The sequence below is a fragment of the Callithrix jacchus genome, chromosome 17 (genome assembly GCF_049354715.1).
Source record: "Callithrix jacchus isolate 240 chromosome 17, calJac240_pri, whole genome shotgun sequence".
Taxonomy (NCBI): Eukaryota; Metazoa; Chordata; class Mammalia; order Primates; family Cebidae; genus Callithrix; species Callithrix jacchus.
The window spans coordinates 34,352,613-34,424,701 of NC_133518.1; the positions used below are offsets into that span (position 1 = coordinate 34,352,613).

Sequence of the window (72,089 nt, forward strand, 5' to 3'; positions counted from 1 at the left end):
CACTCCAAGAAGGCATCACAGCATAAAAAACTACCAAATTTCACCACCAGCATCGTATCTCTCACAAATTAAATTATCTCAATTGCTTTGATACAAATAATTGCAATTCCTTTGTCTATGAATCTGTCAGATTAAACATTCATGGCCCCTATATAGTAAAAAAAAAAAATACACCAAGTATTCCACCTCTAATGAAAGTTTAATCACTATCTGATAGCAGAGGCTTTCAGTGAGCTCAGAGCAGCAATTTTGTGGAGTGATCTCTTTGCTGGTCAATAGCAGGGGTAGCACATTTCATCTAGCCGTCTGTGCCAGCCATCTTGCTTGCTTCTCCACAGCCAGACCTCTCTCTCCCATCGTAAGAACTTCCTCTTTCCAGTTCCTTGCATTATCCAAATGAATATGGAGGTCTCGGGCCAGGAACAACGCTCCGAACAGCTGGATTTAGAGGAGATCTCAAGGAAAATTTCATTCCTTGACAAATGGAGGCAAATCTTTAGTTACCACAGGTAAGATGTTCTCATTTTCTCATTTCTTCAGAAACAAAAGGATTTTCGGTGTTTAAGTAATCAACTTATAGGCTTGCAACGTGAGAAATTCCCATTATACATTTACCTTTAAAATGCTTCAGGCATAACTATTTGTGGACAGAGACTTTCCTAGCAAGGCTGGGGTTTGGGAGGTTTGTGGATGTGAGGTGTGAAGAGAGTGAGTAACTTACTTGATGTTTTCTCTTTCATTTAAAGGTTGGGAGCCAATAATACAACCCCTCAGGTAATTACTTTTCTCAAAGCCAATGTGTTCTCCTTTAGCTGCTTCTTCAAACAATCACATTAACAGCATAATCTGCATTTATTCTTTGCACAGAATGTCATTCAGGCACTGGCGTTTAATGCATGAAAACCTAAAACTAGAAAGCCTGTCGATTTTTTTTCTTGTGCTTTTTTATAGATGTATCTACTTCTAAGAGCTATGTTTTTATCATTAAGAGCATCATAAGGTTATTATTTTAGAAAAAAAGTTAACATTAAAATCTAAAGTTCCTATATTTTTGAAATAACAGTGGATTCTGACAACCAAGTGCTTCCGTGTCCCTGAAGAAAAGCAGTTTTGAAAATAGCTATTTTTATTCAGCTTGTAAAAAATTGTTTTCCTTTACCATTTTCAAGTAAGAGAAAGATGACTGAATTCTGGTGCTAAAAAGGTGTTTTAAAATCTGATATACAATAAAAGATGAAAGATGTTTATGCCTCATGTAAATTGAAAAGGTTAGAAGGTAATGGACTTTGTATTTCAAGTATTACTTCAATCACTGAGCAAACAGCACAAAATATTGCGATGGTTTTCCTGGCATTAGTCTATATGATCAAACAATTGAATCATTAATATTTTAACTATAATGCTAAAGCATCCTGCTCCAGATAGCCTATGATCAAAAGTCTTATTTACACTAAAATGCTCTTAACCATAGTCTAAATTAGAATCAGAGCAATAATGCTTCTATCTTACTCTTAGAAGTATTAAATGGAGATATCTATCATTTGGGGAGATAGAACATTCAAAAGATAAAACAACCTTTAAAAGAAAAAAAAGTCAAATTATGCCCTACCCAAGGTGAGGAAAACCCATTGGCACAAATGTAAAGATTTTCCATTTGATTTACAAAATGCATCTTAGCCGATCAGTAGTTTGTGACTTGTATGCTGTGCTTCTGAGATAAGAGTCTTTGCCTCTAGGAATACAGAAAAATTAAGAAGGCAGTTTCCCCCATGTTTCAGCCACCAATAGGACAGATTTGTTTCATGACATTAGTATATAAACTAAGTAGATTTGAAGAAGAGTTGATGTTAACTTACAGTAACACGTCATGAGAATCAGTCAAGAAAAGTGAAAATAATTTTTTAAAGGTAGAGGGTAGATTTTTTTTTAAGGAAAAAGAACTATTATACTCACTTGTTGGTGAGCAGGAATCAGAAAGAATTAAAAAGAGATAACCTGACTTCATTTATTGGCCGGTTAATGATGTAATAAGAAAAACTTTGTGTAGACTGGAAAGATTCGTTCTAAGTTTGTAAAATGTTGTTTTCTCAAAACAAGAGACAGTGACATTTACATTCTTCTCTAAACATAATTTCAACTCAAGGTCCTGATGGCATTAATTATGTTTCCATAGTTACATTTAACCTCTCCGAGTCACACAGACCTTAGGAGAAACCCCTTTGACACAGACACTGGGATTTTTCTGTCTCTTTTGTTGCTATTTATCACAATTTTTAGACATCTTTCAAAGTGAGACAACATTTTCTGAACACTGGTATTTCAGAGAGAGAGAAAGAGAAAATTTAAAACAAGGTCATCACCAGCTCTGTTTCCTTTGTCTTTTGGGTGGTGGGATTTGTACAGAATCATGAATGTAAGCATACATCTGCTGATGAGAATGAAGATACAACAGGAATACCTCAGCCCAAAGGACAAGGACATTTTCCATCAAGTGACCTTTGTTCTATTCCCAACCCCTCTATCATCTCTTCAAAACTGGGCGGCTTTCCTATCTCGCTAGCAATGACCACGGTAAGTATAGCTTGTCAATTAAACATGAAATGAAACATAATCTTCCCAAAACAACAAGGCTGGGGAATCTTATCTGCTGTCATGTGAGAGTATTATTGAAGATAAGACTACACAGACTGTGGTTGTTGGGAAAAGGAGAATATCATTAAAATGACTTATTTATGGTATTCTTCAAGGACATTGGTGGTGGTATAGCCCTTTCCTCCCAAACTCTGAGGCTCTATTTATTCACTTCCTCAATTTGACAGTAAAATTTGAGAGAGTGGGTTACATTAAAATAACTCTCTATAGAAGGTAGGATAGGACAGACCGTCTGAGACAATGTAGATGTGTAAGAGAGTACCCAGCCTGGACGTGTGCAGGAGGGAGAGGGCTGGGGGAACCTACCAGGCCCTGTCCTGGGCAAGAAGCTAATCGCATGAAATAAACAGTTTTCTGGGTCTGCCAATGAGTACGCAGATTTAAAAGAACATGACATTGCAGAATCCAAATGAACAGGATCTGTAAGCTACTGGTCCTAGGGACCATTTGCTCAATTTAAGATTTCCCCAGATTAGGGGCAAGGGGCTGAGGCAGAGATCCAGCCGGGAGGCAAAACTAGAGGCATCACATTGGGTCAAATAGGCCATAACTAGAGGCAATGCCTTGGCAAATGTCCAAAAGGACCAGCTATCATGGTTTAAAAGATGCCATTGGAAACGGAAGCAGAGGCCAGGGTCAAGCCAAGGTAAAAGTACCAGAGAGGCTAAGAGGTCCCTCCAATTGGATTGTCCTCCAATGTAGCCCTTTTAACCAGAAACAAAACTCAGGGCTTTGCAAGACAATTTCCCCATCATTGCCCTATCTTCTATACCTCCACATTACATTCTAGAAGCTCAGGCAGAGAGCTCTACCCTGGGACTTAAGAATGAAAGTTGGAAGAGGCACTTCCTTCCTGAGGACGTGCTGCCACACGTGCGTGTTTGCAGAAACAACCCAGGACCAGCCTAGGCATCTGGGCAAAGGCCAGCAACACTGGCCCTGCAGTCAGGTCTGCCATGTACATCAAGTTGCACAGTTTGTGCACTTCACACAGGATACCAGCTGAGAGGATGAGTGGGGACTAAAACCCCTTTGGGGGAAACCACATGAAGCCTAACACAGAGTCTCCATCAATTTTTTGAGCATGAAGGCTGGTGGCCTTGACTGCAGTATTTCCAGCTCTCGATTTAACCTTTCCTTAAGCTCCCTGAGACAGGACAAAATCAGATGCAGAGACCACAGCCCCTGGATTTTTTTTTTTCTCATACAAATCCTCCCAGGCTTCATTGAACAGCTTTCTCCACTGTCGCACTTGCAGTACAGATGCACGGGGAGGCCTCACTTGCTCTTTCTTCTTGTCGAAAATCTGTCAGCCTCGGCTGAGCACGGTGGCTCACACCACCTGGAATCCCAGCACTTTGGGAGGCCGAGGCAGGTGGATCACTTGAGGCCAGGAGTTCGAGACCAGACTGGCCAACATGACGAAACCCCACCTCTACTAAAAATACAAAAATTAGCCAGGCATGGTGGCACATGCCTGTAGTCCCAGCTACTCAGGAAGCTGAGGCAGGAGAATTGCTTGAACCCAGAGGGAGGAAGTTGCAGTGAGCCGAGATCCCGCAAGTACACTCTAGCCTGGGACACACAGCAAGACTCTGCCTCAAAAACAGAAAGTACAAAAGGAAGAAGGAAAGAGAAGAACAGAAAAACGGAAAAGAAAGGAAAGGAAGAAAAGAAAGAGAATAAAGAGAAAGAAGAAAAAGAAAGAAGAGAAAAAAAGAAAATAAATCTATCTGCCTCAATCCACCTTGCTTCCCTGTTTGCTCAAATGCCTGAAGTCACAGGAATATGGGCAGGTCCACAGAGCTCCAGGGACACCGCACTTGGCTCAGTGGCCTCGAAGCCTCACGGTGGAACCTTAAGTTGTGGCTTATACAGACAGTTCATTGCTGTCTTTTCAAGCAATGAAGACAGATAATATGTAATCCTGCCAGGGCCCCCAGGCCTCAGTGATTCTGCTGCCTACACTGTGAAATAGACCAGAATTTAGAACAACTATCTGCATTTTACTTGACAAGGAAATGTTTTTAATGAAAAAGTTTAATAAAAATATATTTTTGGCCTCTGCAATGAATTTCTTTGGAGAATGATATTTTAAAATTTACACATATCTGAAAAATAGGCTACCCTTTATGTGAAAATGAGAGAATTATGATTCTATATTGATACTTGCCTGTAAAAGAAGTTAATTCCAGAAGGTTCCTAAAACACAACAGTGGGTACAAGGGAGACGTGGATGGGAGAGCGTCTTCGCCACATACCTTTTTGTTTCTCTGGATTTCAAACCACGTGAATATACTATTTTTTAAACACAAACACAAATTTTAAAAATAGAAAAAGCATCCAGAGATGTTTGCTGAATCTCCTAGCCTTCCTCTGTATTAGGGAGGTTAAAAACTCTGAGTCTGAATATTCCCAGTTATCCACTATCACAAACAGGATGCAACCGGGGGCTGCCCGTGACTACGCCAAGGGCAGTGTTCTCCTTTGGAAAAGGCTGGAAGACAAAAGGTTGGAAACGAAGTCGATGGAGTGTTAAGAAAGTCCCAGAAATAGAGATAATTGATTTTTCTTAAAAAAAAAAAAAAAAAAAGAATTTGGATTTATTCCCATTATATGGGCCAGATGATTTTGTGTCCTTTAAATAGCAGTAGCATTAATTAAACACATCCTGGGAATTCAGGATGATGAGCTCGGGATTCTAAATATGCTTGTTCTAAGGAAGCAGTTTGGAAGTTTGACCAATTCTAATGGATGTTTCAGCAGTGCAGCCAGCCACCTGGCAAATTGTCAGAGCTATTGAATCCTAATGCTCACTCCAGAAGGCCTTTTGTTGTCATTCTGCTGTTCTTTTCTCTGTTTGGATTGGGAATGCATGGCATTTCCTGACACTGGCACACACCATCTCTTTGCTGGGAATCTTCTCTGAAAGTGGGAGTTGGGTAAAGCACCCTGTGCACCTTCGCCTTCCTTAGCTCTCCTGTTTCTTACCTTTTGCTGCCCTCTTTCCAATACTACAGCCTTCTTCCTTCACCCAACCTGACATCTTTGAATGTGTGTGGAGAAGCAAACTCTGGCCAAGATGAGATCATGGGAAAGGTGAGCATCACCTCTGGGCTCTTCCACCAGCCTCACCTAATGGTCTTCCTTTTCTCCAGTGGCAGTTTCTCCCTGTCTCCCACTCCCAAGCCCTTTTCTGGACTCAGCCTTGAACACATTTCTGTAGCTGCAGTATCATCCAGAAGTATCACAGCAAAAATGTAATACCAAGAGACCAAAATATTCTGGAGAGACTCAAATGAATGAATCTCTAAAAGGGGACAATAGGCAGGGTGTGCTTTTCGGGAGAAGGAAGAACAGCCTGGCATCCCCCCATAAGGTCTAGCTCATAGATGGGCCTTGATAGGTACAAATTAATTCAGTGCCTCTGGATAATCTACTAGTGCCCCTCAGGCTAGAGTAGGGGTGTCCTTCGTGTACCCCTCCAGACGCACGGTCCATGCTTTTCAGCCTACTCTCTGCCCAGCAGCGAGGCGGACCTGTAGAGAGACTGACCTCCATCAACAGGGCACCCTCCTCCTCTGGCTTCCTGTTGAATTTGAGTAATGGGGAGCCTGAAAGGAAACTAAAGGGAGGGAAGGGAAGTGAAGGATGTCAGGTTGCTCGTGGCTAGATGAGTCCCTCCTCTCACAGCAGTCCTTTTCCCAGCTGTCTCTTCTTTCTGGTTCAAGTTACCATTCCTTTGTGTGCTCCTTCAGGGCTAGGGGTCATAATGACTTCCCACTGTTGCTGGGACACTACATTACCCATAGTGGTGTCCCCACACCCAGCCCACATCTTTATAAATAGTCTCTGTCTTAAATGTTCCTCTAATTAATTATCTGACTTGAGAATGCCATCTGTTTCCTGCTGGGACACTGGCTGGTACAAGTTGAAAGGCTTGCATTTGAGTCTGGGCACTGCCATTAACTATATATGCGACCTTGCATGTGCCACTTAGCTGTTCTTGGCCTCTAGTCCTTTCACTGTAAAATGAAAGAGTCAAATTAGAATTTTAAAAATTCAACAAATACTTATTTTGAGCCTACTACATACCAGGCACTACACCAGATGCTAAGAAATTGATTACAAACATGATAGAACCAAGAGTTTCCTACTCTATTCGTCAGTCTAGGATAGAAATGTCTCCTTAGAACTCACTAATTCTAAAAGCTCTGATTCCATGATGGTCTAGTAATTCATAAGGCAAGAAGAGATTTAGGGAAGGAGCTTCAAAGAGGATTGGTCTACCTCAAATTAGGGGTGGGCAGGTGGTCACAGGAAAGCTCTAAACCCAGGGACAAAGTACAAGGCAGACAGGGTAAAAAGATGAAACCTGTTGGAAAGAATGAATCAGGGCCTCTATCTTTGAATGTGTGTGTGTAAATGATGACCATCATCACTGTCATCATCGCAATCAGATGGAACGAAGTGCCAGGAAAGAAAGGAATTCTTCACAAATATAGAATACTAGCAAAGCACAAAGAGAAAACTATAAACCATGCTTGATTGTATTAATAATCATGGCAGCCACTTATTAGGACCATTTTCCATCTGTTTCTAGTTACTAGACAGCACAACAGCACATGTAGTTATGTGTCAGGTTAATCTCAGTGTAAATAGTATTCGATATTTGAAAGTAAATGTTACACAGGTAAGCTGGGTCATGTTTGTCATACTGGCCAATGGGGCCTGGCCAGAGAGACCCGCAGCCCCTCTGTTCTCCAGCCTCCTCAGCGGGACAGCTGGAGAGAGAAGCTTTCTAGTTGGAGGTGGGAACTGGCAACAGAAACAAGAGCGTGGTTTGGCTTGCAGAACTTTTTAAATTGAAGTTAAATTCTAAGCCTTCTTAGTCTCAACGGTCTTAATCTTCCACATTTCTACACGGCTTTTCCTCTCTTACTGATGCCAGTCTCTGGGCTTATTCCATCTGTGTTAGGACTTTCTTCCATACAGCACAAGATGTTCCTGGGTAGACAGGCTGTGTTTTCACAAAGGTACTAACACCCTACATTCACTTAGAACTTAGGTTCCCAAAGTTCTTTTCCACACTTCCCTTTCAGTTAGAGCCAGGATGTGGACCAAGCAAGGGTCACCCTATTTCTGGTTAAGTAAATGAAGTCTTAGAGAGTTTCAGCAATTTGTCCAAGTTCACATGGTCAGTAAGGAGCAGAACTGGGGCTTCTCTGCCCTTGAGTTGGGAGCAGTCTTTCTGTATTGTGCAATCTTCAATGTCAGGAAGACATTTTCCATTAGTTTTCAATGCCTGTCCTGGGGATGTTCTGGGTTGAGGGCCCTCTTTGGCCAGCACATAGCAAGTCTGTGTCTTCCAGAGCAGGTTCTGTGCCTCTTCGCTGCCTCTCCTTGATGTGCTGTTGCTTGGAGACAGAGAACACATAGTTTTTCTTCAAGTGGGTCCTTGCTCACACTGAAATGCATCTGCACCTTTTCTTGGTAGAGACCATCTTTTCTTTTGAGGGTGGAAGTAGAGATGGCCAGGAAATTAATTTTAACCTTAAACCAGCCCCTGGGCCAATCATAGGAAGAATGTGACAGATGCATGCTTCTCCTACATCTTTCCTTTTATGAAACCAGTAGGGCCTGCTCTGGGGCCTGCTCCATGCACAGCTGGGAAGAGGCACGTTGGCTCTGGGCCCACTGAGCTCCATGCTCCATTTGTCCACACTCCGAATGGCTGCAAGTGCCTGAATATGATATTCAAAGTCATCCAGGATCAGGGCCGGGGTACTTTCCAATCTGAGCTTCTAGTCATCTTCCCACCCCTTGGTCTACACACACACACACACACACACACACACACACACACACACAGAGTTCCAGTCACATTGAACTCTTACTCCTCATCCCAGGACACCCCAGGCACTGATGTGTGCATGTTTGCAGATCTCTTTCCAGCCTCCCCACTGTTACAGGTAATAGGCTGGTGTGTGGCGTGTTCCAGAGTGCGGATGTGTCTCTGTGCTGGAACCAGGGATGCTTCTAGGGATACAGCATTAAGTAACATATTATGTATCAGTGAGTTACCTAGTGAGAAAGGGATCCCCTTCTCTACTCTGACAGATCAGAGAGACGGACAGTACAGTAAAGGGCAGTACACATTCACACCTCTTTAATACTTCTTACCTTCCTTTTAAATTATTGAGTAAAAGGCCCAATCAGAGATTTCACAGGCAGCAGTTTCTAGCTGTAATTTATAACATTGTTTTATTTTCATATTTTTATTATGTGTGGCAAATGATTTTGCTTCCTATTTAAGGAAGTTTATATAAAGTGTCTTTCTTAGATATTTTCTAAGTTACAATATGCATCCCAAGCTAGTGAAGAGTATTAACTAGATAGATTTCACCTCTCTGCCACCTCCACCAGAACAGGTGCTGGTATCCATGGCGGAGACACCCATAGATGTTTCACATCATAGGAACTTTGTGCAGGCAACCCCCAATACCAGCCAGGAGCCTGGTAGACTTGCTGGTGCTTAGATCCAGAAGAGAGACAACAATCACTACAGCTCAGCTTTCAGGAAGCCACATCCATAGAGAAAGGGAGAGAGTACTACATCAAGGGAACACCCCGTGGGACAAAAGAATCTAAATAACAGTCTTCACTCCTAGATCTTCCTTCTGACAGAGTCTACCCAAAGAAGAAGAAACCAGAAAACCAACTATGGTAATAAGACAAACAAGGTTTTTTGACACACACCCCCCCACCCCCGCAAAAAAAATCACACTAGCTCACCAGCAAGGAACCCAAACAGAATAAATCCCTGATTTACCTGAAAAATGATTCAGGAGGTTAGTTATTAAGCTAATCAGGGAGACACCAGAGAAGGGTGAAGCCCAATGTAGGAAATCCAAAAAAAATTATACAAGAAGTGAAGGGAGAAATATTCAAGGAATAGATAACATATATAAAAAACAATCCAAACTTCAGGAAACAATGGATCCACTTATAGAAATGCAAAATGCTCTGAAAAATCTCAGCAATAGAATTGAATAAGTAGAAGAAAGAAATTCAGAGCTCGAAGACAAGGTCTTCAAATTTACCCAATCCAACAAAGGCAAAGAAAAAATAATCCAAAAATATGAAGAAAGCCTCCAAGAAGTCAGGGATTATGTTAAACGACCAAACCTAAGAATAATCGGCATCTCTGAGGAAGAAGAGAAATCTAAAAGTTTGGAAAACGTACTCGGGGGAATAACTGAGGATAACATCCCCAGCCTTACTAGAGGGGAAGGCTCTCATTTCTTTCCCCTCTTTTCAAACATAGACATCCAAATAAATGTAAGAACCACAAAGAACAACTGGTAAATTCATTGTAAAATGATCATCACCCAGGCACATTGTCATCAGGTTGTCTCAAGTTAAGATGAAGGAAAGAATCTTAAGAGCTGTGAGACAAGGCCAGGTCGTTTCACACCTATAATCCCAGCACTTCAGGGTCAGCAGATCACCTGAGGCCAGGAGTTCAAAAGCAGTCTGGCCAATATGGCAAAACCTCATCTCTACTAAACACAAAAATGAGCTGGGTGTGGTGGCACATGCCTGTAATCCCAGCTACTCAACGAGGCTGAGGCAGGAGAATCACTTGAACCCAGAGGCAGAGGTTGCAGTGAGTCAAGATCATGCCACTGTCCTCCGGCCTAGGAGACTCCACCTCAAAACAAAAAGAGCTTTGAGATCAAAACATACCAGGTAACCTATAAAGGAAAACCTATCAGATTAGCAGCAGATTTCTTAGCAGAAATCTTAAAGCTAGAAGAGATTGGGGCCCTATCTTCAGCCTCTTCAAGTATTCATAGGATAATAATTGGTACACAAATGATAGAAAACAAAGATGGCACACACATGATTAAAGTAAGGCAGGTGTTAAGAGAACTGTAACCCAGCTATGTCTACTGGCCGGGTGAACAAAGGCAAATACTCTCACCTCTTTGTGCTTCAGTTCCCTCATCTGGACAAAAGCTGGATAAAAGCACCTACTTCATAAAATGAAATGAAGGGAATAGGAAGCATTTATCCCAGTGCCTGGTACATAGAAAATGCTCAGTAAATACTAGACGCCATTGACCAGCCTCTTTCAAATGCTAGTTCTTCCAGGAAGCCTTCCTGAGTACTTCAGTCAGAAGTTCTCTCTCCCCGGCCCCCCCGTTTTCTCATAGTACTTTTTACTTGAGAGTCACATGTTCTATCTTGTACATGGCTGTGGGGTATTAGACTTTTTACATAACCGTATCCCACACAGGACCTAGTACATGCTAAATGATCAGTCTTTGATTATGAATAGATTCCCTCTTTTTCCATACATTTGATTTATAAAAAATCTTATTCCCGCGGCCGGGCGCGGTGGCTCACGCCTGTAATCCCAGCACTTTGGGAGGCCGAGGCAGGTGGATCACGAGGTAAAGAGATCGAGACCATCCTGGTCAACACGGTGAAACCCTGTCTCTACTAAAAATACAAAAAATTAGCTGGGCACGGTGGCGCGTGCCTGTAATCCCAGCTACTCAGGAGGCCGAGGCGGGAGAATTGCCTGAACCCAGGAGGCGGAGGATGCGGTGAGCCAAGATCGCGCCATTGCACTCCAGCCTGGGTAACAAGAGCGAAACTCCATCTCAAAAAAAAAAAAAAAAAAAAATCTTGTTCCCATTTTTCTGGGAAGCTCTAAAAGATCCTCCTGAATCTCAGTGTGCTGCAGAGTATTTAGGAAAACCTCAAAGACCCTGAGACAGAGAGAATGCTTGTTTTATATCATTAAAATTGCGACTGTACTAGGCTAGATACATGAGGTCCTACCTGTTCCTTTTTTTGTGGAGTGAGAGACAAATACCCAAAGATAGGAGAGTCAGGAATGACAGTCACGGTTATGGGGCAGGAGCCCTAGACACAGAGCAACCGCAGTGAACTACAGGGTAGATGGCTGGCAAAGGAAGTTGAGACGTGAGGGGCAAACGTTGTCTAGGCATCTTCTGCCCAGGACTTCACACAATTAAAATTGGGACTAGAGTAATATGTAAGCCTGAATGCAGAAGGGAACGAAGCCCACCTCCTTGGTTTCACCATGAGGAATATGACTAGGAAGAATTATCTTTGGTTGAATCAATTCTATCCTCTTTTCAGAAGCTGCGGCAGATTCTGTTTGGAAACACAGTTCGTGTCTTCAGCTACAACTGGAAAAAGGCCTATTTCAGATTCCACGATCCTTTTTCTGAACTAGCTTTCACTCTGGAAGTGGGAAAGGTAATAGCCAGTTTATAATTAAAAAAAAATCTCAATCCCATGTTACTTATCCATGTACCCTTTCTGTCCACATCCATGTCAATTCATGTTATTACAATCATATGTAGAAATATATTTATATTATAAAGTTCAACCTTAAATCATAACAGACTATTTAAAATTACTTTGTAACAAATCTAAAAATCTGATATGGGCTGAGCATGGTGGCTCATGCCTGTAATCTCAGCACTTCGGGATGCTGAGGTGGGTAGATCATCTGAAGTCAGGAATTCAAGACCAGCCTGGCCAACATGGTAAAACCCCATCTCTACTGAAAATACAAAAATTAGCTGGGTATGGTGGCACACACCTATAATCCCAAGTATTCGGGAGGTTGAGGTAGGAGAATCGCTTGAACTTGGAAGGCAGAGGTTGCAGCGAGACAAGGTCAGGCCACTGCACTCCAACCTGGAAGACAGAGTGAGACTCCATCTCAAAAAAAAAAAAAAAAAAAACTCATATGAAGCAGGGACATGGTGAAGGCAGGATGGAGGACATACATCTCCAGTCACCAGCCCACAGGTCTCCACAAAGATGCCAGACATTGCAGAACCCAGCCCAGCCATAGCACCAGCCATGGCTGCAGAAAGGAGTGCAACAAATATAGCATGGTGTCCCTTTGCAAAGCTCCAGGGAATACCAGAAGGGAAAAGCCTGCAGAGAAGAATCGATAATGTTAATTTCCAAGAGTTCTCTTTTGTAATGTTGGTCCATGTGGTTCCCCTACACTTGTAAAGTCACTCCGGCTCACATCTCATCATTCATCCTCATTTCAGGGAGGGGCCCGAAGCATTCAGATGGCTGTGCAAGGATCCATCATCAAATACTTGTTGTTTACCAGGAAAGGAACAGCCTGTAACCTGGTCAGGTAAGAGGACTGTGAAAAGTACTTGAATTACCCATTTCACTAGAATCTTTATATGCTAAATAATCATAACTGAAAAATTCAGGTTGTCTCAGGAAGGAAATCTGCCTCCTAAGACAGAAATGGCCCTGTCTGTCCCAGAGAGGCTGGGTTTCGCCACTGGGAAGGGCTTTGCTGGAGTAATTCTGAATGTTCAGTGGCAGGGATCGTGTTGACAGGTTTTATGGTCTACTGCAGACCACCCTGTCAGGTAGAATTAGGCACCAGGTCTCAGGTGGGCCCACTTGTTCATATTTGATGAGAAGCACTAACCTAACAATTAGGGGGGAACAAAGGGGTGATACAAAAAACCTGATAAATGATCAAACCTCCTATTTAACCAGGCTGATAAGGTATGATGTTCGGTTTTTGCCTATTTTTAAAGATCAGCTCAAGTTTATTCAAATTACTTTATTCTTAGAAGCTAAGAAACCCCTATCATGTGCAAAGCCCTATGCTAGATATTAGAGGAAATATAAATACTCTAACCTCAGGCAGGTGAAGTTATTACCCCCAAAGAGGCACTAAATGTATAATATATTCTCAGATTGTGAACTGCCAGTTTCCCTAGAAGCAGAGCCCATGATGGGTATTTTTGACACAAATGATTTATTAAGGGAATGCCCTCAGGAGAACACTGTAAGGGAGTGAGGGAACCAGGACAGGGAAGGAGAAGCTGAGGAAGACTGTGGTTTCCAGCAACATCAGTCTGATGTCACTGGGAGCTTGGCACATGGATTGCACTGCAGAGCCTGCCCCGTCTTCAGATAAGGGAGCAGGCCTTCTGTATCTCTTGCTCCAATCAGGCACTGGCTGTGGGCCATCCTTAGGGAGGAGGCATAACTCCTGGTCACTTCTGAGCAAGGTGGCTTCAATCCTTCAGAGAAAGTAGAAAAGTGGGAGCCACTGGCCACTGTACCCAAAGCAGCTGGGGATGGGTCCATCTCCCGAGTAAAATGGATTACAGGGAATTCCAATGGAACACACACATTTGTCACATAAATGTAAGGCATGTAGCACAGCACTGTACCTGGCCTACGGCAAATATTAAATAAATGTGAATAAGCATATCTGCAGGCACACTGCATGAAGCCTTCCTGAGCCCCCAGTCACAAGGTCTCTACTTCCTTTTTCTCATAGACTCTATTATTCTCATTCTATCTTGCAATAGGGTTTTGGAGTATTAGGCTCCCTGTCACTTTTTTTTTTTTTTTTTTTTCTGAGACGGAGTCTTGTTCTATTGTCCAGGCTGGAGTGCAATGGTGCAGTGTCAGCTCACTGCAACTTCTGTCTCCCGGGTTCAAACCATTTTCCTGCCTCAGCCTCCTGAGTAGCTGGGACTACAAGTGTTCACCACCATGCCCTGCTAATTTTTGTATTTTCAGGAGAGATACAGTTTTTCCATGTTGGCCAGGCTGGTCTTGAACTCCTGACTTCAAGTTATCCACCTGCCTCAGCCTCCCAAAGTACTGAGATTACTGGCATGAGCCACCATGGCTCTTTTGTTATTTCTATATCACCACAGAGCCAGATAGATGGTATACATCATTGCTGAATTAATTAATTAATTCTTATCCATGTTTCTTTAGAGGGACTACAGTTCTTAATGTTAAATATTTAGGAAATAAACAGAGTAAAGGTCTCCCACTGTGTAAAGACTGGCTCCTACTTCTTGGGAAGACTGGATAGATCCTGAGTGTGTTCAGTACAGAATAAAATTCGAGGGCAGCAACTCGGGAGCCAGGTGAGCTGGGTGTAAATCACTGCTCTCTGACTTTGAAGATGAATGACCAGGAACAAATTACTTCACATATCTGTGTCTCACTTTCCTGACCTCCAAAATGGGAGTAATACTAGTGTCTACATTACAGAGCTGTTGTGGGATAGGTGTGAAGTACATACACAGCGCTGAGGCGCAGTGAGTGCCGGGTCAGTGTAACCTACAGACCAACAGGGGAGATCCAAGGTGGCCATCAGATGATGCATAGGATGTGAGTAGGCAGAAAGGACAGATGTGGACCCTAAAAGCAGAAGGGCATGAGAAAAGACATGGAGGTGTAGTGCCTGTTCAGAGGACTGGTCCATCTGGGGAAGAGGGTTTGCAAAATGGAAACCTGCAGATAACACCACGAGCATTGTTGTGACTGAGCTTGAAACAGGCCTTTTTTATCAGCTGAGGAGTCTGAATTGATTCCTGCTTGAGTTCAGGAGAAAAGATAGTGTTGGGATTCCTGGGGGTCATCCCAGGAGTGAGACTGGCTGAGGTCACAGCAGAAAGGAAAAGGCCCTCAGTGACATTCTCACATTGTAGGCCAACACCTTCTGCTACCCATATGCGGAAGAGAACCTAAAATTGAAGGCCTTGGCACATGGCTAGGTGATGTTCTTTACAATGGTTTCCTACCCCTGCTTCTGCATTGTAGCTTACGTGAAATAAGCAAGAAAGAACAGGACCAAGCCCTGGCTGCGGCACTTGCTGGCATCCTGTGGGCTGCAGGAGCAGCTCAGAAGGCCACCATCTGTCTTGTTTCTGAGGAGACTTATGTTGCCTCGACTCCAGACTACTCCGTGGACAATTTCACTGAGCGAGTAAGTGAAATATGGTAATAACACTCCTCCCTGTCTTGCCAGATGAAAGGCCAACAAAGCCTGAGCATGTAATAGATTTACCATGGATATGCAGGTGGGGCCCATCCATGCTCCTGATGTGAGTGGAGGAAAATACCAAGGGCTATAAGCGATCCAAGCAGACAAAGCAGGGAGGCCGGCTGTAAATTCCTCCTTCCGGAATTCACCATGAACGACAATATCTCCCATCAGAAATCATCACAAACTATATTTCCATATCCAGTCTGAAAGACAGCTAAATTCCACCTATTAGACAAAAATCTCTTTCTAGTTTCACTGCTCAAAATATTACATGATTTCAACCTGAGGAATGCTGGTGATGCCGGCAGCTACCGAGTCTCACCATATATGTTTCGCATGGCCCTGTGTAAGATAATATGTCAGTTTTTGTAATGTGATTATGCAATGAAACAAAAATCCCACTTGTGGCAAAACAGTGAGTTGACATCTCTTAGATGTAACTTTCATCTTCCTTTTCATTTTTATCTTCTGTTCCTGATTTATAGCTCCAGCTGTTTGAATTTTTAGAGAAAGAAGCCGCTGAGAAATTCATCTATGATCACCTACAATGTGTAAGTGTTTAAGTGTTAATTCTTTATGTTGCCTGATCTTACAGGAATCTTCTTCCTTTGATAAAGTCTATTTCTAATGATGCCTGTTAAGAAAACCAGGTCATTTTGAGGGCTAAAAAGGGCAGAATGAAAGAACAAAAAAGATCTGCTTCTTCTTCCTCACAACCTAGAAAGAGGCCAGATCACACACAGACCCACCCACAAATGCCTCTTGTTCTTTGGTTAATCAAGACCAGAGAATAATACATTAGAGAGTATGTAACCAGTATTTCTTTTGCAGCAAGAGAGAATGTTAAAGCAGTCCTGTGTCATCTAATGAATGAAAAATAAAAACAGTGAAAAAATAAACTAAGGTTCTTATCTAAGCTGTCAAAGTGACCATTCACATTGACTCCACGTAATTGGCTTCTGGCCTTGAAAAGGTGGTCCTGTTTCACCTCGTCTATCAGCACCTTCTGTACAATGTCCTCCACTGCAACAATTCTTCCTCACCCCCAGAGTGGACAGGGGACAAAGAAGGGTGTAATGATGGTAGAAAACGAAAGGTACATTTTTAAGAATCCTCTATGGAGAAAGGAATAAAAAGCTGATTTTCTGAAAAATCAGAAATATACAATGTGAAAGCAGAGGGCAATTAGCAAGATAACCATGAAGTGATACAACCGTTCATTGTATGGAGCAGGGAAAGGTGATCTCACAGGTCTGTTATTAACTTGTGTGGTAGGCAGAGGACTAGTCCCCCTAAAGAGGTCCAAACTCTATACCCGGGACTTGTGAATACATTACATTACATGGTAAAGCGGAATTAAGATTGCTACTCAGCTGACTTTAAAATAGGGGGAAAGTCCTGGATGACCCAGGTGGGCCAGGTGGAATCACAAGGGTCACTAATACGGAAGAGAAAGCAAAAGAGGAAGTTGGAGAGAAGCGATAGGAGAAGAGCGCCCCCTGTTGTTGCTGGTTTGGATCCACTTCGGTGACGGAAGAGCGGAGCCATGAACTAAGGAATATGGGGCAGGGCGTTTAGAAACTGATGAGAACTAGGAAACAGATTTTTCTCTAGCACTGCTAGAAGAAAAGCTGTCCTGCTGACATCTTGATTTTAGCTCATTAAGACCCATTTCAGAATTCTGACTTCTTGAACTATAAGATCATAAATCTGTATTGTTTAAGCAATTACATTTACGGTAATTTGTTACAGCAGGAATATGAAGCTAGTAAAGCCAGTATGATAGATGTTAAGTACCTGACCCGAAATGTTGAGCTAGAAGCCTGCCTAGGGATTCTTTGTTGTGGGCAGGAGACATTGAATGGGGTTACACAGATACAGAGTATCCATTTAAGAAATGACCCTTTTAGCAAAAAGAGGCAAAACGCTTCCTCCCTGTCTTCCATCTTCTCACCTCAAATCTGGGTGAATCTGATTCGATAAATAGGAGGAACCCCCCCCCTCAGGCCCCACCCATATCTGCAAGAAATTCTTAAATTTAGCCATGGTTGAGATCAGAGGATCAGAGCTGAAGCTATATACAAGATTCCCCAGTCAAGACTAAGGGTTGAGCTGGAATAATGAAGGCCTGTACAGAAGTGGGCTCTGAAACACAAGTGGGCTTGACACGAGAGCTAAACATTACCTTAGCCACACTGGGGAAGTGCAGTGCCACTCCCTGAGTGAGGGGGACTTGATGGTATATATATTCCTTTCAAGGACCTCCCTGAGACGGGGTTGCATGTTGTGATTAGCACCCCATCAAGGACTTTATCAAACCCCCCTCACTATCAAAATGCATCAATCCTGTGTCTCATTCCATTTGGCAGAGATCTCAAGCTGGAAGTCTGAGGGCTACGTGTGAGCTGCAGATCTTTTGTTATGGGTTGAACTGTGTCCCCCAAAAATGATATGTTGAAGTTCTAACCCCCTTTCCCAGTACCTGTGAATATGGACCTTATTGAAAATAAGGTCTTTTAGATGTAATCAAATTAAGATGAGGTCATACTCAATTCTGTTGGGCCCTAATCCAGTGGCTGGTATCTTTATAAGAAAAGGAAAAATTTGAACACAGACACACAGGAAGAACACCATGTGATAATGGAAGCAGAGACCAGAGCGATGCTTCTGCAAGCTAAGGAAGGCCAGCAACCACCAGAAACCAGGAAGATACAAGGAAAGGTCCTCCCTGAGGGCCTTCAGAGAGAGCATGGCCCTACCTTGATTTCAGACTTCTAGCTTCCCAAACTATGAGAGAATACATTCCTGTTGTTTTAAACCATTTGGTTTTCTGTAGTCTTTCGTGGCAGCCCCAGGAAACAAACACACCTGTCATATAGGATCTGCACATTAGCCTACAGTGTTGCTTTTTACAAACTGAATCAGTGAATGTCAGAAGCAATCAGGAAATTCCATATAAAAACCTACATTTTTGGTTTTTATCAAGAAATCAGAAAATCTGGCCACACAGGACCTATATTCTTGCATGTCCTCAATTAGCGGACATGAGGCAGCTACCCTCATCACACAAGTTTTCATAGACTGAATGATGTCCACATCCTAATCCCAGAAGCATATTAATACAGTAGTCCCTCTTTTTTCTTGGTTTTGCTTTTGGCTGGTTCCATTACCCTGGTCAACCAGGGTCCAAAAATATTAAATAGAAAATTCCAGAAATAAGCAATTCATAAGTTTTAAATTGCATGCTATTCTGAGCACTATGATGAAATATCTTGCCATCTCAATCCATCCCACCCAGGATGTGAATAATTCCTTTGTCCAGTGGATCCACACTGTAGCGGCTCCACACCCGTTAGTCACACAGTGACAGTCATGTCGTGGTATTACAATGCCTATGTTCAAGTAACCCTTATTTTACTTAATAATGGCACCCAAACACAAGAATAATGCTGCCGGTATATTGCTATAAATGTTCTACGCTATTACTGTTGTTAATTACTGTGCCTAATGTAAAACTTTTTCAAAAGTATGTATATATAGGAAAAAACATCGTATATACAGGATTTGGTACTATCCATGGTTTCAGGCATCCACTGGATAATGGAACGTATCCCTCATGGATAAGGGAGACTACTAGATGTCACCTAACTGATTGAAAGGATTTGCAGATGATCAAGTTAAAGATCTTGAGAGGGGGTAGGGGACATTATCCTGGATTATCCAGATGGGCCCAATTAATCTAAAGGGTCTTTATAAGGGAAAGGGGGAGGCAAGAGAGTCAGAGAGATGTGACCAGGGAAGCAGATGGAGAAAGTTATGTGATGTGGGGCCACTAGCCAAGGAATGAGGAGGGCCTCTAGAAGCTGGAAAAAGAAAATAAACAGAATCACCCCAAAAGCTTCCAGAAGGAATACAGGTTTGTGAGCACTTTGATTTTAGCACAGCGAGACCCATGTTGGACTTTTAACCTTCAGAAGTGTGAGAGAATAAATTTGTGTTGTTTTAAGTCACCAAAGCTGTGGCACTTTGTTACAGCTGCAATAAGGAATCTATATATAAAAGAATCCCTGTCTGCATTAGGCCCCACCCCTTCCCATTTCTCCTACTCATTTCAGTTCCTGTCTGGTTCCTATGGCACTAGAATTTATTCTCCTACCTGAGGGCCCTGCCTGCTATCAGGTCACCTACAGCAAAAGGGATAAATTAATCCACACAGGGAAAAGCATATGCCTTTTAGCAAAAGTCTTCCTAAAGAAGACTTTAAAGATGTTTTAACTCTGCACCTAGAAAGCCAGCCAGAGAAGCTACTCTACTTGTCAGCAAGTAGAGTGTTGACATCAAGCTAAAATAAAGCCAACTAATGAGAGGCTCTGAATGTTTTTTAAGTAGTTCAGATTTGATCCTAGAGATTGCAAGGCACCTTAAAATTCTAAGCAGAAAAGAAACCTGTCCAAGAAAAGAGACAGGGGAGAAGTGCATTCGAGAGGGCCACATGCTAACTTTGCTGTGGATCTAGCATGTTCCAAGAACCAAGGAAGGTTCGAAGAATTAATTACTTCATTTAACTTTTGCAATGAACCTGGAGAAAAGGTTCTCTTTATCTATGATTGTGGATTAGATTGAAACTCAAAGAAGTTAGTAAGTAGGAGTTAGAAAGCAGTAGAACCAAGGTGTATAACTCCAAAGTGGTTTCTACAAAGCCTCTCTGCTCCCCCTCAGTTTAATGGGGCAATGAGGAAGGACATGAGGAGAGAAGAGGCTGGATAAGGAGAGGGCAGGGAAGGGCAACCAAGAGCGGCAGTGAGGTAGGCTGGAAAGGATACACTACACCTTGGCCAAGGTTTGAGGAGAATCACATGCTAGAAGTGCAGGACAGAAAGATAAGGTGAAGGCCAAGAGAATGATAGCACCACTGACAAACAGGAAGCAGGGAAACAATAAATTTGAGAGTAGGAAGCTCAATCCTTTCAGCAGCCAAGGGAAAGAAATTCTCCCAGCCGCTGGATGCAGTGGCTCATGCCTGTAATCCCAGCACTTTGGGAGGCCTACATGGGTAGATCATGAGGTCAAGAAATCAAGACCATCCTGGCCAACATGGTGAAACCCCGTCTCTACTAGAAATACAAAAATTAGCTGGGTATGGTAGCACGCACCTGTAGTCCCAGGTACGCAGGAGGCTGAGGCAGGAGAATCACTTGAACCCAGGAGGCAGAGGTTGCAGTGAGCCGAAATCGTGCAACTCACTGCACTCCAGCCTGGCGACAGAGCAAGATTCCATCTCAAAAAAAAAAATCTCAGCCTGTAAATCCTTAAATTCATACCCACAGATATAAGTGACTGTATTGCTTTTAGACAAACATGCTTTTGTTTTCCAAACAGTTCAGAGGGGAAGGAAGCCATGGTGTCATCCTGTTTCTGTATAGCCTGATCTTTTCCAGAACATTTGAAAGGTAAATTCTACAACAGGTATTTTCTGTATATAGAAAATATATAGGATTGGGATCACATAAACAACGTACTCCTGTATTGAAAATCTCCATACTGGAAACATGAATGCAATGCTTTTTTTTTTCTAGTGGATTCTCTTTTGTTGACACGTCCTTTCCTATAGTTGGCTTGACCATCTAAATGGGCAAGTGGATGTCATCAGTCAGGTTTGAATCTGTTCTTATAGTACCCTAGTAGTTTCCTCCTCCTTGTGGCTGTAAATACTGGCACATAACACCAAAGCTTGTTTGTACAAGTTTCATAAATATTTTTAGATCCACAATAAGGTATATCCTCAAATACGTATTTTGTTTCTATGATGTGCAAAGCTCCGTTCTTGGCACTATGGGAGGTACAAAGAAGAGAAGTACATACCTGTCCTCCTGCAGAGTCCAGGCTGGGAAAGACAAAGCATGTACACAGAAATGCTGGGCAAATCCCAGGAGGTACCTGATTTGCCAAGTGAGATGTACAGAGAATGAATCTCAGTGGGCTCCAGAGGAGGAAGAGGCCTCTGCAGACAGGGTGGGCAGGGAAGGCTTCAGGAAAGAAATGGACTTTCTTCTGAACCTTGAAAGAAAGGTAACCTTTGGAGAGCCAGAAATAGACAGAGGGCTCTCAGGAGGTAAGAATGACAAGCCCTGCAGCAGTGGGCCTGAAACTTGTTCTCTATGTGCCACCACCACATCTTTACGGTGTGTGGTATTATTCACTTAACTTAAAAAAAATAAATGCACATTTAAATATCAACCTTTTCCTAAACATTAATATTCTTTAAATCATGTACCATGCTAAAGATAAAATATATTGAGATAAATACATCATTATTAAAATTCTAAAATGCTCATGTCTATACCACCTAAAATCATACCACCATTTGAGAAGCATTATCTAAGTTGTCTCTGATGCCAGCATGGTACTCACCACGCTCGACTCAGTCTTTAAGTCTCATTCACAGAAAGACAGAAGCTCTAGTCCCATGAATAGATTTGCTCAAGAACACATACAGTTCACCTACTAGAACATGGCACTTCTCCCTGAGTGACAGCAGAAGCCACATTACCCTGACTTTATATTGTCAAGGGTGAGACCATGGCCCCTGACAACCACGGAAGCTGCCTTTCTGCAGCCAAGAAATGGGCTCAGCCAAGAAATGGCCACATTTTTGTGGCCAGTTTTCCATCTGGACAATCTATTGAGCTCTGCCTTCAACCAGCACTCCCTGGTGTGGTCATGTGTCACCACCCTGAGCCAAGTGCATTCCTTGTCACATAGAACAAAGAACTTTTTCACTGAACCCAGCATCCACCCAGAGCACACACACACAGAGATTCTAGCATTTGAGACATCTGCACCTTCTTCATTACCACTGATGACTCACTTCCCCCAGCTGCATCTACCTCTGCAACCCCAGTCCTAGAGGCTTTCCCTGTGAGAGATAGAAAAGTTCAAGTGAGCAACAGTGACTAGGAGAGCCCGTGTTACTGCTGCTTGGTGTTTTAGGGGAAAAGCAGCTACAGGCTCCTGGTGCAATCACTGTCTCTGACTGGATACCGATGGCTTCTCCCATTCTGCAGACTTCAAATGGACCTAGATGTCACCACCACTCAGCTGCTACAACCAAATGCTGGAGGCTTCCTGTGCAGGCAGGTGAGCTGGAAGACTGCTTTCTATTGTACAGTCTGAATTAGTCAAACGCCACATGCAGAGTTTGAAAAAGGTAAAAAGAAAATCAATCTAAATTAGGCTTGTTTTCTAACTAAATATATTCTCTTCTTAAGTAAAGAGCAATCCAGTTATCTTTGAAAGTGTATGAAGACACTACCCTGGGTTGCATCAAAATCTACCATCCAATTTTCTTAACAGTCCTCCCTAGTTTACCTCCGAGAGCCCTGCATCCCTGAGATCCTAGCAACAGCAGAAAATATCTTGACAAGACCCACCAGGAATCCCTAATCATGGAAAGAAAAGTGCTATAAAAAAATCTTAGCTTCATGCTTCTTAAATCACAACCATGGAAATCAACATTTACAAGTACTATAAAGGGAGGAAGGGCAGGAAGATCAGAGTCGGGTACAGAGGGAGTTTTAAGTTTTAAGAAAAAAGCTCATAAACAATTGTTTTAACTCTACCAAATATTTAGAACATATTTTTCCTGAATTATGTATCCTGTGATTTAATTCTTTTCAGTAAAAATGATTTTAAATAGAAAAAATTAAGCTATTATTTCATTGCTACGTAAAATGTAACTATCTGTAAAATATGCTATGTAGGCAGTTCTGAACATGATTTTAACAGGAAGAGCAAGTCCCCATGTCTTCAATGGCTGTGAGAAAGGAAAGTCTCAGGAAACATTACACGGAGTCCTGACCCGCAGTGACATTGGCTATTTGCAGTGGGGTAAGGACGCCTCGGAAGATGACAGACTCTCACAGGTGAGTATGTTCTAGTCCTCAGCCACTCAAACACAATGCCAATATTTTCACAGTTTCAAAGTCTGTCTATCAAGGCAAGTCAAACCTGAGCCTACTTTCTCCCTCACTGTCTGCCCGCGTACCTTCCTCCCACCACACACAGGCATTCAGGGAAACTGCTACAGATGGAAATATCCCAGGCCACTTGCTTCATGTTGTATTTTACATATTTTTATGTACATATAATATAGGTCATAAAAGCAATAAATTTTAAAGCAATATTTGAAATATACAGACATCCCTGTTTAACAAGGTTGACAAACATATTTATACAGACACAGGTAAAGGGAAAGTCCCCTGTCATCCTCATGCAGCTACACACCCCCTTTGCAGAAATACTGTTACCAGTTGATGGGTGTCCTACCAATCCTTCATTTATGCAAATGAATGCACACAGCCTACATATTGCTCAAAGCTTAAAAAAAAACCCCATTGGAAAACCAGGGGTGGCCCTACTTTTGAAACTCCTGTCAAAAAGCTTTCCAGCTCAGGGGATTTATAACCTCTGACGACCAGAAAGTAAAATGTCCTGCTGAAAAGCACAACCAGGGAATTAAGATGTGATACTGCAAAAACAAACAGAAGAGGAGTAAGAAAGCAAACATACCTACCCCAAACCACAAACTGAAGCTGCTTCTGTGGAATTTCACAAAAATTTCACCCTGAAACCCAGGGAAGATGAGGCAGATTCTATAACAAGTAACACTTCTCTGGAATGGCCTTGGAACCAGTTCAGATGTCATTCAACTTGATGGAGGATGTAAACCCCCACAAGCCTCCCAACCACCTCCCAAACACCAGCAGCAAACAAAGCTTCACTGCTCAGAAACTGTCCTGTCCTCCAGCTCTCCCGGTTCCCGCTCAAAATGCCTTTCATGTATACAGGGCTTCATCTGTCCCCCTTTCTGCTATTGTCTCCAGCTACTATGTTATTCATGAAATCAGCATCTTACAACACATACATATGTCTGATGCCATCAAAAAATGGTGTCTGACTATAACAGAATTGATGTATTTTGTATACAAGCGTGCTTAAAAGTTTGCTTATTATTCCTTGAGTGTGTGTGTTTTAATAGAAACAGGGGTCTCACTGTGTTGTCCAGGCTGGCCTCAAACTTCTGGTTCAAGCAATTCTCCTACCTCAGCCTCTGAAAGTGCTAAGATTGCAGGTGGAAGGCACTGTGCCCAGCTGTATCAATGTCTTATTCTACTCTTCTGAAACCTGCTTTTCTCACTCAACACAAGTATCTCATTTAATATCAAATATGAGGATATGACCCTCCACTTATTTATTTTTGAGACAGAATTCACTCTTGTCCAGGCTGGAGTGCAGTGGCACCATCTCAGCTCACTGCAACCTCAGCCTCCCAGGTTAAAGTGATTCTCCTGCCTCAGCCTCATGAGTAGCTGGCATTACAGGTGCATAGCACCATGTCCAACTAATTTTTGCATTTTCAGTACAGACAGGATTTTCGCCATTTTGGCCAGGCTGGTTTCAAACTCCTGACCTCAAGTGATCCATCCACCTCGGCCTCGCAAAGTGCTGGGATTACAGGCGTGAGCCACTGCCTGGACTCACATTATATTTAGAGGATGCAGAGTTCTGTTGTGTGGATGTGGAAGACTGCACTTTGAATATACCCTGGACAGGAACTGATTATTATTATGAAGTTCCTAATCACCTTTTCCAGATAATTTGGGAATTCATCTTAAAATCTGACTCATATAAGAGTAAAACTAAACCAGAAATAGAGCATTTATAGATTTCATTTTACATATTTTTCTTTTCTTTCTATCATGTGTGGTCACTTGCTGTCCATGATCCAACATTTTATAGCATAAGAACCCAGTAATACACCAAGGCTTGGTTTGAAAACAGAGTGATATACTGGAAGCAAGTTTCAAATGGTGGCAACACAGAAATACAATAATTATTTTAGTATTTTGTCTATTATTACAAAAGCTCTTTTATAAATTATTTCACTAGATCCTCACTATAAACTAAAAAAATTTAAAACAACATTTCTCCTATTTCAGTCACTTGAGTAGGTAATTCAAAAGCGTTTTCATGCCCTTCTGCTACCCCTGCTATTATTTGCTTAATGTTTTTCTTTCAATCAACTCACCTAAAATGTGGTTCTAACCTTTTCTGCAGCAGTAATAGAAGCCACAGGCTTGATGTGCTAACTGCTTTTTTTCCCTAATATATATTTCATTAAACATTTGTTTTTTAAAATTCACTCCTTGTGCCATCCACTTTCATGTCACATGCTGCCAATGGACACACACACACAGACACGAAAACCTGGCATAAAGGTGAGGAAATTCCATGCCATTCACAGGGATGTAACCTGTACCAGTTTTACCCTCTGCTCCTGTCCTCGCTGACAACACAGGTGCATTCATTCCACACGTGCCTGCCCTGCAACCTGATCAGAGTAAGGATTGATGTGAAGATCAGAGGACATCATGGATGCTGAAGCTCATCGCAAGGCCAGAATGTTCTACAGACATATAAGACCCTATAATGGACGATAACGAGGCATAATGTTGTGGCACTTTCTTCAGCTATGTTTGCTCAGCACAGTTAAATGCTAACTGAATACTAATTGTAAGGCTCTTTGTCCAGATACAAAGATGAGCCATACTTGACCATACATACGCTGATGGCTATAGGAAGGATACACGCAATAAAAGCTAGATAGCAGGGATGTCAACCCTGGCTGCAAATTGAAGTCACCTGGAAATCTTTTACAACTCTCAATGCCCAGAACAGTGTTAGGTTTATAAGCATGGGACCTGTGTAGTCTAACGAGGCCCTGTACTTGGAAGACCCCACACTTGGGTTAGTGCTCTAGTGTCTGGTGTCACTGTCCTGAAATTGTTAATTTTTGAAGGAGGGCTCCCACTTTTTCTTTTGCACTGGGCCTCAAATTACATGGACAACACTGCCCAAAGACTCTGCTTCATTTGGTCTGGGAAGCAGCTGGGCAACTGAAAGTGGGTTTTTGTTTTTTTTTTTTCCTTTGAGATGGAGTCTCGCACTGTCACCCGGGCTGGAGTGCAATGGCACAATCTTGACTCACTGCAACCTCCGCCTCCCAGGTTCAAGCGATTCTCCTGCCTCAGACTCCCAGGTAGCTGGGATTACAGGTGCCTACCACCATGCCCAGCTAATTTTTTTTGTATTTTTAGTAGAGATGGGGTTTCACTATGTCAGCCAGGCTGGTCTCGAATGTCTGACCTCATGATCCACCCACCTCGGCCTCCCAAAGTGTTGGGATTACACGCGTGAGCCACCATGCCCAGCCTGCAACTGAAGTTTTTAAAGCCATAGGTGATTCTAAAGTGCAACCAGGATTAGAAACCTCTGTTCCAAAGCAGGGCTTCTCAGCCTCTGCACTACTGAAATTGTGAACTGGTTAGTTCTTTGTCGTAAGGAGCTGTCCTGTCCACTGTAGGCTACTGAGCAGGATTCCTGGCCTCTTCTCACTGGATACCAGCAGCACTGGCTCAGTGTGACAATAAAAGTGTCTCCAGATATTTCAAAATGCCCCCCTGAGGAGCAGAAGTGACCATAGTTGAGAACCACCCCTTTAGAGGAAGGAGGAAAAAATCTCTCCAGGCTTAGCTGATTAAATCCATGGTGTGCAGGATTGGGCAAGCAGCTATTTCAACTGAACTTACAAGAAAGAGTATATCTTCTTTCAATCAGTATTAGAAAGGTCAACCGCTTTCGGTTCCTTTTGAACATTTGCAAGGCTTTGGAAACAAGTTGCAGGCTTGATCTTAAATCAAAATTAAACAGGTGTTTGTGAAATAGCTACCAAGTTCTTGTGAGAAAAGGGACTATATGAGAGAATATGCCATCGCAGAGAGAGTCAAGAATTCACGGGGATCCAGCACTGCTGTTTTTTCTGGATCACATTTATTTCTACACAAGTCTGCTCAGACCAACAGAACTGCTAAATCATGCTCTGAAGAAAATTACCTGCAAAGCCTAAAATATCTACCAATTATAAAGTGGATGTTTGCTGGGACCTTAAAAGTCAGTCAAGAGGCCACAGCACAAGGTAAAAAAAATAAGAGCCTTCCTGCTGGGAAGAGGATAAAACATACCAGACGACAGGACCACCGTCCAATGCCTGCTCACAGACTGGAAGGAGGGCAAAGGATGGAAACTGCCCAGGCTAGCTTTAAAATCTGCATAGACATTAGACTGTAATGCTTCCATCTTTTTGAAAGTGACTAATGTGGCTTTTCATCCTACTTTCTTGGACTGTGTTCTCTCCCCAGAGAGACGCCTATGAATCCTGCCCTCAGTGAAAATTGCCTGAAATTGTGCACTAATGGCTTGAAACCCTGAGGATGTTTATTATGTTGTCTCTGTCATGCACTTGAAGTTTTTTTATTTTATTTTATTTTATTTTCAAAAAAAGAACAAATACAGACTGGCAGTTTTCTGACTTGAACTCCTGGCATGTATGAATAGGTTAGACATATGCATTTCAAGTTGATTTTATCTGAAGGTGCTTTTTTATATCAGCTTATTATATAGGAAACATATATGAAGTCTACTTATAGTCAAGTTTATTTATTCTTATATACTTAGGTATATTTATATTCAAGTATATAGTAAGCTTATTTATTCATTGTGCTAATAATCTTGTGCATGTAGCACCTATCATGTGCCTGGCCCTTTATGGGTCATTTATTTATTTAATCCCCACTTCCACTCCAAGTTGTAATCACTATTACTTTAAGTCCAAGGTCTATTGCTTGGTCATTCATTTTAGAGATGAGAAAGGCCAGGTTGAGGTATGGGGACTTGCCCAAAGCTAGCAGCCAGGCAAGTGTCAGAGCCAGAGATATGAACTGAGTTCTATCTACATTCAGTGATCACATTCTGTCCACTGGGGCATGCTGCCTGCCACTATCATCATCGCTTATTTTCTGATAAAGTGCTAACTATATAAATGCCAGTTCTTGGAATTATACTCTAGCATCAGTACTTTTATCATCTATTATATCTATTTATAGATACGGTCTATAATATCTATTATAGGTACATGTTGGTAACATTTAAATGGTAGCAATCACAGCATGACAGTTTCATTCAACAAGCTGGAACTTTATCCACTGACTTCTAGGATAGAGTGGTTGTGGGTTTGTGTTGATGGTAAACTGCCCCCACTTTACCTCCTGGTTTGGGGGATCACATTTGTCAGGTGTATGGAAATTCTTAACCCTAGGAGACCAAGCTCAATGGTGCTCAGAGACATGCTAACCAGAAGACCATTTGACTGCATTATCCCCAGAAGTCTAATATTTCACAATATCCTAGTGTAGAACTGAAATACTGCGCAGAACAGAAGTTTGCTCAAAAAAGAACATGATGCACTCCTGGGACAGTGCTCTAAGTATCACTGGATTGAAGACTGCTGCAGCCAATACCTTTCTTTTCTGCTCCAAACCATGGTGATTCTGTTTGAGACTTGTGAAAATGACAACTAGATATATAAATGCTTTGTGGATGTTTAGTAGCTCCTGCCTGTGTTAGGTGCAACAAATCTGAAAATTATTTTTATGTTCTGATAATAAAAACCTAATATAAGAAAGAGTTCTTAGTTCAGAAGAAAACCAACGTGCATCCTGACAGCTAGATTCTGCTGTCAAGGTGAAACGCATTCTGCAATGCTCCGTCTTCCCTAAGTAAATCTCTTATTACTCTGTGATAAAATTGCAGAGATTGCAAAAACATGTGTCTTTCAGTCCCAATGTCAGAGCCCAGTGGGTGAGACTTAAAAAAAAAAGGCGGTGTTCTCATTAGATGACATGACAAGCCCCCCAGAGCCCACCAGATTGATGGTTCCTGCAGAACGCAGCCAGCTACCCACAAGAGGAGGCACTATTTTGAAACCTCCCTGTCACTTTTCTATTTGAAGGTACAGATTTGAATGTGAGGTTCCAATACCTAAGTGAGAACATAAAGCAGTTTGAGTCTAACACCATCTGGAAAGCCTTGGGAGGTTCACATTATCTTCACACCTGCCACTGAGAAGAAAAATCCACTGATTTTTCAGGGACTGAAGCCATTTAGGTCTTGCCAGAATTACTCCTACGGCAGCCCTGGCAGCACACACCACTATCTCAGTCATACCTTCTCCCCAATTTATGTTTTCCCTTTAGAGAGTCTGACAGGAAGAAATCCAACCAGAGAAGTACCCGATGAAGCTATACCCACTGCACTCTGCCACTAAGTCACTGGGGTAGCACCCTGCAAACATGAACTAATTTGTCTTTACAACGTACCTGCAAACTCAGTGAGAAAAGTTACATCAAGTCTGTATTCCAGGTGGCAGAGATGAGAGCCAGACCATTAACAGTTATGCACAGGAATTGTCACCAGGAATCAGCGAAGAAAGCATAACGTTTGGAACACCTTTCTCCTGTTCAGATTACCAGCCTGGGGCCTTGGGACTTGCAATATCAAGCTCATTATGCAAAGGCATGTTCTAAGCGTCATTGTTCTAGACAGCATAAAAAAAGAATTACATGGTCTCAATTCTTACACTCTGATGTGTAGAATTTGTCCAGCCTCCTTGCTGTCCTTATAATTTTACATTGGCTTAAATGATATATGTTATGAAAAGCTTGATTGCTGCATGTAATGCTGAAAATACTGGGCTTATTACACAATGAGTGAACTTAAGGAGAAAGGTATTTTATTTATAGCTTCACTGTATCACAATTTAATTTCCTTTTTACCATGGCAACATGAAGCAACATGCACAAATTCAGCATTGATGGAATCTTACCAATAAAACATATTTAGAATCCTGCTTTTGGGGAGTAGCTGGTAAACTGTTTCTACCCAAAAGCAATACAAATGCTTAAAACAAAAAATGCCAGTCAAACTGCTTATACGGTGTGCCAAGAAGAAAGGGGGATGTAATCTCTGGCGGGATTCGGTTGGAAGGTGCTTTGTTTTGTTTTTGCAGGACTCGCTTTAAACCAGATGTGTTCTCAACTCTAATCTTAAGGCTCGCCTCTTAAAGTTAATACTCCAAGTGCAGCGACAGTCATGCATGACATTTCCTGTTTCATCAGAATCCGTCAGGGCAAGCGCGGTTCTGCCTGCTCAGTGGGAGAGCTCTGTCTGGTCACTTTGTGGGGTTGAAGGTGGTTGTATTTTGACTACTTCATTTTCTTCCTACTAGAACAAAATCTTGAGTAGCTTTGAGCTCAGGAAAAAAAACTATTGTATTGTTGCATAAAGTAACAATAGTGTGTCAGTCAGTACTATTGGCAGAGTGTGCTTATCTGTGAATAAACACAGGTGAATTTCACCTACACTGCAGATATTCTGTGAAACAATGTCATATATGTATATATTCTATCACACCTACCCAAGCTAATTTACAGGGAATTTCATTAGATTAAAACGGACCAGAATGTCCACTTGAAGTTCCAATGGAATTACATTTTATGACAAACAGCTCTCAATCTCCTAGTTTATTCAAGATTTTCAACCTCGATAATTCCATGACTTCCTGCCTAACATATTTTGATTACATATAATCTTAATACAGAAGGGTGCCATAGGAAGAAGGCCTTAGAAAGTGCTTATTTTATAACTAATGAAAAGTCACCAAGTTATTTGGAAATTGGTGGCGGATATCTGGAACCAAACATATGCCACTGCTTCCATGGCACGTCTTCACTGTTTTATTTCTGATGTAGCCAGTGGGCAGACTTACCCCATGTTTGATATGTGAAACGCTCACATTATACTCAGCCCGGAGGCGCTAACTCCAATAAATCCTGTGCTCACTGTGCGCATGAGTAAATCCTGCATCTGTTATGAACATGTCCTGATTGGGGTGCTAGGTTTCCACCCTTTGTTGAACTACCAGATGAGGTCATTTCTTTTCAGAATAGCAGTAGAACTTTTCTGTGGTAGCTAAAAGTGAAACATTTAAACACAAAATCATCTCTGATTTCACCCACTCACCCACAGCTGAAGAATTTAAACTAAAGAAAACAAAGAGATTTGAATAGAATTATTGAGAAATCAAAATGTCAAGTTATTAGCCTTTACTGCTTGGGTTGATAAAGCACGTGATAATTTTTCAAAGCTGGATTTCCACAAAACAGAATTTGTTCCTGAACTAACAGTCCAACTCTGAGAACTGAGAAGAAAAGAAACATTGGCTGCTTCAGTTATGGGAAAAAAGGCGAAGCTAAGGGGCCCAGGAATTCTCTTTGGGGTCACATGGAAATTACGGGTTTGTCCATGTCATTCTCTTTAAGTTGAAATAATTTTTAACAGATTTTAAAAACGGTTCCAATAACTTTTTTTTTTTTTTTTGTGACGAAGTTTCGCTCTTGTTACCCAGGCTGGAGTGCAATGGCACAATCTCGGCTCACCACAACCTCCGCCTCCTGGGCTCAGGCAATTCTCCTGCCTCAGCCTCCTGAGTAGCTGGGATTACAGGCATGCGCCACCATGCCCAGCTAATTTTTTGTATTTTTAGTAGAGACGGGGTTTCACCATTTTGACCTGGATGGTCTCAATCTCTTGACCTTGTGATCCACTCTCCTCGGCCTCCCAAAGTGCTGGGATTACAGGTGTGAGCCACCGCGCCCGGCCCTCCAATAACTTTTGATGAAAATCTTTTAAAAATATGTGCTTCCCTGCCTGTGTAGACAAACTGAGGCTATCACCAATAGAAATGCACTGAAGTGTGCAGGACTGCGGTCCTTTCACCACGTCCCCTTCCCTGCTCCTACTCTCCAAGTGCTGGTTTTGCAAATTCAATTCACTAGCTGTAAGAATTAAAGGCCAGGACAGGTACAATAATTATAATATTTTGGAGGCCAAGGCAGGCAGATTGCTTGTGTCCAGGAGTTTGAGACCAGCCTGGGCAACATGGCAAGATACTGTCTCTACAAAAAATACAAAAATTAGTTGGGCATGATGGTGTACTCCTGGAGTCCCAGCTAATCCAGAGGCTAAGGTGAGAGGATCACTTGAGCCTAGGAGGTCAAGACTGCAGTGAGCTGAGGTCACACCACTGCATTGTAGCCTGGGTGACAGAGCAAGATTCTGTCTCAAAAAAAAAAAAAAAAAAAGGCTAAATTGATTGACAGGTACTTAGAAAAAACAGATAACAAGCTGCTGTCTAGGAACATCTTCACAATTGATCTGCATGGTAACATGTAGATATATGTGTACATATGTGATGTGTGCATGTGTTTTGCTCATTTTCCACAAGCTACATTATATATCCTAAATATCCTTTTTTCTATATTATACATAGTTGATGTTGCCACAAGTCTTTCCACCACCTGCTGAATGAATTATTGCCCTATCTTGGGAATGGGAGAAGATATGCTAGTCAATGACAAAGACAGAATTAGAGTTCTCTTATTCCACCACTACATTCCACTACATTCCTGTTTTAGTTTATCTATGTATTCTCTTTTTTTCCTTTTTCCTGAAATGGAGTCTCACTCCATAGCCTAAGCTGGAGTACAGTGGCACAATCTCAGCTCACTGCAACCTCCACCTCCTGGGTCCTGGTTCAAGCAATTCTCCTGCCTCAGTCTCCCGAGTAGCTGGGATTACAGGAACGCGACATCATACCCAGCTAATTTTTGCAATTTTAGTAGAGACTGGGTTTCACCATGTTAGCCAGGTTTGTCTTAAACTCCTGACCTCATGATCCACCCACCTCGGTCTCCCAAAGTGCTGGGATTACAGACATGAGCCGCTGCGCCCAGCCTATCTATTTATTCTTTACCTCACCTCAAAACCAAACTAAAGTTGTTTCACCTCCTCTATGAGGCCACCAAAAAAATTTTAATCCATTAAGATAAAAATGGCAGCATCACTATACCAGATCATTCATAAACACAAATTCATTCATAAGGAAGCCTTCATTTCAAATCTTACTCATGTACACTGCCCTGCACAGCCACAGTGCAACAAGAAACCTCAGAGCTGCTGTTTGATCACAATCATGTATTGGCATGTGTGACAATGTGACAAAAATATCCGTATTTCTCTGCATTTCCCTTCCCCCTTCCAGGTGGGCAGCATGCTGAAGACTCCCAAATTACCTATTTGGCTGTGCAACATCAATGGAAATTACAGCATCCTTTTCTGCACAAACAGGCAGCTCTTATCAGACTGGAAAATGGAACGTCGCTTTGATCTGTACTTTTACAGTGGCCAGCCCTCACAAAAAAAGCCTGTGCATCTTACAATAGGTGAGCATTTCAGACTCCAAGCGTTATGGACTTTAATGTGCTCAAAGAGATGTGGCTGCCAATGTGGAACAAGTGTGTGGATATCCATGCTAGCTCTGCAGGAAAATGCTTAGGCTCCATTTCTAAAATGAAGCCCACGCATCAATCTCATGGACCTAAACCCCAGGCATTGCAACGTGGGAGTTCTAAACCTGCTTTATTTAGGTGCAGGGGTGGCGGGGGAGGGAGGGCACAGTTAGAAATAGCACAGAGGAACCAACAACTTTTAGGTAAGAGAAAAAACAAAAGGTGTGGAGCCAAATTTCCAAAAAGCATTCTCCAGGGCCTTTTATCTTTGAGCATGAGGTACATAATACCTGAGGACATAACTGGGAAAACCCATGGGAGCACTGGCTGATGCTATCTCACAACCAGACATCAGATGATCATCCAATGACATAAGTAACCAAACTGATAGTACATTTCTGTTCAAATGAATGCAAAACACATTTTTGAGGACCTACTGGGTGCCGGGCATAGGGCTAGACACTGGGAAAGCAATAATGAATATGGCATGCGTCTGCGTGGTGGCTCCTCCGTAGTCACCTAGACTGGTTTCTTTTATTCAAAATAAGTTCCATAAACCTTTAGGGAGGTTCCAGTCCAACAAAGCAGATAACTACACAGATCATTTCATTTATGACTGAAAGGACTTTTTTTAAACTCCTGATGGAAAAAGACTAACCTTAAAATGTCTTTAAACACTGACCCCCTGGGCAAGGTATTAACATTGGACAGACTGGGAGTTTGTATCTGTAGCCTTAGCAGCATTTATGGAGCATTGCTATGTCTGGCTTTGCACCACAAGCCCAGCGCTAAGTAATCTTCTATTATTATCATTCTATGTGGAAAAGCAGTTAGTGACTATTTTATCTGTGCAGCTTCTAATTATTTCTCTTTAATTATGAGAAATACATATTAGCCTGTTTAACTTAGTATAACATTGACAGTATGTTCCTTACAATATATTGTTTCCAGTTCAACTTTCTTCTTTCAGTAAAGCAACATTTTTCATTCACTCACAAGAATCATCCACGTTCTGTTCTGGGTATTGTGTTGAAAGTCTCTGAGACAGGAATTCTCAAAAAAAGAAAAGAAAAAAAAGCCTCACAGACCTGTAACATTCCCAGTCATCACAAAAAATAAGTACTAGGTTTCTGTTTTTACGAAGTGGAAACTCTGGTGCCCAGTAAGTAGTTACTAATTGAATAAATGAAGTTTACCAATAGATGCTAAGTACCTTTTTTTTTTTTTGAGACAGAGTCTTGCTCTGTTGCCCAGGCTGGAGGGCAACGGGGTGATCTTAGCTCAATGCAATCTCCACCTCCTGGGTTCAAGCAATTCTCCTGCCTCAACCTCCCAAAGTGCTGGGATTACAGGCATAAGCCACCATGCCCAGCTGCTAAGTACCTTCTTAAGTGTCACCTGGCTAATACGAGATAAACTCAAGCCCTGAACCCAGTTCTTGCCTTTTATCTTAGATAAAATGCCTTGCCCTCCATCCAAAAATGCAAATGTATTCCAAGAAGCATTGAGAAATGGTTTTTTTTTTTTTTTGGAGGCAGTTTCTCACTCTGCTCACTCTGTCACGTAGGCTAGAGTCTTCATTGCAACTTCCACCCCCCAAGTTCAAGTACTTCTCATGCCTCAGCCTCCCGCATATCTGGGATTACACGCGCCTGCCACTATATCCAGCTAATTTTTTTTGTATTTTTAGTAGAGACAGGGTTTCACCATGCTGGCCACGCTGGTCTGGATCTCCTGACCTCAGCTGATCCACCCACCTTGGCCTCCCAAAGTGCTGGGATCACGGGCATGAGCCAACACGCCTGGCCTCTTTTTCCATTTTTTTTTTTTTTTTCTGATAATACCTATACCTGGTTCTAGGTGTCACGTCATGGTATCGGAAGGTATGTTACACGGCGTATCAACAGTTTCATCCCAATGTGCACAACAACCCAGGTTACCACTGACTCATTCTGTATGGGGCATTCCAGCACACCACCTGCTTGAATCTCCCTCTGCTTAACCAGTTGTAGGAGCACAGCCTGCGGAGCCTGACTCCTGCCCACTCACCCTTCAGTCCTTCCTTAGTGGTTTCCTCTAGAATGGTGCTCATAGGCTTGGGTCTAAATGCTGGCTGTTCCTTCTTCAGATACTCATTCCCATCACTGGGAAAGAGACCAACAGGAGGATAAACACAGACCAAGACAACGGTTTTCTCCAGTGGAAATGGCAATCAGAACCAAGTGGAGCGAGGCCACCATCAGCTGGAATGGGACCGTTCCTTTTTTCTAAAGGGAAAACTAGGCCATGTAATGAAGTCTGAAGTGTCAGAACTGCTGGGATGCAAAAGCCTACTGTGGGGGAGACCATTTGTTTGTGTATTTCTCATTCATGAGCCCCACCAAAAAAATATCATTAGCAGTTTTTTCACTTTTTAAGTCTCTGGCAAATCCCTTGCTGTCACTGTTGTAGGAGAAACGCTGGCCCTACACTAGGGTCGGAACGGTGGCTCCGCCATAGTCACATAGACTGTTTTTCTTTTATTCAAAAGAGAAAATGTCGCCTCTTGTATGTTTTTCCAAAGTTGTCTTTGATGTAACTCTCCACACAGATCATGGAAGCAGGCTGCTAGCTTTCATTTGGGGATGAAGTCATTGGTAATACATCGTTGGATTTTAGTTATGGCAAGAACTCAAGCCTTCTCAAAGACTTCCTGGTATGCACAGCATTCCTTTCCAAGGACACAGTTCATATGCCCACATTAGCAAGTTCTTGTCATTAAAATAGTAAATGGGCTTCTATGGGCTTGAGCAGGGTCTATTCCTGGTGAGCTGGAAGCTATAGCATTTGACATGTGGGTTCCAGTAGGCCCAAGGAGACATTCTTTTTATTAGTGCTATATTTGTTTCTTTTCTTCAACACTGGATATAAATACACAAACAGATACACTGAGAAAAATTCTGATTTCTACATAAAATTATATATAAAAATAAAATCTCTTATCTCATTATCCAAAAGGGAAAACAATTCTTTTTAGAATATAATCTTTCCCTGCCCTCTTAAATTCCTATGGTCTTTCTGAAGAGATACTGAGTAGACATATATTTCTTCTTTTTTTTTTCTTTTTTTTTGAGACGGAGTTTCGCTCTTGTTACCCCGGCTGGAGTGCAATGGCACGATCTCGGCTCACCACAACCTCCGCCTCCTGGGTTCAGGCAATTCTCCTGCCTCAACCTCCTGAGTAGCTGGGATTACAGGCACGAACCACCATGCCCAGCTAATTTTTTGTATTTTGAGTAGAGACGGGGTTTCACCATGTTGACCAGGATGGTCTCAATCTCTTGACCTCGTGATCCACCCACCTCGGCCTCCCAAAGTGCTGGGATTACAGGCGTGAGCCACCGTGCCCAGCCCATATATTTCTTCTAAAAGAAGTACATGAGAGGCCAGGCACGGTGGCTCACGCCTGTAATCCCAGCACTTTGGGAGGCTGAGGTGGGTGGATCACGAGGCCAAAAGTTCAGGACAAGCCTGACCAACATGGTGAAACCCCGTCTCTACTGAAAAGAAAAAAAAAATGCAAAAATTAGCCAGGCAGTATGCGCCTGTAATCTCAGCTACTCAGGAGGCTGAGGCAGGAGACCACTTGAACCCAGAAGGTAGAGGTTGCAGTGAGCTGAGATCACACCATTGAGCTCCAGCCTGGGTGACAGAGCAAGACTTTGTCTCAAAAAAAAAAAAAAAAAAAAAATGGTACATGAGAATAATGTAGATACTCCCACCCATCCCACTAAACTGCCACCTCACAGACTTAAGGCTCTGTATTCACAATCCAAATGTTAATTTCCAAAGAACAATCTTTCTGCACACATTCAAATTAATTTATTAAATGCATTTGCATCTGGCTCAAAGAATAATGCTTTAACTTAAGGACCATGCAGAAAATGAAACTCCAAGGTGAATAATAAATTAAGTCAGAAGAGAAAGGCAATTTAGCTTGGACCGTGGAGTATAATATCTTTATCACTGGTGTTTTCATTTGGGGATTTTAAACACACTGGACAAATGAGTGTATCCATCCAGACTCTGGTCTTATGTAGTCTTAAACTTACTTATATTGTGCTTTTGCTGAGGTCCAGGCCTGTTTTTTGTTTTATGGTTACTGCATTGTTTCTTACTAAATGTTTCTTTTGGAGTTGAATGCTAGAGCATTAAAAACCACACCAAGTGCATTAGTAAGGAACTGCTCAGCTGCAAATAAGAGATCTCACTAAAAGTCTCAAACAATAAAGATATCTGTTTAACAAGAACTGTCTACCTAGGGGATGCCACTCAGATCAATCGTGATTCATCCTCCGAGACCGAGCACAGGGCACCTGATATTAGAACAAAACCAGGGTTCTTTAGAAGGGAGCAAAGCAGGATGACTGTCAGGTAGTATATTGGTCCTTACAAAAGCCACTTTTTCAACGGACCTCATTCTGTGTCCATTGTATGTTCCTTCCCTTATTCCTCCTTTGAATGTTTAATTTGTTTATAATTCTGTTGGCATTTGGGTTAAGTTATTCCTGGAACAAGTTTATAAGTAACCAGAATTATGGAGGAAAGCTTAAGGACCTATGTTTCAGACGTAAAAGTTTAATTATTTTAATACAGATACTACTTTATATGTCAATGTTCAGTGAAAGTAAGTTCTTATCTTATAAACAGGGTACCCAGTAATATTTTATGTCTTTCTTTAGAATGGGGACATGTTATTTAAAAGTAACTAGAAATTTCTCAGAGCCATTAGTTCACTCTTAAACTTTCTGTCTTGAGAAAAATGACTGCTTTTTTCAGCTTCTTAAATATAAAGCAGGAGAAAGCTGTTTGCTTGAAGATGGAGATATTAATTTTTCTGAATAGTCATCTAAACTGACCATATCTTTAATGGGAAAGAACCCTTGAGGAGATGGCAACTATTTTCCTCTTTCAAATATCAACTTAGACTGGAACATTCCCCCAAATCATTGTTTGCTTTTAGAGAAGATGTGTGAATCATTTTTCCAAGAACATTCTCACCAATGTCACAAGACCAGGTAGGAGCAGGCCAGGGTCGGGGAGGCCTGAGATTCCCTTCATTTCACGGTACGAAAATAACCATGATGTACAGTGGTTACAATTTTGACTCACTGCAACCTCCACCTCCCGGGTTCTAGCAATTCCTGTGCCACAGCCTCCTGAGTAGCTGGACTACAGGTGCGTGCCACCACATCTGCTAATTTTTTTGTAGTTTTTGGTAGAAATTGGGTTTCACCATGTTGGCCAGGCTGGTCTTGAACTCATGAGCCCAAGTGATCCACCTGCTCGGCCTCCCAAAGTGCTGGGATTACAGGCGTGACCCACCATGCTCAGCCATTCGATGTTTTTTTAACATGCCCTATGGGTCAGGCACTATGCTGAGTGCTGGGGAAAATCAGCACAGTGAGCAAAATCAGATGTGGCACCCGCCTCTTTCCTTATGAAACTTACTCTGAGATGATGGCAATTAACCAAAAAAACACTTTAAAAAAGATAAACTTGAGAACTGAGGGAAGAGATTTGGGGTGTGTCAATCTTATAATAAAGAAGTGAAAGAAGAGGAAAGAGCATCTCTGAGGAAGAGATGGTTAGCTGACGTAAGAAGGCTGCGTAGAGATCATGGGGTGAGGGGAAGAGGGGCAAGCAGATGTGAAGCCCTGTGGTGAATGCGCCTGAGGAACAGAAAAGTCTGTGGGGCAAAGGTGGGGCCACTCCAAGGCAGTGTGGTTTATGAGGTTTGAGAAACCTTAGAAAGGTTTTCAGTGGCCTGGTAAGATTTGCAATTTGAACACATGCCTCAGTGTGGAACGTGGATTGGAGAGAGCTCCATGCGGAGATGAGGTAGGCAGCTCTAACAGTGGTGTGGACAAGAGATGGTCAGAACAGAGCAGGGGCAATTCAAGCAGATTGAAGCAGGCCTCTCAGGAGACACCCCTTGGTAGGTAATGGAGAAGGCTGAAAAAGGCTGCATGGGGAGGGCGATGGGGAAGAAAGAGAGAGGGGTCAAGAATAACTTCTAGGTCTCTGATTTGATAACTGGATGGAAGGTTGTGCCTTCACGGAACTTGGAAACACTCAAAGCACACCAGATTTTGAGGGCAAGAAATCACATGTCCAGTCTTAGACATGAAATGTTCAAGTGGAAAGGCAGACTAATGGATCAGAAATAAGGACGTGGAAATCAGTGGAGAGGTTTGGACCAGAGAAATAAATACATCTGGGAGTCACTAAGGGTAAGTAATGTGGTGGCCTGGGATAAGACTGCCCAAGGAAAGTATGAAGCAAGAAGAGAGCTGGGCCTAGTGCTGCCCTGTGTCAGCACTAGGAACTCCCAGTGTCAGCAGTCAGGCAGCACGTGACCAGCCTGGAAAGGAGGCTCAGTAGAAACAGCTAGAGTCAGAAGAGGAAAATGAGAATTGAATTGTGTCTGGAAACCATGCCCTGTATCTGAGGGCAGGCATTTCTTCTGTCAATCATTGTGGGAGCCGGAAGGAGTAGGCCTACGAGGAGAGAAGAAAGGCTCTCCCCACCCTAATGCCCCTGCCAGAGTTGGGGGCCTTGCCCAGTGCCTGGACCAACACTTAGGGAACACAGCCAAGTGGCAGAGAACTGCAAGTTATCAGAAGTCCAAGGGGCTTCTCAAAGGAGAGACACGATCAGGAGAAGTAAACTTTTAGGTTTTCCTGCATTGTAATTCCTTTGTGTTTGAATTAAGTTGTTAAACATTCTAACCCTGTGCTTTGGGATATTAAGAGAGGGATCTGTTTCTCATGTAGAGACACTTTCTAACACCTGGAGAAGCCAGTCTTGTGAAGGAAAGAGGTCTCCTGAGAAGCCCAGAGCAATAGAACAGAACAGAATGATGAACTAAAGGACACAGCATGAAGGAAATGATACAAGCAAAAAAGAAAGCGTAACAGAGAAAACCAAATCAGACTCAAGATGGCAGCAAGAAAAGCCCAGTCTCAGAGGATGCAATTCTAGGTGAGTTCAGAACTTAAGCAAGGAATTAAGATAAATCCATTTCCGTCAGCCTTGCTATTTATACACAAATGCGTCCCCTAATCTCATGAAGATACATGGTGAATGCACTAAAAAACTCATTTTGATATAAAAACAAAAAGTATTATTATGGGTTGTCAGGAGCTATCTGAATAAAAGATACTTTTACTCAATGACTCTTTATGTTAAAATCAACCAGAGAGGATCAGTTTGAATGAATTTAACCTATGATTTTCAGGATAACCAGTTTAACTAACTCTTCTGAATGTATTTCTAGCCCCTCTCCTTCCAAAAAGGACTTAGGGTGGCTGAAAACTGGTAAACTTTCCGGAGAACTTTTATTGTGTTTTATATTAGTGATTGAATCCAACAAAACACACACACACACACACACACACACACACACACACACACACACTTTTTGTTACTGTCCACAAGGTGGTGCTATGAGAGTGACTTTTCATAACAACATATAATTATCAAAGTAAATGTGGGTAATTTAATCACATGCATTTACATGGGCACACATGCCTACGAACCTTAAATATTTATACAAATTCATGTAATGGATATTTAGTTTTTGTGATACCTAGGATTGGTGTCACTGAGCATAGTGTGTAGGAATGCTGTGACCTAGGAATTATCCCCTCTTCCACTTCCATGCAGTAGCAAAACCTGTAAATGGTATTCTAATAGCTCCGAAATAGTTCCATTTGCACTGCTGTCTCCGTGATACAGGTTCCACTATCTTTCACCTAGACTATTACAATAGCCATCCAACTGCCCTCCTCGCCATCTCTCGTCTCCTTCCAACCCCTTTTTCCACACGGCACCACACAGCAATTAATTATCTTTCAAAAAAATTCAAGCCTGATTATTTTATCTTTAAATAATTCAAGCCTGATTAACTATAGTAGAGTAATTTATATGATCATTTCTGTGCACTTAGGGCAAAAATGCCAAAATCTTCACAGGACTTACGAGAGCCTGCAAGGTTTAGCCACTGCTTCACCTCCTGCCAGACTCCTCTCATGCCACTCTCCTCTCACCACCATGCTCCACACAAGCCAAGCTTGTCCCCACTTCAGGGGCTTTTTCCTGCTGTTCCTCCTGCCCACAACAATCTTCACCCCCATCTCTTCCTTCAGATCAGCTTAAAAACCACCTCCTCAGTGGTGCCACCTCTGACACCATCCCCCATCTAAATGAGGTCTCCTGGTTCATCTCTCTTAGCACCTTGTTCTTTTCCTTTATATCACTGAGTGATATGGCTGTGTCCCTATCCAAATCTCATCTTGAATTGTAGCTCCCATAAATCCCCAAGTGTTGTGGGAGGGACCCGCTGGGAGGTAACTGAATCGCAGGGGTGGGTTTTCCTGTGCTGTTCTCATGACAGTGAATAAGTCTCTCAAGATCTGATGGTTTTACAAAGGGCAGTTCCTCTGCACACACTCTCTTGCCTGCCACCCTGTAAGACACGTCTCTGCTCTTCCTTCACCTTCTGCCATGATTGTGAAACCCCCCAGCCATGTCCATGTGGGACTCTAAGTCCATTATACCTCTTTTTCTTTATAAATTACTCAGATGCAGGTATTTCTTCATAGTAGTATAAAAATGGACTAATATACCCAGGTTTACAATTATATCCTTATTTGTATGTTACGCATTTAAATATCTAACTACCCACTAGTCAGTGATTCTCCAACCTTTTTTAATCTCAGGATCCCTTTAAGCACCTAAAAATTAAGAACCCCAAAGAGCTTTTATTTATCTGGGTTACACCTGTTAGTATTTATCCTATCAGAAATTAAAACTAAAAAATTCTTTAAATATTTATATATTCATTTAAAATAACAATAAAACTTTTTATTTACCTAAAATAGTATTTTATAGGAAACAACTATATTGTCCAAGGAAAGAATAGTAAAAAGAGTGGCATTATTTTACATTTCTGTACATTTGTTTAGTGGCCAATTTAATATGAGACAGTGATATTCTCCTATCTGCCTCTGCATTCAGTCTGTTGTGATATGTTGTTTAGGTTGAAATATATGAAGAAAAGTTAACTTCACATAGATATTTAGTCAAAAAAGGGAGGAGGAATCTTAATGGCTTTGTGGCTATTCTTTGATACTACACCAAAACTCTACAGGGGTAACAGCTTAAGGGTTAGTCACAAAGTGGAACCTGAATATATCAATGAACCTTTCAAATCTGTTTCATTAAACTCCACTGGTGTATCTTACCCTTTGAATGGATCTTTCCCATGCATTGGTCATTTGAAATGTATTGATTCAATGAATTATGAAGATTATTAAAATCATATTTTATAATATAATATCAAAAAACTCACAGTAGTTACTGTAACCACCAATCACATCAGAAAAGCCTTTAAGTATTAGAAAGCTGTCATTAAAATGTTACAGGACAGGTAAATAAGAAAAACAGACTTCGTTCTGGGAAAAATCACATTCTGGTGTTTCTTCTTCTTGTTCCTCAGTTATCTCACCCGCTGTGTTTGCAAATTTTTTAGGAGCAAAATCTAATTTTCACATGAAATTCCATGCAGAATCCTAACATGCACAACAGATACACACAAAGCTGATGTGTATAAAGCAGAGTCTGGGCCCATGGTTCTGCCCACTTTGTCTCCGTGCTCATTCATGGTGCTGCCTCAGAGGCCTTCCTTGAATCCACACCTTTCTGCAGAAACTATTTTTGAACACCCCGATAGTCCTGCCTGTGGAATTAGTTCCACTTATTTTGGTAGCAGAAACCCAATTCAAACTGGCTGAAACAAAAAGAGCATTAGCAGACTCATATAATTGACAGGTCCAGGTGTGGTCCTGGCTTTCCACAGATGAACTGAGGAGTTCCAACATTGTGATTGGGGCCTGGTCTCTCTTCAGTCTCTCTGTTCTGCAATTTGTCTTTTTTCTGAGGCAAGTACCCATTCCTACCAGCAAGATGGCCATGCCTACTAACCAATTCCTACACTTTCCTTCTCTCTTCTCAGCCTCCCCTACAGAAAAAGCAGTTATTTCCCAACTATGTTACAAAGGCTCAGAGTCACATGGACATGCCTGCATCCACTTCTGTGATCAGAAAAACATAATGCTCTGTTTGGCCAGTCACCTCAGCATCCCGAAACTGGGGATGGATTTAGCTTTATCCAAATCATTATTAACAGACAGCAGAAACAACACTTCCTCAAGGATAATCAGCGAGTTGTTACAAGTGACTGGATATTGGACTGACAAGAAATGTTCACTGTACCTGCCTTGACTTTTGTGCCCTGATTAAGCTCTCCTCTTGCCCTCTTATCTCACCAAATATTTGACCACACCTCCATGTGAGCACTCCTGCTCCTACTTTGATTTCTCATGCCCAGTACTTTGGAGTCATGTATAGATGATAATGATGCCTGCAAGGCAGAGCCTGGAGCAGGCAACAGGCAGGTGAGAGTCTAGTTGCAAGAGCCAAGACCCAAATTCCAAACCAGAAGCAAGCTGTAAGAGGCACAGGAGCCCATGCAAAAAACCGGTAGGAAGTCAGCCAGGTGGAAACCATGGAGATGTCTGAAGCCCCACACAGAAGTTTCTGGGTTTGTGGTGCTGCCCCAGCCAGACCCACTTGCTTTAAGATTGCTCGCCCCTACTATAGAAAATACCACAGCCTCAGGATTAAAATCAGACACTGATTTTCTTAGAAGTGTATCACAGAGTAGAAAAAAAAGGGAATGCTCACCAGGCAGTGGCTAGGTGACCACACCAACCCAGTTCCTCAACCCATTAACATGTTTTGCAGGGTGGGGGAAGGGCTGCACAATCTAGTGAAACTGAAGAGAATGGAAATATTGTGGTCATAGTTTAGAACATGTTGAAAGGCTATTTGTACCTATTTAACCTACCTGACAGTGTGTGAGAGTTTTCCGTTGTTCCACATTATTGCCTGCATCTTCACTATTATGGTAGGTATATTGTATCACATTGTGATATAACACATTGTGGCTTCAATTTGCATTTCTCTGGTGACTAATACATTTAAGCACCTTTTCATATGTTTTTGGCCATCTTGCTCTCTTTGTGAAAGTATCTGTTCAGGTCATGTGCCAGTTTTTCTATTGGACTGTCTTGGATTTTTTTTTTTTTTTTTTTAATGGAGATAGGGCCTCACTATGTTGCCCAGGCAGGATTTAAACTCCAAGACTGAAGCAATTCTGTTGGCTCAGTCTCTCTCTTGTCTTTTTGTTATTGACTTGTAAGAGTTATTTGCTCATTCTGATATAAATACATGTATTGCAAATATCCTCCTCCACTCTGTGGACTTTTCACTCTGTTAATGGCATCTTTTGACAAACAGATGTCCTTATTTCCATGTAAATTTGTGCAACCTCTTTGAAAAACTGTGGTGAATATATACACTCTGTGACCCAGCAATTACACTTCTAGGCTGAATCTACCTAGCTAAAATGCATATTTATGCTTACTAAATTAAGACAGGTTTAAGTATGGCAACACTACTCTCCAAAGCTAAAAACTGGAAATATCCCAGATGTCCATCATTAGAACAGATAAACAGTAGAGTTCCACATAGTAGAACACTATACAGCAATGAGAATGCATGTTGCTACATGCAACAACATGGATGGATCTTACAAACAAAATATAAACGGTAAGAAGCTAGACAAGTAATAGCACATGCTATAGGGTGCCATTTATATATAATTTTTAAAATGCAAAACTAATTTCTGGTGATAAAGGTCAGGAGAGTGATTACCTTTGGGGATAGTGACTAGGAGAGGTACAAGGGGCTTTGTGAGGTGCTACTGTTATATTTCTAAGTCTGGGTGCTGGCTACATTGTTGTGTTCACTTTGCAAAAATTCATCAAAAGTATACATTTAAAATGTGTTATTTCTATATATATTCTAGTTAGTAAGAAGATTTTTCTGAAATAGGACATTTAAGGATCAATGAGATGGCATTTTGGGGTCCAAAAATAAGCACTAAATTTTATTTCTCAGTTTATTTCTGAGAAAGAAGGCAAGACAATTCAATGGGGAAAGAATAGTCTTTTCTTCAAATGGTGGTGGAACAACTAGATATTCACATGCAAAAGAATTAAGTTGGACTCCTACCTCACAGCATACACAAAATCTAATTCAAAGTGTATCATAGACTTAAATGTAAAAGCTAAAACTATAAAATCCTTAGAAGAAAATACAGGAGTAAATCTTTGTGATTTGAGATTAGACAATGATTCTTAGATACAATACCAAAAGCATAAGCAATAAAAAAGATTGATAAGTTGGATTTAATCAAAGTAAAAAAACTTAACATGCTTCAAAGGATGCTATCAAGAAAAGACAATCAATACACCTCAGAGAAAATATTTGCAAATCATTTAACTGATAAGACTTGTATCTAGAATAAAGAACTGGTTACTCAATAAAAGGACAACCCAATTTAAAAATGTGAAATGATTTGAATTACCTTTCTCTAAGGAAGATAAACAAATGTATAAATAAGCACATGAAAAGATCATCAACATCATTCGCTGTGAAACGAGTTTAATAATGATCAATCGCAAGGGATGACTGCCATGGAATAGAGGACACCAAAGATCATTCCTAAGCCAAAGGTTTGTAATCTTATAACTTTTCCTAATATTTCCCTAATATTTTGCCAGCCACCCCAAGTGAATCCCAACATCAAGAAGCCTGGATTCATTGAGAGCCAGTCTCCCAAGGCTCAGGAAAGCTGCCTGGGGTGCATGAAGATTTGACTGTTTCCCCAGTTTACACTGCCACTGAGCTACCTTGAAAAGCATCCCACCTTGGGCTATATACTTCAGAGGAATATGAATCATGAGGCTAAAACATTGAAGGATATCTTGTTTCTAGGGGAGGGAAACAAAGCCCAAGCTGTCCCAGACAGTTACTCCCTATCTCAAGATGTTAAACTTCCTAATAGGGATAGGAACAAAGCCCAGGGTATTTTAGGCAGTCCCTCCCTATCTCAGGATGCTACAGCATTCCCAGAACATTCACCAGTTATTCTGAGAACTACAAGCAAGAGGCATGGGAGAGGCTGGGTTGGCCAAGAGACCATCAAGCATCAGCAATTAAAAAACTGTAAATCAAAACCATGAGATACCATCAAGCATCAGCCATTAAAAAACTGCAAATCAAAACCACATGAGATACCAATTCACACCCTCTACGAGGACTATAATCAAAACGACATGTTAAATTGAAATAAGTTTGTCCTAAAGCTGCTTCCATAGGTATTTTAAGTTTGGACTAAAAGTTTCTCCATGCACAGTGAACCATAAACTAACTTGATATGTAAACAGACTGTAATCTACTCCTGTAACAAGTAGCTGAGTCTCAACCAATCACAGCAGCCAAGTTTCAGCCAATCATGAGTGGCCAACTGTTTAAGCTATTTTTTAAATAAGGCACATGCTGAGCTGTAACCAATCCAGTTGTTTCTATACCTCATTTCTGTTTTCTGTACATCACTATTCTTTTTCAGTCCATAAATGTTATCTGACCATGCAGCTGGAGTTGTTCTGAACCTATTCTGGTTATGGGGACTGCCTGGTTTGTGAATCATTTCTTGCTCAGTTAAACTCTGTTAAATGTAATTTGCCTAAAGTTTTTCCTTTTAACAGATTTGTGTCAGAAGTGGGATCTGAGGTAGAGCTTTCGGTGACTCCCAGAAACAGCAAGTGAACAAGTGAGGCACCCACCAGGCCTAACAGAGAATTATAGTTAAGTTCTCAGATTCCAAAGCTCCACAGGCTTGTGTTTTGAGCTGAGTTTTGTGTGAGCAAATTTTTGATTCTGACTGTATGTTGATTCTGGAATCATGAATAAAAGTCAGTTAAGTTCTTTAAGTTAAATTTGTTGGAATTTTGTCTTTTAATACTTTGGGTGAACCAGATGAGCCCTAACTTCTGAGGCCCATTGTGGAATGCAGGAGAAGCACTGCTGACCTCTTTTGAGGTCACATGCCTTCTTTATGTAGCCTTAAATGTTGTGAGTTCCTCTAAGGTTGAGCTCTGTTCTTTTCTCATTAAGCACTCCATTCAATTTTTGGCTTTTGAATCCATTGTTTTGTACTGTGAGAAGGCATATGACCTTTGGGGTTTGCAGTGACTGGAAAGTCACTGGAAAAAACTGTGCTAGGTCCAGAGTTGGATTAGATTTAATAGTTAAGTGCATTGAACCCAAAAGACCTCAGGTAACTGACTGGATTAGACAGAAACTAAATCGAGTTGAGCATCAAATTGATTGTCACAATTCTAGGTGTCTGAGATGACACTATTTGGAACTCCAGCTAATTTTATGTATCAAAATTTATGAGCCCAGATTATATGCATTTTGAAAGAATGGGTTAACTTCACTAAAAACAACTCAAAATTAACGAGGCCATTCTCATGCTGCTATGAAGAACTGCCTAAGACTGGGTAATTTAAAAATAAAAGAGGTTTAACTGACTCACAGTTCTGAAGGATTGGGGGAGCCTCAAAAAACTTACAATCACGGCAGAAGGGGAAGCAAACATATCATTTACATAGCAGCAGCAAGGAGAGGTGCAAAGCGAATGGGGGAAAGCCCCTTATAAAACCATCAGATCTCATGAGAACAAACTCACTATCCTGAGAAAAGCATGGGGGAACTGACCCCATGATCTAATCACCTCCCAGAAGATCCCTCTCCCAACATGTGGGGACTACAATTCTAATTACAATTCAAGATGAGATTTGGGTGGGGACACAGAGCCAGACCCTATCAGGCCACAATGGGAGGTTTCAATTTGAATCCAGTTGTTTATTTGCAAGGGACATCAGAAAAGAAGGAATCAAAAACTGAGCAAAAACAAGGAGATGCATTATTTAACTGGTATGTAAAGCCATCTAAAAGATTAAATAAATCAACATTTGCTTTCCTAAAAAAAAGTTGCAAAAGGCAGATAAAAAGCTTAAACAACAACTAAGAATGTAATGAAAAAGGACTGTACTCCGGTTTAACCCTAGAGCTGCTTTTTCTCTCCATCTATCTTTACTTCAATATTTTGAGTCCATTAACCTTCTTGTTCAATTACCTTTTCATTCTGGGGATAATAGAAAAAGGGGAAGTTAGTAGGGAATAGGCTTTTTTTTTTTTGCAAGTTCCATATGCTGTGGAAAGCCTATTAAATTTTAGTCAAATTTAACACCTGTCAGTAAGTAAACTAACATCTTACAAAATTCTTTTGTCTTCTTCCAAATCCCATCTAAAACACTATAGCCTGGGTGTGATGGTTCACACCTCTAATCCCTTATGCGTTGGGAGGCTAAGGCAGGAGGATCACTTGAGGCCAGGAGTTTGAGACCAGCCTGAGCAACATAGCAAGATGCTGTCTCTACAAAAAAAAAAAACAAAAAAAACTTGTTTTTTAATTAGCAGGCATGATGGCACATACCTGTAGTCCAAGCTATTTTGAAGGCTAAGGTGGGAGGATCATTTGAGCCAAGGAGTTCAAGACTGCTATGACTATGATCATGCACTGCACTCCAGCCTGGGTGAGAAAGTGAGACCCTACCTCAAAAATTAAATAAATAAAACACTGCAACTTACTTAACAGTGATACTCCACAACTTCTACTGGAAGACAGTGAAGACATTAACTATGTACATGTAATATCAGAATCAGTAGCCCCTCGTGTTGATTTACAAGATACCCCACTGGATAATCCTGAATAAATACTTTCTGTGAATGGGCCTTATGCCAAAAACTCAGAAGGAAAATATCAGACAGGAAATGCTGTTACAACTCAAACTGTATAGCAAGCCTTACCTGTTTAAGGTATTTTTCTTGGCCATTACGTCTTAACTGGGCCTTTATCTATATCCTCCTTTCTTGGTCTGGGCAAATAATGGTATTTAGACTTGATGTCTCAGCTCTTGATTTTGAGTTGGAAATTTTCTATCTTGTTTACTAAGCATTTTAGAAATGCAAATTTGAGTTAAAACTTTTTAATAGTTGCCCCTGCACAGTGGCTGATGCCTGGAATCCCAGCACTTTGGGAGGCCAGGGCAGGTGGACTGTTTGAGCCCAGGAGTTCAAGACCAACCTGGGTAACACAACAAGGCCCTGTCTCTATTTTTTAAATATTTTTAAAAATTTTAATAGTTACAAAAAATGGGATAAGTAGAGCAGACAGTGATAGGGTTAAAACAAAGGCTAAATCTACCAAAGATTGGACAGAACAGAGGGGCCCCTGCTGGTTTGCCAACATTACAAGATCCCAAATCAATTCACTCTATTTACCCCAGTTTGGAGAAAATTTTAAAGCCAGAAGGCAGAAATTACAATGAACAACCTAGCTAGCAATTGCTTAGGGTAATGATCAAGCAGGTCAGTGAAGGCCAAAGGTCCCTTGATTTAACCCCTTGATGGAATAGGATAAAAGCTGTTAGATGAACTTGCCATAGTTTCAAAATTCTTTTTCAGTAACTTAAAGTCTTAAAGTCATAATAAATTAAGAGAAATTCATAACATGTCTGGGTTATTTCTAAGTAGGTTAAAATGCTAAAACATTAATTTCTAAGCATAAGTTTAATTTTATACACTTTGGCATCTTGTTTTTTTACAGTGTAGAAAAGCTAAACATATTTGGCTATGTTAATAAGCAAAAATTGTGTTTTGATAAATGTTTCTAAAAAACATTTCTAAATATATTTGGGTATGTTAATAAACAAAAATTGTGTTTTGAGAAAAGTTTCTCAAAATTATTTTAAATGCCGATATAAAACAGTTTAAAATTACTCATGCTCTAGGTTTTCACTAGAAATTAGGATTACTAATAGTTAAAAATTCTAATTAGTATATGGCAATTAAAATTTAAAAAAAGAGAAATTTAAAAAGACACATTTTTGGAAGTGAAGCTGACATGAAAAGCATGTTGTTTTTTAAAAAAACTAGTAAGTTTTTTCTAAAGTAGAATGATTGGTTGTTCCAAAATGAGAAAGAAGAAAACTATAGGACAAATGGCTTAAAGGATATAAAAATGTAGAAAGTTTATAAATGATGACTCTTTTGAAATAAATTTTATGAGTGATCAGGATGGCCAAAATTAGAAGGGAATTATAAGTTTTTTAATTGAGTATTAATATCAAAAGTACACTGATGCAAAAGTAGAATTTGATCCTCTCTGTTGAAACAGGATTTCCTTGGAGTATTAGCCTCTTGATAGGAAGTTGTAAAAGGTTTTTTAGGTAATTGGCCCATGGAACAAAAGTACTTAGTTTTATTAAGATAATTTCCTATTCTTCATGTTGTCTTCCATTAGATCTTTAATTACTTAAGAAAATTGAGTCTTCTTATTATTAAAAGAGCTAAGTTTTTTTGTCCAAAATGATGTAAACTTCTATATTTGCCTTTGAAATCTTTGACAGTCACTTTGCAGATTTGTAGGCTAAGTCAGCCAGTACTGAAATTGTTGACATCTGCAATTTGAATGAACTTTGTAAGACTGATCCAATTCAACTTACATATAACTTACCTAATAAACAGGGCTATGCACCCAAATTGGAGAAACAAAATAGCTATTTTGAAGAATGTAAATCCAATATTAATCACGAACTCATGGCAAGCATAGATGGTCACCTGATACTTCCCGAGTCTTTCAAACTCCCATTATAAAAAGCTCTGCACACCATGACTTATCATGGAAAAGATAAAATGATTAAAATTATAAAAATGTGGTATGGTGACTGCTCTAAAGTAGCCAAAATGGTTTATGACCAATGTTTGTTTTGTCAACCTCATATTCCCGGGGAGACGATCAAAACTTAAGGTATGTTTCTGCTACCTGATGGGCCATTTGACCATTTATAGAGAGATTTCATTCAATTGCCATTTCAACACGTGTTTTTCTGGCTATATAGAAGCATTCCCATGCAGGAAAGCTGATGTGATAACAGTAGCTTAACAGTTATCAGAAAGTTTGTTTCTTTCATGGAATGAAATCTCCAGCAATAGAGGTATTTGTATTGCCGGTCAAGTTGTAAAATAGTTAAATAAGGTATTACAGACACAATAACATTAGGCAGAGCAAACTGAATTGACTGGATTGGCTTGGTCAAAGACAGTGCAGATTAATGGCAATAAGATCCACTTCCACTGAAAAAATAAGTTGACCCTTATGAAATAGTTACTGGAAGGCCTATATCCCTAATAATAAAACCCCATGTATCTTTTGCTCTCTTAAATTCTGACTAAATGCTGCAAGGCTGTAATGCCTTATCCAATGTATATTTTCACTCAGTAAAGGGAGCTTTTTGTGATCCACCACTGAGGACAATCAAACCTTTCATAGTCTAGAACCGGGAGACTGGATCTTACGGAAACAACTTCAGACAAAGACGACCTTTGAACCTCATTGAAAGGGATCATACCACGTTCTTAGAGTCCACACTGCAGCAAAATCTCTGGACCTCAAAACTGGGGTCCATAATCTCAAAACTCAGAAGGGCTTCTCCAATTTCTTAGAACTGTCACACCCATTGGAGACCTTAAGGTAAAACTAATGAGGAAATTTACCCCTTAGAAGCAGAAGACATCCTAGATGTGGACAGCCTTCCCAAGATCCCAGATCAAGACTTCTCCACCATCATGAAACTCTTACTTCTCTTAACGTTTCCTTGCTTACGTCTATCACTTTGACTTGGCAGGATCATGCTGAAATTAAAATTTCATGAGTAGTGTCTTCCAGGGGCTACTTGATGAAGTGTTAGATCTGTCATGCCAAACACAGATCTTTACATGACCTAAGAGATCCTTTAGTTCTCCTCATGGGTAACTCTAGCAACATTCCTGACAGGACTGCTGTTGAAATTGTACTAACGGTAAGATTTCTAGGCCCACTTTCTCTCACTCCCTATTTTAATTTACCCCAGTAATGTAATAAAAAACCAAACCAATGAGCATATCACAAGACAGGTGTCGGGGTCCGGCACGTCTGCCGGGGGACTACCGACCCGCGGGAGTCCCCAAGACCGCCAACGTAGATGTCTCGTTCAACCTGAGAGAGAGAGTGCGCGGAAAAGAAAGAATATAGAAAAGTAGAGTCTGGAGGGCTGCGTGAAGATTATGGCCAAAACGCAGCAAATTTATTTTTGTGGGTTACAGCTTTTATACCTTTTGTCTTGTTTACATTTACGTCATCTCAGCAGAAAGAAACAAAGGGGAAAACAGAAAGGAAACAAAAACTCCATAAAATAGATATCCTGCTCAGGAAGCAGTTTAAGGGGGCTAGTGGTAGTAGTTTACATTTCAATGATTTTACATTCCAAGATAAATGGCACCCTTAAGGTGGCTGGTTAAACCTGTTTTGCATCAGGAGCTAAAACAAAGGCTTGGCTCCAGGGAAAATATGGGCAGAGGTCTCTGCTCCTCTTAGACATTTCAATTGCAGCAAGTTTATTGCTTACACAGAGACTGAAGGGGGAAATGGAAGCAGACAGCACAATGTCCTCATAAACTGCAGGCCTTTGCTTTGCATTCTGTTGTTGCTTTTAGTGAATCAGCTCACGGCCCTGTCTCACTCGACAGCCCTCGAGGTGAGGAAATACAGTACAGGTCCAGCAGCCAAACTGAGGCAAGTCAACTAACTGTCTGGAGCCTTTGGCGCGAACACCACATCTCCCGTTTTTTTACTTTGCAAATGAAGTGTAAACAGCTTCAGTTGCATCTCTCTGAGGGTGGAGAACACAAGATGGAAGACACATGGCAGGCACAACATTAAGCATTACTATTATTAATATGTAGGGAGTAGTACATTTAAACAGACCACACAGGAATTTCATGTCCGAGCAGCAGTCAGTGGCAGCTGTCACCTTCACTAGGAAGACAAGCTAGATTTACAGCATTGTGGGGTAACGCTCAAAAGCCTCAGGAGGGATTGCCGGCTAGGCACATCCCTGGTGTTTGCTGGCCTTACTGCGGCTGTGCCTGTCTTAGGTTGTCCTCCCCTGAGGATCTTACCCGTCATTGACTAACCAGCCATCCCTTCAGGTCCAGCATCATAGTCAATATTATCTTTAGAGGCTAATGGCCTTGCAAGTGATATTAGATTATATGTCACTGAGGAGCACATGCACCTACATTTCTTCAGCTTGAGCCCGCCACCTCTGCTAGGACTGACATTCTGTGTGCCTCTTTTTTGTACAAACACCTCAAATGTTAGCTAACGCCTATTTTACTGTCTAACTTTAAATGATGCAGTTTAGCTTCTAACTTGTCATCAATAGACATTTGAGATCCTATAGCAATAGAAACATTTTTGGCTAAATGATTCACATATACAGCAGTATTAATGGATTTTGAAAGACTAACAGCAGCTGTAGAAGTTATCACAGACACAATGGCTATAATTGCCGACATAGAATCACAAGAAAAAATGGCTAGCATGGCTAAAAATAGAGTAACCGGATTAAGAGAATGTCCTTGCTGACGAACAATGTGTGATGCATCAGCCACTAGGTGTCGCATCTGGGTCCAGGTCGGGACTGGAACCTTTTGAGGAGGTGTCGGCTGGTGCCGCTGGCGATGGACACGGCGGGATGTGGTCCTCCGTAGGCGTAGACATCGGATTCTCAGGGGAAGGGAGTTCAGTGAAGTCATCTGAGGGCTCGGCTGATGAGGAGATGTCAGTGAAGGAAGAGGGATGGTCACTGGCCTCAGAGAGGACTGTCTTCTTCGGGGCATGCTTGACGTGTCGCTCAGGCACCCAGATAGGTGAGGGGGCAGACCTAGGAAAAACACAAACGTGACCTCTGCCCCAAACTAATACAGGGTCAGGGCCATTCCATTGATTAGAAAATAAATCTCTCCATAACACCATAGGCGTGGCTGAGCCCTTTGGGTGCCAGAAACGATTAGCTGCTGAGTGACCTTCTGCATCAAGGGTTAAAAAATTTAGAACATAAAGAGCATGTCGAAGTACATCATGTGGAGACTTGTAAAAGGAAGGAGGTGAATTATTTAGTTTAAGTAATAAAGTTTTAAGGGTGGCATGAGCACGTTCAACAATTCCCTGTCCTTGAGGATTATAGGGAATTCCTGTTTTATGAATCACCTGAAATTGAGAACAAAAGGTTTGGAATGAAGAGCTGGTGTAAGCTGGAGCATTATCAGTCTTCAAAATTTTTGGTGCACCTAGGTTGGAGAACACTAGTAGACAATGAGCAGTCACGTCTTTGACTGCCTCTCCTGTATGGGCTGAAGCTATTATGAAATGAGAAAAAGTGTCAATAGTTACATGCACATATTTTAAACGACCAAAAGAAGCAATATGGGTGACATCCATCTGAAAGATGTGGCCAGGTTGTAGACCACGAGGGTTTACTCCGGTATGTGTGGGTTGAGGTAAATGAGTCACACAAGCAGGGCACTGCTTAACAATGGCACGAGCTTGTTCTCTGGTGATCTGAAACTGCAGTCGCAGGCTACGGGAGCCCTGGTGGTGCAGGGCATGGGACATCTCAGCCTGTCTTAGAGGAGAGAGGGCAGAAGCGATCATTGGGCGTGTGAGAGCATCAGCATTCCTGTTGCCTGCAGAGAGAGGACCGGGTAAATCAGTATGTGCACGAATGTGACCAATAAAGAATTGATGAGTCCGCTTGCAGATAGTCTGCTGTAAAGGAAGAAGTAGGTGTATTATAGCAGAACTGTCAGAAAATGACAAGGGTGCTGTCTCTAGCAGATTGATCAGGTTAACTACATATTGACTGTCAGAGTATATATTAACTGATTGACCACAGGTGGAGAGCACATGTTGAACAGCAAGCAATTCTACCCTTTGGGCGGAAGTTTCAGGTGTCTGGAAAGAAAAGGGAACATCATCAATTTGTCCAGCAGCAAGTCCGTTTGAGGAACCGTCTGTGAATGCCAAAGCGGCCTGAGAAATCGGCTGCAAAGAACATGTCTTGGGGAAAATAAGATTACATCTGGAATAAAAATGCAGTATTTTGTCTTTGGGATAGTGGCAGGAAAGCTGCCCTGTGAAATCTGCAAGAGCTAATTGCCATGAGTCAGAAAATGACCACAACCAAGATTGTTCTTGGGTGGTGTAAGGAACAATCACAATAGGTGGGTCAGAGCCAAAGAGAGTGAGTGCCCTGAGGCGGCCTTTGGCGATTAGCATAGATACTAAATCGTGATAAGGAGTGGCAATACGAGGCCGACTGGCAGACAGATGGAGCCACTCTAAGATTCCTTTTTGCCAGAAAAGACCTGTGGGGGTGTAAGAGGTGCGTAAAATGCATAAACACCAAGACACTCCAGTAGTGACACGGTATAGTTTTTGTTCTGAGAGAGCATCTTGCACCAATTGCAAGGCATGTCTAGCTTCAACAGTAAGTGTCCGGGGAGACTTTGGGTCTGTGTGGCCTCTGAGCATATCAAAAAGAGGCTTAAGCTGACCAGTAGTTAATTTAAGACTAGGCCTGATCCAGTTAAGGTCTCCCAAAAACTTTTGGAAATCATTCAGCGTACTGAGATGGGCAGTAGACAAGACAGGAGTCTTATAGGACACTTGATTGGAGTCAATGAGGCGACCCAAATAATGGAAAGGAGTTACCTTTTGGACTTTGTCAGGAGATATAACTAAGTTTGAATTTGTAAGGAGGTCGCTTAAATCCTGAAAGGCTTCCTGTAGGAGGCCAGGGGAAGGAGCTGCCAAAAGGAGATCATCCATATAATGTAACAAAAGGACATCTGGATAGCGCTCACGGACGGGTGCAATTACCTGAGCGACAAATTTCTGACACAAGGTAGGGCTGTTCGCCATACCTTGAGGAAGAACCGTCCACTCATAGCGCTCAAAAGGCCTGTCAAAATTGGTTGCAGGAACACTGAAGGCAAACCTGCAGCAATCTTGAGGTGCCAAGGGGATGGAAAAGAAGCAATCTTTCAAATCAATGACTAGTAATTCCCAATTTTGAACAACAGGCGAAGAAAGACCAGGTTGCAGTGGTCCCATGACTTCCATAATTTCATTCACTTTCCTAAGGTCTTGTAAAAGTCTCCATTTACCAGATTTCTTTCTAATGACAAAAATAGGAGTATTCCATGGACTGGCAAGTAGTATTAGCATTTTCATAGGCCAATTGTTTTGTAAATAATTGAGCTGACTCGATATCTCCAAATTGCCATTTGACTGCCTGCATTAATCGAGAGATAAAATTTTGGTAGGGTTCCTCATTTCCCTGTTTAATTTTGGTAATTTCATCAGTAAATTCTCCATGAGTGGGAAGCTTTCTCCAGGCACGCAAAGCTAAAGCGTTTACCTGCCCAAATGCCGCTTCTGGGAGGGCAACTTGTGCCTGAACACTTTCATAATCACCTGTACCTTTTAACATCTGTAAATTAACTCCCACTCTTTGTCTCTCATTCTTTTCCGCCAACTCAAAAGCGGCATCATCATAATAAGCTTTCCACAATAAGTAGTCGCCACCTGAAAGGCAGGCATTGGCGATGCGATGCCAATCTGCAGGGGTCATGGCTTGAGTACCAAAATTTTCGAGTAAAGAGAGAGTATAAGGTGCAGTGGGTCCATAATTAGTCACTGCCTCCTTGAAATCTTTCATGAATTTTGGTGGAATAGGTTCATAATGGCGAACAATCTCGCCGTTTTGATTGGTCACCTCTATAACAGGACAGACGAGGTGAAGGTCAGAATCAGGAAATCCCTGTTTCATAGACTCAAAGGCATAAGTAGTTGCAAGGATAGGTTCTCGTGGCATAGAGCACACCACAGGCTTAGAGGAAAGCGTAGTAACAACAGGGAAAGCTTGAGGTTTGGAAAGCGAAGCCAGAAGCCTGGATAATTCCTCGAGGGTAGAAATTGAGGGCACAGCTGAAGCCCTTACCTGCGCACTCTCTGAAGCGCTGATTTCTGCTCCGGCTTCGATCTTTTCGTCCGGAGCTCCCCCATTTCTGGCTTCAGGTCCGACTCCGAGAGCGGAATCGGGCTCGTTTAGAGGATTGCAAGGTGGTAAATTACCGCCGCCCCCTCCACCATCAGGGTTAGATTTGCAAGAGAAAGAAGAGGAACTAGAAGCAAGAGAAACACCAGGGGAGCAGTGAGGCAGGCAGACAGCCTGGCGCAGGTGAGGCCAGACCGAGAGAAGCAATTCTGCCTGCGGAGAAAATTGATGAGCGGCGGCATATTCCTCAATCTTAGTTCCTATTTTACTCCACGTCGATTCATCTAACGATCCCTCCTCAGGGACCCACGGACACAATACATAAACAATCTCTAAAAACTTAGAAACATGTTTCTTTTTTATATCAACACCTCTATTTCTTAACATTTGATGTAATAACTTCGTGAACATTAACTTATTTTTGGACTCAGACTGCCCCATTTTACTCCAGATGAATTTTGAGTCCAGAACTACAAGAACCGCGGCTTTACCTTGTCTCCTTTGATTTGGGGTGCGTCACTGTACCTCTCGTACTCAGGTCCCTGTTCCCAGGTGCCAGATTCACCTCTCGTACTCAGGTCCCTGTTCCAAGGCGCCAGTTGTCGGGGTCCGGCACGTCTGCCGGGGGACTACCGACCCGCGGGAGTCCCCAAGACCGCCAACGTAGATGTCTCGTTCAACCTGAGAGAGAGAGTGCGCGGAAAAGAAAGAATATAGAAAAGTAGAGTCTGGAGGGCTGCGTGAAGATTATGGCCAAAACGCAGCAAATTTATTTTTGTGGGTTACAGCTTTTATACCTTTTGTCTTGTTTACATTTACGTCATCTCAGCAGAAAGAAACAAAGGGGAAAACAGAAAGGAAACAAAAACTCCATAAAATAGATATCCTGCTCAGGAAGCAGTTTAAGGGGGCTAGTGGTAGTAGTTTACATTTCAATGATTTTACATTCCAAGATAAATGGCACCCTTAAGGTGGCTGGTTAAACCTGTTTTGCATCAGGAGCTAAAACAAAGGCTTGGCTCCAGGGAAAATATGGGCAGAGGTCTCTGCTCCTCTTAGACATTTCAATTGCAGCAAGTTTATTGCTTACACAGAGACTGAAGGGGGAAATGGAAGCAGACAGCACAATGTCCTCATAAACTGCAGGCCTTTGCTTTGCATTTTGTTGTTGCTTTTAGTGAATCAGCTCACGGCCCTGTCTCACTCGACAGCCCTCGAGGTGAGGAAATACAGTACAGGTCCAGCAGCCAAACTGAGGCAAGTCAACTAACTGTCTGGAGCCTTTGGCGCGAACACCACAGACAGGTTTCCATCAAAAGCCCAAATGGAGTTTCTTGCAAACTGACATATGTGCCAAGGTACTGTAGCATTCTTCAACCTGCAGTAACACTGATTCAGACCCTTGGGTAGAAACTGCTAATTCCACCATTCCAAATAATGTGTCCAGGAACAAGAGAACTGGAAAAGGAGCCTTGTGTCACCCATGGGGTATACCTTTATTTGTGGAGAATTTCATGGCCAACCTTATGCGTAGGCAAGCTAATGCTTTGATGGATGGAAGATGAAGGCCAACATCAGCTAGGAATTTTAATGATACCCTTGTTGCTTCATAATCAGTCAAAAACAGAACATTGGTCCACTGTTCAACCTACATCATAGATTAAAGAGAACATTGCCAAGAAACATTAACCATTCTGAAGGGACATTATTTGCTCGGTTCTTTCCCTCATAATTGGCTCTATAGCAGATTCTACTGAAAAGCTACAGCTGTACAACAAACTTCTTTAAATCATCTTGCTAAAATTGTACTATGTAATAGAATTGCTTTAGACTGCTTACTGGCTGAACAGGCAGAAATCTGTGCAGTTGCTGATACTTCTTGTTGCACATGTATTAATACGTTGGGTATTAAAGAGACTCAGTTGCATAGGAACAACAAACAGACTGCTTGGTCAAAATGGGTAGACCCCTCATCTGGCTCATTCTTTGATCTACTCAATTTTAGTTAGTGCAGTTCAACTGGCCCCTTCCTCTCCCAGAGGACACTCAAGTTCACTATACTCTTTATCCTTCCACTCCTTAGTGGTTGACAATAATGGGCATGAGATGTGCTACAGGTAGCATGCAGTTTCAAGAACTAATCAAACTTGGCAGGCGGAAAGACAGGGAAACCGTGACGGACAAAATGAAAGTGGCAGGTAAGCGACCACTTGACTGCTACTCAAAAGCAAGATGGATTCACTAACTAAGCAATTTACAACCACAGAGAGACACGAAGTTTACAAATGGGCTAGCTAAGCAAACTCAGTTGTCACTGTAGAAAATAAAATAGGCCTTCCCATTTGGTTGTTTGAAGGATAGTCTCAGAAAACAAGAAGTGCTGGATCTCAGATGAGGTATGTGCAAGTATGCATACTATGAGACATTTCTGAGTTGTGAATCCAGTTCAGAGTAACATCAGATATGTTATACTCCAGGGCATAAACTTTCAGGGTAACAAAAAGACAAAAAAATTGTTATGTACACATCGCTATAATCTTTGCTTGAAGTTATTTGTAGCAGCCCAGCTATTGCCATGTAAAATTAAAAGCCAATTTGTAATTTCTTCCACAGAGCAAAAATTTTCCATTTTAAAAAAGAAATGGTACACCATGGAAAACACCGTGTTCCGTGAAGTGACCCAGGTCACCTTGTCCTGAATACTCAAGTGAAGGCTGCTAGTACAAGGGAAAAGATGAAAGAGCCAAGAATTTAATAGATCCAAGGACTAAGGACGTAAGGTCTGATGAATCTCCTTGTTCTGCCCTCAATGTGATACTCCTTTCTGGGAACAATCAAAGAAATCTTTGTGAACAACAGTGATTCTAATCCACTGGCCACACCCAGGCTGTGTTTCTTTTTTGTTGTCCACTACCCACCCCACCCCACCCCCCAGCTCTTCTCTCCAGAAATCCTCAGAGAGCTTCTGAATAGTTTTGTTTACATGGAGTTTGTCACTATGTAAATATCTCTGAAACCTATCCTGTCTCTTCCTTTTTCTGTGCTCCTCCTTTTCATAAACTGCCTTGGGAGCCATCCTTCGTTCTAAGAAGCAAATTTAATCAGTCATTTGGTGTTAATAGAAAGGTATCTTTTGGTGAGCTAATCGAACAGTTCCCTTTTTTGATGGAAAGAATAGAGAATAAAGCAGGAGTGTGTGTGTGTGTGTGTGTGTGTGTGTGTGTGTGTGCGCGCGCGCGCACGCACGCACATGGGGGGTGGGGGGGAGAGAGAGAGAATCTCCAAAGTCTCAAACCAGACTGGTAAGGGGCAAGCTGCCCAGAGAGCTGAACTGATAAGACTGCAGCCTAGGAAATACACACGTTTTATAGAAAGCCATAACAGATACCTGTTCAGTCAGAAACACTGACTTCTTGTAATAAGTCTGGCTTGTCATTTTGTGTGACACGAAAATAATATTTCCTCTCTGCCTTCAGCTTTCTCATTTTTAAGTAACTGCAGCCTCCAATCTATTTGCAAAAACTGTTAGAACTATAGCAATACTTTTAAAGTACTTTAGTCTCCTTCAGATAATAATGAAATAATCATCAAAAAAAGAAAAAATTATCAAATTTTAGTGGAAGTCTAACGGTTAAGAGTTTGGCATGTATTTTTTTTTTTTAATTTCAATCAATATAGAAGTTTATTTTGCCAAGGTTAAGGACGTGCCTGGGAGACAGGTCTGTGCCTTTCTCCAAAGATGATTTTTAGGGCTTCTATATTTAAAAGGGAAAAGCATGGTATGGTCATGTTACTGAATTCACATGTTGCAAGAGAAATGGAGCAGGTAGGAGAATAGTTGTCTATGTATTCATAACATATTCAGTAAATCAGCACTTTCGTAAGATAAGGTGAACATAGAACGGCTACCTGTGGAGATAGTTACAGGTGAAAGGTTAAATATGTGCTTAGGAATAAAAGGAAAGGCAGTTTCTTGCATTACTCAGCTTTCAGCTTCATTTTTCCTTTTGGCATAGTGAATTGGGGTCCCGAGGTTTTTTTTTTTTTTTCACATTTTTCCCCACTTTTATTTTAAAAATCTTTCAGAGTAAGCAATTTTGGACGGAAATGAGTCTCTGGCCTTGGATTTTGTCTGATCTCTCATGGCTAAGAGAGTTTACTTATAGAAGAATAGGTCTCACATTGTTAGGAAAGCTCATTTTTAGCAGGTTGTGAAGTCTTACATCCTATGAAGAAAAAATAGGAGGAGGCACAGAAAAAAATAAATAAAAATGGGCAATGATCCTGGAAAACTGATATAGGCTATGATACTCTGAAGTCCATACATTGGTAGGCAGATATGAAAGTAGTTTATGTATAGGTTGTTGTTACTTTCCTCCAAAGTTTAAGATGTCTAGCTTCAGTTTGCAGGGTTTTAAGAAAAGCACAGCTTAATTTTTAGTAATTTCAAATCAGCAAAAATGGAGAAAAAATAAGAAAGAAGAAAAAAATGAAAACATTACTTTGGAGACTTGTAACCAGGAAAAAATTTAGAATTCTGTCCAAATTGTAGAAAATAATAAAAAACTGGAGGGATGGGAGGGCAAGATGCTTGCTAGTCACAGCCAGGCAGAAACAGCTCCCACCAAGGGACTGAGAGAACTGGCAGGCTCCTAACAAGGTCTTCAAAGGGAAGGCAATGAGAGTGGACAGAGGGAAGACACAGAAGCTGGGCCGAAGCAGGAGAAAGCTGAGAACCCTACATGGGGCTACAGTTCTCCTGGACTCAATTCTGGCCCCCAGTGGCTCCAGGGAAACGGATGAGTTGAACTGGCAAGAAGCAACCTGCTCTCACCAAGGGCCCCTGGAACCCTGGCAAGAGGAGAATCCTTGACCACCATGGACACTCCAATTGGCAGGCAGAGCTACTTAGAGAAATGGTAGAGGTAGCAAGACAGCTGATGTGGCGCCCAGACGGTTTGGTGTTGGAGCATCTGTAGTGGAGCATGCCCAGGATGGCCATCCCCCTAGGCTTGACCTGCTCCCAGAGGAGACTCTAGCCCTAGGGGAGCTGTGAGACCTGAACTCTGCAGAGTGGTCTTGCACAGCAGACAGGGCTCATTCGACCTGAACACCCCTCAGTCTGCCCACCTTTTATACTCAAATTACACAAAATCATCTATCGAATGTGCCTCTACCATTAGCCTCATCTCCATAAGTATATTTATATGCACAGGCCAAGAAGCCACCACATCCAACTGACACTGAATAAGGATCAAAACCCTAAAACTCTCACTCGGCTTCAAACTAGACCCAGTGTTACTGGTGAAGGGTCTTGACTACAAATCATCCATGTTCTTGGCATTTTGAACAAAGAATTGGACAAAATGCACAAACAAAGCCAGGAAAGAATGAAGCAATGAAAGCAGAGATTTATTGAAATGAAAGTACTCTCCACAGAGTGGGAGCAGGCTTGAGCAAGTGGCTCAAAAGCTCAGGTTACAGAATTTTTCTGTTTTAACACCCTCTAGAGGTTTCCCAATGGTTACCTGGTTTATGCCCTATGTAAATGAACTAGTGGCCCACAACCAGTCTGATTGGTTACAGAAGGCAACCAGTCAGAGGTTAAACTGAAGTTACAAAGTTACACCCTATGCAAACATCTGATAGGTTGCTGGAGGGGACCAATTAGAGGCTAAAGTAAATTTACAAAGTTATACTCCTATGCAAATAAAGACTAAGTCTATGACCAATCTGTTGGTTGTGGGAGAGAATCAATCAGAGGTACTTTCAACTTTTCATCTGCCACACAGAAAGTTAGGGGCATGGGTAGCAAAGGGAGTAGGCTCTAGTCCTTTTGTTACTTGGGTATGGAAAGTTGGGGTTTCCCTTTTGACTTGATTCTAGGAAGTCAGTGTGAATTGGTCTTAGGTTCCCTGCCTCCAGACCGTATTCTTCTGTCTCATCAGGGCCCCAGCCTGGCATGCCAGTTTGCAGGGCAGTCTTGGGTGCCGTGGGGGCCTACAGCATAGATTCTGCTCTGGCGGGATCATGGCTGACCATCAGAGAGCTTCAGTGGGGCAGCCCCATGGCCTCGCACCAGCCCATATGCTCCCTCCCAACACTGCAGCTTCCCCCAGGTCCATGAAAACTTCCGCATCACTTTACTGGCAGGTGTCTGTGCCAGTGGGTTTTGCTCATCTTGCCCTGCCAGGTGAGGGAATATAGTCCACTTGCCCTCCCTCCTGTTGACTGCCATTGCAGATGGAGCTTTGGCAGGCACAGAGCCAGCTAGCCCCACCCTTGTGCTAATACTGTGCAGAGAACCGTGGATCCTTCTCCATCCTGAGGACACTCCTGCTTACAGGGCACAGAGAAATCATCCAGACTTGCACCCTCCAGTGCTCCATCCCCAAGCCGACACCACCTCCAACGTGATCATGCACTCAGTCACCAGCAGGGGTCCCCCACCTCCCTCCCAGCTGCATTGCCTCCACCACTGTGGTGAACACCAGCAGGGAGGCAGACACCCTGGCACTCACTAGCACTCTACCACAGCCGCCACTACCAATGCTGCTGGCACATGTGAACAAGGATGAATCCCATAATCACTACACTATGAAATGCTTTGGCTGACACTACCCATTGGATGTGAGTGACCAGCGGTCTGGGAATATCTCAGTGCCACCCTCTGCACCCCACTCCCTACCAGTTCAGTGGATTCCTAACCTCGAGGAGCCAGAGAATAAAGTTGGTGCCCAATACAAGTGCCCCAGAGTTAAAGCACACACTCTAGGAATTGGGAGCTGAGCACTGGCCCCTAAAATCTCCCAGAAATGAAGCCGGCTAGCTGAATCTACCTTCTACCACAATCAAACCCACAAGGTCAAATAGAATAAAAGAAAAAAAAATATCCAAAGGTCAGCAACCTCAAATATTGTGGGAAGATAAGCCCACCGAGATGAGAAGGAATCAGTGCAAGAACCCTGACAACTCCAAAAGCCAGAGTGTCAGCTTTCCTCCCAGTGACTGCATCGCCTCTCCAGCAAGTGTTCTGAACCAGGCTGATACGGCTGAAATGACAGAAAATAGAATTCAGAATATGTACCGAAATGAAGATCACTGAGCTGAAGACCCAAGCTGAAACCAATCCAAGGAAGCGGAAAATCAGGATAAACAATTCAAGAAATGACAGACAAAATAGCCAGTACAGAAAAGAATGAAACTGATCTGATAGAACTAAAAAACACACTACAAGAATTTCATAATGCAACCACAAATATTAACAGCACAATGGACTGAGCAGAGGAAACAATCTCCAAACTTGAAGATGGCTTTCTGAAATAAGACAGTCAGACAAGAATACAGAAGAAATAAAAAGGAACAAACAGAACCTCTCATAAATACAGGATTATACACAGAGACCAAATCTATGACTCATAAGTGTCCCTGAAAGCAACAAGAAGAATGGAACCAACTTGAAAAATATATTTCACGATATCCTCCATCAGAACTTCCCTAACATAGCTAGAGAGGCCAGCATTCAAATTCAGGAAATGCCAAGAACCCCAGCAAGATATTTTATGAGAAACTCACCCCCAAGACACATAATCATCAGATTCTCCAAGGTCAAAATGAAAGAAAAAATGTTAAAGGCAGCTAGAAAGAAAGGTCAAGTCACCTACAAAGGGAAGCCCATCAGACTAACAGTGGAACTCTCAGCAGAAACCCTACAAGCCAGAAGAGATTGGGAGGCCAATATTCAACATTCTTAAAGAAAATAAATTCTAACCTAGAATTTCATATCCAGCCAAACTAAGCTTCATAAGAAAAGGATAAATAAGATCCTTTCAGACAAGCAAATGCTGAGGAAATTCATTACCACCTTCCTTACAAGAGCTTCTAAAGGAAGCCCTAAATATGGGGGAAGGGGAAATACTATTACCATTACCAGCCACTACAAAAACACAGCAAAGTGCACAGTCCAGTGACACTATAAAGCAGTCACATAAACAAGTCTGCAAAATAACCAGCTAACATCATGACAGAATCAAATCCACACATATCAATACTACCTGGGATGTAAATGTGCCCAATTAAAAGGCACAGAGTGGCAAGCTAGACAAAGAACAAAGAACAAAGCCTCACTGGTATGCTGTCTTCAAGAAACCTATCTCACATGCAGTGACACACATAGGCTCAAAATAAAGGGATTGAGAAAAATCTACCAGGCAAATGGGAAGCAGAAAAAAAGAGGTGGGGTGGTGGGGTGATTAATATCAGGTGTCAACTCGATTGCACTGAAGGATGCCTAGATGGCTGGTAGAGTACTGTTTTGGGGTGTGTCTACGAGGGTGTTGCCAATGGAGATTGACATTTGAGTCAGACTGAGAGAGAAGACCCACCCTCAATGTGGATGGAGACCATCCAATCGGCTGCCAGTGCAGCTAGAACAAAGCAGGTGGGAAAAGGTAGAATAACACTGCTTGCTGAGTCTTCTGGCTTCCTTCTTTTTCCTATACTGGATGTTACTTTTTGTTCCTCCTGCCCTTGGACATCAGACTCCAAGTTCTTTGGCCACTGGATTCAGGAATTTGCATCAGTGGTTTGACAGGGACTGTAGGGCCTTCAGCCACAGACTGAAGGCTGCACTGTTGGCTTCACTGGATTTGAGGCTTTCAGACTCAGACTGAGCCACTACTGGATTTTCTCTTCCCCACCTTGCAGATGGCCTATCATAGGACTTTATCTTGTGTGAGCCACTGCCTTTCACATATACATATATCCTATTAGTTCTGTCCCTCTGGAAAACACTGACTAATAAAACATGGGTTGCAATCCTAGTTTCAGACAAACAGACTTTAAACCAACAAAGATCAAAAAAGACAAAGAATGGCATTCTGTAATAATAAAAGGTTCAATGCAACAAGAAGATCTAACTATCCTAAATACATATGCACCCAACACAGGAGCACAGATTAATAGAGCAAGTTCTTAGAGACCTTCAAAGAGACTTAAACTCCCACACAGTAATAGTGGGAGACTTTAACACCCCACAGACAATATTAGACAGATAATCAAGACATAAAATTAACAAAAATACTCAGGACCTGAACTCAGCACTGGATCAGATGGACCTGATAGACATCTACAGAACTCTCCACCCAGAAACAGGCTATACGTTTTTCTCTTTGCCACATGACACGTACTCTAAAATCGATCACATATTCGCAAGTAAGACACTCCTCAGCAAATACAAAAGAACTGAAATCAAAACAGTCTCAGACCACAGCGCAATCAAATTGCAAACCAAGACTAAAAAATTCACTTTAAACCATACAATTACATGAAAATTTGAATAACCTGCTCCTGAGTGACTTTTGGACAAACAATGAAATAAAGGCAGAAATCAAGAAGTTCTTTGAAACAGATGAGAACAAAGGTAACAACATACCAGAATCTGAGACACAGTTAAGACAGTGCTAAGAGGGACATTTATGGCACTAAATGCCCACATCAAAAAGTGAGAAAAATATCAAGTTAACAACATAACATCACAACTAAAAGAACTAGAGAACCAAGAGCGAACAAACCCCAAAGCTAGCAGAGGACAAGAAATAACCCAAATAAGAGCTGAACTGAAGGAATGAGACACACACAAAAAAAACCATTCAAAATATCCAGGAACTAGTTTTCTGAAAAAATTAAGTAGGCTGCTAGCTAATCAAAAAGATTAGAGACAAGATTCAAATAAATGCAATCAGAAATGTCAAGAGGGATGTTACCACTGACTCGACAGAAAAACAACCATCAGAGAATATTAATGAACACCTCTATGTGCATAAACTAGAAAATCTAGAAAAAAACTGATAAATCCCTGGACCCATACATCCTGAGATGAACTAGGAAGAATTGAAACCCTGAATAGGCCAATAACAAGCTCTGAAATCGAGTCAGTAATAATAATTATAATAAATAGCCTACCAACCAAAAAAAGGCCAGGGGCTAGGCACGGTGGCTCAAGCCTGTAATCCCAGAACTTTGGGAGCCGAGGCAGGTGGATCATTTGAGGTCAGGAGTTCAAGACCAGCCTGGCCGATATGGTGAAACCCCCTCTCCTCTAAAAACACAAAAGTTAGCCAGGTGTGGTGGCACATGCCTGTAATCCCAGCTACTCAGGAGGCTGAGGCACAAGAATTGCTTGAACCCAGGAGGCAGAGGTTGCAGTCAGCTGAGATTATACCACTTCAAGCCAATATCCTGATGAACATCAATGCAAAAATCCTCAACAAAATACTGGCCAACCAAATCCAGCAGCACATCAAAAATCTCATCTACCACAATCAAGTTTACCCCTAGGATGCAAGGTGCAATGTTGGTTTGACACATGTAAATCAAAAAATGTGATTTATCACATACAGAGGCCTAAAGACAAAAACCATATGATTATTTCAATAGATGCAGAAAAGACTTTTGATAAAATTCAACACTGCTTCATGTTAAAAACTCTCAGTAAAATAGGTATTGAAGGAACATACCACAAAATAATAAGAGCCATGTATGACGAACACACAGCAAATATCATACTGAATGGGCAAAAGCTGGAAGCATTCCCCTTGAAACCTAGCACAAGACAAGAATGCTCTCTCTCACCACTCCTATTCAGCATAGTATTGGAAGTCCTGGCCAGGGCAATCAGTCAAGAAAAAGAAACAAAGGGCATCTAAATAGGAAGAGAGGGCATCAAACTATCCCTGTTTCCAGATGACATGATCCTATATCTAGAAAACCTCACAATCTCAGCCCAAAAGCTCCTTAAGCTGATAAACAACTTCAGCAAAGTCTCAGGATACAACATAAATATTCAAAAATCACTAATGCTCTTATACATCAGCAACAGCAAAGGCGAGAGCCAAATCAGGAATGCAGTCCTATTCACAACTGGTACACACACATACACACACACACATACACAACCCTAGGAATACAGCTAACCAGGGAGGTGAAAGATCTCTACAAGGAGAGCTACAAAACACTGCTCAAAGAAATCTGAGATGACAAAAACAAATGGAAAAACATTCCATGCTCATGGATAGGAAGACTCAATATCATTAAAATGGCCATACTGCCCAAAGCAATTTATAGATTCAGTGCTATTTTTATTAAACTACCGTTGACATTCCTCATGGAACTAGAAAAAACTATTTAAAAATTTATAGGGAACCAAAAAAGAACCCAAATAGCCAAGGCAATCCTAAGCAAAAAAGAACATAGCTGAAAGTATTATATTACCTGACTTCAAAATATACTACAGGGCCACAGTAAACAAAACAGCATGGTACTGGCACAAAATAGCCCAGAAATAACACCTACAACTATCTGATCTTTGACAAACCTGACAAAAACAAGCAACGAGGAAAGGATTCCCTATTCAATAAATGGTGCTGGGATAACTGGGTAGCCATATGCAGAAGATTGAAACTGGATCCCTTCCTTATACCATATCCAAAACTTAACTCAAGGTGGATTAAAGACTTAAATGTAAAAACACCAAATTATTAAAACTCTGGAAGACAACATAGCCAATACCATTCTGAACATAGCAACAGGCAAAGATTTCATGGTGAAGATACTGAAAGCAATTGCTACAAAAGCAAGAATTGATGGATGGGATCTAATTAAACTAAAGAGCTTCTGCACAGCAAAAGAAGCTATCAACAGAGTGAAGAGATAATCTACAGAATGGGGGAAACATTTTGCAAACTGTGCATCTGACAAAGGTCTAATATCCAGCATCTATAAAAAATTGATATAAATTTACAAGAAAAAAAACAACTCTATTAATAAAGTAGGCAAAGGGCCACTGGATCCCTACCTTATCCCATACACAAAAATTATTAGAGGTGGCTCATGCCTGTAATCCCAGCACTATGGGAGACCTAGGTGGGCTGATCACTTGAGGTCAGGAGTTTGAGACCAGCCTGGCCAATATGGTGAAACCTCATCTCTATTAAAATACAAAAATTACCTGGGTGTGGTGGTGGGCACCTGCAATCCCAGCTACTCAGGAGCCTGAGGCAGGAGAATCATGTGAACCCAGGAGGCAGAGGCTGCAGTGAGCCAAGATCACACCACTGCACTCCAGCCCGGGCAACAAGAGTGAAACACCGTCTCAAAAAAGGGCAAAGTACATGAACATACACTTTTCAGAAGACATACATGCAGGCAATAAGCGTATGACAAAAAGCTCAACATCACTGGATAAATGCAAATCAAAACCATAATGAGATAGCATCTTACACCAGTCAGAATGGCTATTATTAACAAGTCAAAAAATAGCAGATGCTGGCAAGGTTGCAGAAAAAAAGGGAACACTTATACACTGTTGGTGGGAATGTAAGCTAGTTCAACCACTGTAAAAAGCAGTGTGGCAATTCCTCAAAGACCTAAAAACAGTAATGTCATTCAACCCAGCAATCCCCTATACATTTAGGTATATATATACCCAGTATTAGGTATATACCTAAGGGACTATAAATCATTATTTTATAAAGATACATGCATGTGTACATTCATTGCAAAGATGTGAAATCAACTTAAATGCTCATCAATGGTAGACTGGATAAAGAAAATGTGGTGCATGTACACCATAGAATACTACACAGCTATGAAAAAGAATGAGATTCTGTCCTTTGCAGAAACATGGATGAAGCTGGAGGCCATTATCCTAAGCAAACCAATGTGGGAACAGAAAACCAAATACCATATGTTCTCACTTATAAGTGGGAGCTAAATGACAAAAACATATGGACACATAGAGGGGAATAACACACACTGGGGCCTATCAAGGGTGGAGCATGGGAGAAAGAGCATTAGGAAAAATGACTAATGGGTACTAGGCTTAACACCCAAGTGACAAAATAATCTGTACAATAAACCCCCATGACAGAAGTTTACCTATAGTAAACCTGCACATGTACCCCTGAACTTAAATAAAACAAAAAAAGAACAAAAATTGAAAAACATTAGACAAAGTTAGAATCTAATAACAGTTGTATTATAGTTTATTTTGAAACATTTTTTAAATGAAAAAAATTCTCTCTCTCCAATTCTCCAATTTTATTAAAATGTTATTAAAATTATAGCAGGACCAATTTATTTGTAGAATAAGTTTTAGTCCTAGGGCCGGGCACAGTGGTTCACACCTGTAACCCCAGCACTTTGGGAAGCTGAGGCGGGTGGATCACATGAGTGAGTTGAAGATCAGCCTGGCCAACATGGCAAAACCCCATCTCTATTAAAAAAGTAAAAGACGAGGAAGGAGGAGGAGAAGGAGGAGGAGGAGGAGGAGGAGGAGGAGGAGGAGGAGGAGGAGGAAGAGGAAGAGGAAGAGGAGGAGGAAGAGGAGAAGAATAGAAGAAACAACAATTTTTTGTTAAAGTTTTAGTTTAATCCTATTACACTTGGTTTGATTATTGCATAAATGCAACAGGAATAATTTTTTGCCATATATGCTCTTTTAAAAATAGATTTGCTTGAAGTTTTTCATAAGGAATCTAAGATTAGACCTTTATAAAAACTTCAAGCCCAGCCAAGAATTTATCTGTGCCTGCAGATACCTGTGTGAATTAGGTGAATTCCTCTTTTCAAGGTCACAAGAAAACTTGGGGTTCCTAGGCCTGTTAGTGACATTCTTTACTTCTCACAAGTCAGGACTCTATAAAGGACGAAGTATGGGACCAGTTTTTTTTAAAGGGATTTTATTGGCTCTATACATCAGTCTCATTTTCTTAAGATGATTTTGAAAATAATGTATTTTATTCCAGTTAATGCCTTGGTAAAACAACCAGTGTCTCCAATGATGAGAATATGGCATGTATTTTTAAGCATAGTATATCCACACACATTAAAGACGTCGTATCTAAGAGTAGAGACAGAGTTTCCTAATGTTAGTTTACGTCCATGCTTTGCCAATTGCTGTATCTTTCCTCCTCATGTTCATCTCTGCAGCAGTAAAAATATTTTAATTATCAAATTTCAAAAGTGATTATTTTACACATGCAAATACCTTGCCATAAATTGGAAGTTTTAAAAGATTAAGTATTTTTAATGTGATCCAACAAGGCTGCCCATAAAATGATAGAATTGTGTTAACAGGCAAATAATCACCTAAAATTAAGTTTGCTATTAAGTTACAACATGGTATACCTTTGTGTGTAGTTCAGAACTGCAGGAAATGGCTTT

At 41.5% G+C, this 72,089-nt stretch overlaps 1 protein-coding gene across 1 annotated transcript; it reads left to right on the forward strand.

The window, feature by feature from the left end:
• The first annotated feature begins 396 nt into the window (after positions 1–396).
• On the forward strand, positions 397–37,094 carry MINDY4B (MINDY family member 4B). Its single transcript, XM_035278018.2, has 12 exons — positions 397–509; positions 747–774; positions 2,404–2,571; positions 11,830–11,949; positions 12,765–12,856; positions 15,316–15,481; positions 16,027–16,092; positions 20,921–20,991; positions 22,606–22,678; positions 23,302–23,463; positions 33,597–33,777; positions 35,972–37,094. Exons 1-12 carry the CDS (start codon positions 397–399, stop codon positions 36,112–36,114), a joined length of 1,383 nt encoding a protein of 460 aa, XP_035133909.1. The 3' UTR covers positions 36,115–37,094.
• The last annotated feature ends 34,995 nt before the right edge of the window (positions 37,095–72,089 follow it).

Bases quoted from the DNA above. Each gene is read 5' to 3' on its own strand.
- MINDY4B (XM_035278018.2), top strand. From the start codon at position 397: ATGAATATGGAGGTCTCGGGCCAGGAACAACGCTCCGAACAGCTGGAT. The intron at 12,857-15,315 runs GTAAGAGGACTG...TCTGCATTGTAG, and splicing joins ACAGCCTGTAACCTGGTCAG to CTTACGTGAAATAAGCAAGA. The intron at 23,464-33,596 runs GTGAGTATGTTC...TCCCCCTTCCAG, and splicing joins AAGATGACAGACTCTCACAG to GTGGGCAGCATGCTGAAGAC.